Source organism: Vicugna pacos, chromosome 9 (genome assembly GCF_048564905.1).
Source record: "Vicugna pacos chromosome 9, VicPac4, whole genome shotgun sequence".
In the NCBI taxonomy this organism is placed as follows: Eukaryota; Metazoa; Chordata; class Mammalia; order Artiodactyla; family Camelidae; genus Vicugna; species Vicugna pacos.
Genome location: NC_132995.1, coordinates 62,642,987 through 62,714,872, shown reverse-complemented (window position 1 = coordinate 62,714,872; position 71,886 = coordinate 62,642,987). Strand labels below are relative to the sequence as shown.

General features: G+C 39.3%; 3 protein-coding genes across 4 annotated transcripts; 1 reads left to right on the top strand and 2 right to left on the bottom strand.

Moving 5' to 3' along the window:
* The first annotated feature begins 12,684 nt into the window (after positions 1 to 12,684).
* Positions 12,685 to 20,909, top strand: RBM15 (RNA binding motif protein 15). Its single transcript, XM_072968041.1, has 2 exons — positions 12,685 to 16,459; positions 20,543 to 20,909. Exons 1-2 carry the CDS (start codon positions 13,594 to 13,596, stop codon positions 20,563 to 20,565), a joined length of 2,889 nt encoding a protein of 962 aa, XP_072824142.1. The 5' UTR covers positions 12,685 to 13,593; the 3' UTR covers positions 20,566 to 20,909.
* Positions 20,910 to 33,415: 12,506 nt separating this feature from the next.
* On the bottom strand, positions 33,416 to 56,401 carry SLC16A4 (solute carrier family 16 member 4). 2 transcript variants are annotated; one of them, XM_072968043.1, is made up of 9 exons: positions 56,222 to 56,401; positions 54,935 to 55,046; positions 49,370 to 49,502; positions 48,485 to 48,628; positions 48,165 to 48,326; positions 46,384 to 46,902; positions 44,216 to 44,427; positions 43,053 to 43,146; positions 33,416 to 34,213 (listed from the first exon to the last, which is right to left on the bottom strand). In XM_072968043.1, the coding sequence occupies exons 2-9, from the start codon at positions 55,016 to 55,018 to the stop codon at positions 34,053 to 34,055; spliced, it is 1,509 nt and encodes a 502-aa protein (XP_072824144.1). In that variant the 5' UTR covers positions 55,019 to 55,046; positions 56,222 to 56,401; the 3' UTR covers positions 33,416 to 34,052. The 2 variants fall into 2 exon arrangements, with proteins under 2 accessions (XP_072824144.1, XP_072824143.1); XM_072968042.1 differs by lacking the exon at positions 56,222 to 56,401 and having other exon boundaries at positions 54,935 to 55,452.
* Positions 56,402 to 66,675: 10,274 nt separating this feature from the next.
* LAMTOR5 (late endosomal/lysosomal adaptor, MAPK and MTOR activator 5) lies at positions 66,676 to 70,799 on the bottom strand. Its single transcript, XM_006197436.4, is given in 5 exon segments — positions 66,676 to 67,006; positions 67,658 to 67,775; positions 69,702 to 69,763; positions 70,583 to 70,680; positions 70,683 to 70,799. Coding segments are annotated over 5 exon segments (441 nt in total). The 5' UTR covers positions 70,785 to 70,799; the 3' UTR covers positions 66,676 to 66,945.
* Positions 70,800 to 71,886: the final 1,087 nt, after the last annotated feature.

The window sequence follows — 71,886 nt, the reverse complement described above, 5'->3', positions numbered from 1 at the left end:
TTATACTGTATAGCACAGGGAAATATATACAAGATCTTGTGGTAGCTCACAGCAAAAAAAAATGTGACAATGAATATATGTATGTTCATGTATAATTGAAAAATTGTGCTCTACACTGGAAATTGACACAACATTGTAAACTGACTATAACTCAATTAAAAAAAAAGAAAGTGCGGGTCACAGAAACAAGGGCAAGAAGGATTTCAAGGAGGGCTTGCTGAACACTGTTAAAAAGATACTAAAAGATCAAGGAGGGTAAACACTGGGTGGTGGCGGGGGGTGGAAGAAAACATTGGATTTGACAAAAAGGAAGTTAATGTTAAATCCTAGGAAAAAATGACAACTGACAAAATGTTGATCACAAAACCAACAAGTGAAGATCAGTACATACTTACCCTCAGAGTGTCAGCAGTACCTCTTGAAATCCTGTTACAGGGTGAGCTCCTGTGAACCCTGCAGTTTATCCCCCCCAAGTCTTCACAAACTAGCTGGTTAAAACGTCCATGCATTAACCACCAAAGCTTAAAAATCTTTCCCTCCCACTTGAATTGTAAGTTTGACCACACAATTATCCTTTCTAAGAGAAGCTGGGACCCCCCCCCCAAGCTGAGGGTTTATCACCCCAGGTATTTTCTCCTTCCATTCATTCTTTGAACAGGTGTTTATTGTACTACGAGCTGCCCTGAGTCCATCCTTCAGCTAATGGGGCAGCTTCTGTTCGTAGAGCTTGTTTGTATTTGTGGCTCCATTTGTCAAATCCTAAATCCTAGACTTGCCTGGATTCCCAGGACAGTTTAACTCTTGGGAAATTGCTCTTAGGAAACATTTAGAACTCGTCTTACCATTTGCTGTACCAAAAACAGCACTCGCGTGGGCAGCTAAGATATCTCCCTTGAGTAGAAACGTTGCCCAGAGTACATCCTAGGAAACCCGGGTTTACATTCTGCGGTCAAATTAAGTTGAAGGCTTCTCTACTGCAGGACTTGCTGGTCTTTTGTATGCAAAAATGTATGGGGGCAAGGGTGAAGGCTTGGATAACACAGTGTAAAGTGTTTTCTAAACTCATTTGACTTTTTTTCCTTGGGACCATTTCATGGGATTTTGGGAAATACTGACATAGATTATGTTCATTCATTCACTCAACAAAATTTTTGTGTGTCAGTGATGTGCCTCGTGGTGTGCTGAGAACTGTGGATAAAATGTTAAGTAACCAGACACACAGGGCTGTCCTTATGAAGACTTAGGGGGAGATAGACATAAATCAAATGCACTAAATTGTAAATCAAATAATTATAACAAATGTAAAATTGTCATTGTGACAGGTGCAATGAAGAAGCAGCATGTTACCTGGCAAATGAAAACCCATAATAGGGGACTTCAGTCTGGTCAGGAAAGGCTGCCCTGTGGAGATAATTTGGAAATGATCCCTGAAGTATGAATAGGAGTTCACATGGTGATAAGGGTGGAGAAGAGCATGTGCCCTGGGATGGGAGGGAGTTCAGTGAGTGTGTGGGACAGAAAGCAGGCCAGTGGGGGATGGGGAGTAAGATGAGGCTGGAATGGTAGAAAGGGGCAAACCATACGAGGCCTTTAGACCATGTTAGGAATTTTTGTCTTTGTCTGAGGAGCAAAGGAAACCATCAGCTGTGTGTTTTGGAAAGACCCTTCAAGCTGCTGAATGGAGAACTGATCAGAGGCGGGCCAGGGTGGATCTAGGTGGACTGTTCAGAGGCTACTGAGGTGGTCCAGGATGAGCTAATTTCATGATGGTGGTGGAAGAGATGATGACAAGAATTCATCCCCTCTGGTCTAGATCAAGTTCCTCTTCTTCAAACAGTTGAACCCACACAGAGCTGGCCTTGTAATAACACGCAGATACCCGTCCACTTCACCAGACATCTCCTCTTTGTGCCTGAGGGATTGGACGTGGGGAAGGGGGCAGTCTGCTCTCACTTCAATTCATTCAAGCAAAGCATTGTATAGAAATTTTTGTCCTAAGATTAGAGATGCTCTCTGGAGCATCTGTCATGATCCAGAGAGCTCCCACCTATAACCATGTTCTTTGAACTCTGTCTTTTACCCTATGTGACTATAGCTTTATTCCCTGGCATCTGGGAATTTCAAAGCTCGGAGGGGTCATAGAGATTACCTTCACCCTCAACTATATGGAAGAACTTCTTCTACATATCTGAAAACACCTCAATCAGGTATCAGTTCGCTCCATCACCAATTACACTATTAGGATGCTAGCTATAGCTGTCCAGCCCTGCCCCCAAGCCTCTGGGGTTTTCAGAGCTTAAACACTATCTCACAACTCATCCATATAATTTTTCACATTCTCATAGTTTACATACTAACTCATTTCCTCACAATAGCTTCAATTTACAGAGAGTTTAGGTGACATGTTCAAGGTTACAGAGTAAGGAAATTTAGGGTCAGCACCCTTTATTAAGCATTGCTTGGAACTTAATCGGAATTCTACACTATACATTTTATAGTGTCTAGAATTTTTACTATGAACACATAGAATTCCCCTGACTACCCCAGCCCATACTGAGCTCTTCTGGCACTAAGTTTTTATACTTAACTTAAATTTTTTTACATTTTAGTAATTCTTTGACTAATTTTAAGTGTACCTGATTTTTGTCTCCGTCCAGGCAAATTTTGGTTAGGGTGTCATACAATTTCTCCCTGTATTTTCACTATGCTGGGCACATAGAACATGCTTTAAAAAGATCGATTAACTGATTGACCAGTTAAAGGAGTTCATAATTTTTTTAAATGTCATGGAAATACTATCCATGGTCATGTTAATATGAATGTAAACATTTGCAGAAGTCTATTTTTTTTTTCCCACTAGGTTATTTGCATCTGGGTTGAGGGGCTGGTTTTCCTCAAAGCTGGCTGCTTCTTGGTAATAGTGGGCTCACAGAGATGGCTTGTGAGATCTCAGAAGTTAATTGCATTTGTGTGAGATACTCTATGTAATAAACACCCTAGGAAATATAAAATCTACAACTTTGTGTCCAATTGAAATACAGTTGGTGACAGAAGCACTCACATTCTATTAACTTTATAACCTCACCAGTGTTTATAGGTGGATGGAATTTGACATGTGAGACACAGGACAACTACACAGAAAACACCATCAAGGGCTCTTTAAATCGGAATCTCCACCCAACACAGGGAGCAGCAAGAGAATTTTGCGGAATAGCCAATAAGAAGTAGCAAAGAAAGCTTTTATTGCCTCTGTCTTTAGAAGTTGCGTCCAATAACTGAGAGACCCTGAATTCCCATCTCCTTTGCAAGACACCCAATTTTCACCACTAAACTGCCTACAATCAAATGAAATACCCTCTTCCAGCTGCTATAAACCACTAAGGCTAAAGCACCATTTATCTTAAAGTAGGCAGATAGTAACACAGTTAACTATATATTTTCCTACTATATTGGTGACCTCAGGAACTGTCTACACCATTTGTTATGGAAGTTTTCCCTGTCAAAATTTTGTGTCTGTTCACAGCACAGGAGAGAATGGATACTGGGGAGGCAACCAGCAATGTCACCCCTAAGATGTAAAGATGACTTCAAATCAAATGCTTTTCAGGACTGGGAAAGAACCAAACCCTCTGGAGTACACATATTCTTCTTCTTAAATATTTGTAAAATACATTGGCTCTCTAGGCCTTGGTTTCCTTACCTGATGAAAAAGGGGATTATAAGCCTACCTGTCTCCTCAGGTTGTTGTGAGGGTGAAGCAAGCCAGTGTGGGGAGAGTTTTAGCACAGTGCCTAGTATGCAGTATGTGCTCAGTAAAGGCTGGCTTTTATTTGGATTATCTATCCGTAAATTGTATAATCTGATTTATTTGTTCAGATTTCAACCCGTGGGAAGGAGCGGCTGCTGCTAGAGAGCCATGTCATTTTCAACAATCTGATTCAAATGGGAGACAGTGGGAAAGCGCCCCACAGTGGTAGTTAGTGGACTTGCGTTCCATCCCACACCTTGCAGATTTATGCACCATATTCAGAAAGTCACGGGACATAGAATTACAGGATTTTATGGAAGGTAGATTCTGTCTCAAGAAGCTGGGACTCCAGAATTAGGCTCCCACTCCTTTCCCTTAGACTCGACTGTCTTCTTCCTTAAAACAAAGCAAACAAAAACTACCACCACCAGCGACAACTGTAATTAGCCTCTCTGAATCTTAGTTTCCCAATCTGCAGTTAAGATAATCATATTTACCTTAACTCATATGATTACTATGAGGATCAAATTGGATAATGTAAGTGAAATCATGAAATGACAGTTTTAACTGAATCTTGCTAAGTACCATGAGCTTTCCATGCATTGTGTCATGTGATTGACCCAGTAGGTAGTTGAGGAAGGGATTACTGGTGATCCCAGTGCTTGCTCTCTTCCTTTTCCTTAGAAATAAGGCCCCTGATTTCCAGCTGGGCCAAAGTAGATACAGAATACACTTCCCAGCCTTCCTTGTTAAGTGTGGCCAGAAGTCTACATTCTGGTGAATGAGACAGAAGTGGAATCTTAGTGAGTTACGTCCAGGTAGTGTCTTAAGAGGAGGAGAACCTGCTGATCCTCCTCCCATCTTCTGCCCCGCTGGTTTACCAACAATAAATGCTAGAGAGAGTGTGGAGAAAAAGGAAACCTCCTACAGTGTTGGTGGGAATATAAATTGGTGCAGCCACTATGGAGGACAGTATGGAGGTTCCTTAAAAAACTAAAAATAGACTTACCCTATGATCCAGCAATCCCACTCCTGGGCATATATCTGGAGAAAAATATAATTCAAAGAGACACCTGCACCCCAATGTTCATAGCAGCACTATTTACAATAGACAAAACATGGAAACAACCTAAATGTCCATCAACAGGTGACTGGATAAAGAAGATGTGGTATATTTATACAATGGAATACTACTCAGCCATAAAAACCGACAACATAATGCCATTTGCAGCAACATGGATGCTCCTAGAGAATGTCATTCTAAGTGAAGTAAGCCAGAAAGAGAAAGAAAAATACCATATGAGATCGCTCATATGTGGAATCTAAAAAACAAAAACAAACAAACAAACAAAAACAAAGCATAAATACAGGACAGAAATAGACTCATGGACAGAGAATACAGACTTGTGGTTACCAGGTGGGGGCGGGGTAGAGGGTGGGAAGGGATAGACTGGGATTTCAAAATTGTAGAATAGATAAACAAGATTACACTGTATAGCACAGGGAAATATACACAAAATGTTATGATAAATCACAGAGAAAAAAATGTGACAATGAGTGTGTATATGTCCATGTATGACTGAAAAATTGTACTGAACACTGGAATTTGACACAACACTGTAAAATGATTATGAATCAATAAAAATGTAAAAAAAAAAAAAAAGAGGAGGAGAACCTGCTGATCCTCCTCCCATCTTCTGCCCCGCTGGTTGACTGGAATGGTTATTTTATGGCTAAAACTTGAAAAGCCAGATTAGATCATGTGAAGCATAAGGACTGCAGGGCAACAAAATAGGAGGAAATGATTCATTTCTTGAAAGTTTTCTGAACCATTTAGAGTAAGTTGGAGCTATCATGTCCCTTTATTTACCCTTAAATATTTCAGCATGTATTTCTGAGATCAAAGGCAATATCTCTATAACTGCAGCATAATGATCAAAACCAGGAAATCCAACATCAATATATTATTATTAACTAACTCAGAATACATTTTCAACTTTCATTAGTTGTCCTAGTGTTGTCCTTTATAGCTTTGTCCCCACCTGGTATATAATATGGCATCTTGCATTGATTTTACTGTCACGTCTCTTTAGTTTTCTTTACTTTGGAAGAAATTTAACATCTATTCACATTTAACATTTATGCAAAAGTTTTAGCAAAATAAAAATAAAGCAGATTTCCTTAGCATAAGCATAACCAAAAAAACCCAAAAATGTAATAAATATCTTCCTAAATACAGAAACATTAGAAGCATTAAAACATTCCCTTTAAAAACAGGAATAATACAGGAGGGTTCACTATCACCCTACTTAACATTATGTCAAAGATTCTAATTAGCACAATAAACCGGAAAAACTTAAAATCATAGGATTAGAAAGGAAGAAATATTCATTACTTGAAGACAATATAATTGTCTACATAGAAAACTCAAAGTGACCTGGACAGTTTAGCAGGTGGCTGCATTTCAAATCACTGACAACAGAAAATTAGAAAGCACAACTTTTTTTTAAGATTCCATTAATGAATCATAATAAACCATAATAAAAGACAAGCAAGAGTATTCATAAAATTATAAAATTTTTGCCGAAGGAAATTATTTAAGATCTGACTAAATGAAAAGATCTCCCTGTTCCTTGGAAGGAAGACCTAATTTCATAAAGATGTCACTTTTGCCTAAATTAATTCATAGATTTAATGAAACACCAATCATAGATAGCTGTTCGTGAAACTTAAATTGATTCTAAAATTTATAAGAAAGAACAAAACTTTAATACAGTTGAAAATACTCATGGTAGGCTGAGGGAAATGAAGAGGGCTTCTTGGAAAAGATACAAAAAGTAAAAAAAAAAAAAGGTACAAAAAATGCAAACTGTAAAAGGCTGATAAACTCAATCTAACTTAAATTAAGAATTTTCATTGATTAAAAAACAAATTAAGTGAAAATATAGGCTGCAAACTAGAAAAATATGTTTGCCATATACATACCCTACAGAAGATTAGAATCAAGAGCACATGAAAAACTCCTATATGTATAAAAAAGCTATAACTCAATAGATAAGCAAGACTTATGAATCAATATTTCATAGATGAAGAAACACATACAGCCAGTTAACTTATAAAGACATATGTAACCTCATGAGCAGTCAGAGAAATAAACATCAAAAGCACAGAGAGATATTATTTGGCATCCATTTGTCTGGCAAAAAAAAAGAAAGTTTTAAAAAATGCCAATGACACAAATCCATAAGATCTCACACATTGCTAGTGAGACTGTAACTTGATTAAAAAAAAACAACTTTAAAAAAATTTGGCATTATCTTGTAAAATTGAGCTTTCAATATAGCCTTTAATCCAGTAATTCCACTCTGAGGTATCCCTTACCTGCCACCTCCCTATCCTATCCAAGAGAAATTTTTGCATGTGTGCTTCAGGACACATGAGTAAGAATCTTTACAGCAGCACTATACATAACAGCAGAAAACCAGGAAATGAATAAAGAAGAATGGACACATAAGTAGTGGTATATTCAATATAATGGAATATTTTATGGCAATAGAAATAAACTACAGCTAAATATGATAATATAGAAGAGTCATGGTAACATTATGAATGAAAAATGCAAGGCTCAGAAGATTACAAACACAAATTAGTAAAAGTAAAAAATAAGCAAAACTAAAATAATGTACTTTTAAAATTGAAGTATACTTGATTTACAATGTTATACAGCATAGTGATTCAGTTATACATATATATTCTTTTTCATTATAGGTTATTATAAGTTATTGAATATAGTTCCCTGTGCTCTACAGTAGGACCTTGTTATTCTAAAATAATATACTTTTAAGGTGCATGTGCACGCACATGCATATATACATACATGTGAATTCTTTAAGACTCCTTAAACATTTTTTTTAAGTTCTTAAAACAAGGGATTGCTAAATATCAGACTCAGGATAGCACCTTTCTATATGGGTAGGCAATGGATAAGGGAGGAGCATTTAGGTAGATGATGTAAGTTATCAGTAACTATTTCTTGGATTGAGTGGTAGGTTCTTGGGTATTCACTAGGTTCTTGATAAATAAATGAAAAGTTTAAAGGCCCGTGGATGGACCGCTGATGATGGTGTGTCATGAACTAAGGATTATGATTAATCCAATTCTATGTACAAGTTCAAAGAGAAGATACATTAGTAATAGCAATGCATGCTTACTATGTACCAGGCACTCTTCTAAGCTCTTTATACAGTCAGATGACACTCTAGTTGGTTGAATCCAAGGATGCAGAACCTGTGGATACTGAGGGCCAACTCTATGTTTTAACCCATTTAATCCTCCCAGTAAAGAGATTCTATGATTATTCCCATTTTATAGATAAGAAAATAAAAGCCCAGAGAGATTAACAGTAACTCTTCTGAGACCTACAGCAGAGCTGGGATTTAATCCAGGCTGGCTAGTTCCAGAGTTCATGCTCTTAACCATTGCCCTATAAAATGCCTAAATAAATTAAAGATATAATTACATCAGGGCTTAGTCATGTAAGAGAAATTATAGCAGAGGCTTTCCGTAACAGCGTTAGAGGATGAGCCACATACATAGCTCTTTAAATATACTAAAAACCACTGAATTGTATGCTTTAAATGGGTGAACTTTATCATATGTAAGTTATATCTTAATAAAGCTATTTAAAAAAAACCCCACAAACCACAAATAAGTGACTTTATAATGGACACTGTGTCCTAAATAATTGTTTGCTATTTTAGGGATTTCACATATGTCTGGGTAAAACACACGCTTTTTCTGCAGAGCAAACCCAAACAAACCTTACTGTCAGAAGACCATTCACTTTATGAAAGAAAATGAAGTGGAAAATTTTAATCCACTACCACGGGTGGGAAAAAAAATTTTAATTCCTAGCTTCAGGCCTTTTTACAGCTGCCAGGAAATCAAATGGCTCTCAGCTCCCAAGATAAATTTCATATTGCAAGAGTCATAATTTTCTCTGTGTGTATGGAGGAGACACAAACAATAAAACCTAGGAAGGAAGAGGGTGGAAAGAACATATTTGATTGAAAGCATACTGATATCTTTTAATTGCACAGCTTTCTTCCATGCACATAACTTTTATTTTGCTTTTTCTTTCAAATCTAAACAAATGGGATCTAATTAAACTTCAAAGCTTTTGCACAGCTAAGGATACCATCAACAAAATGAAAAGACAACCTACAGAATGGGAGAAAATATTTGCAAATTATGCAACTGACAAGGAACTAATACCCAAAATATACAAACAACTCATATACCTTAATATCAAAAAACCAAGTGACCCAATAATAAATGGGCAGAAGACTAAATAGACATCTCTTCAAAGAAGACATACAGATGGCCAACAAGCACATGAAAAGATGCTGAACATAACTGATAGAGAAATGCAAGTCAAAACTATGAGATATTACCTCACACCAGTCAGAATGGCCATCATTAAAAGTTTACCAACAATAAATGCTAGAGAGAGTGTGGAGAAAAAGGAACCCTCCTACAGTGTTGGTGGGAATATAAATTGGTGCAGCCACTATGGAGGACAGTATGGAGGTTCCTTAAAAAACTAAAAATAGACTTACCCTATGATCCAGCAATCCCACTCCTGGGCATATATCTGGAGAAAAATATAATTCAAAGAGACACATGCACACCAATGTTCACAGCAGCACTATTTACAATAGCCAAGACATGAAAACAACCTAAATGCCCATCGACAGAGGACTGGATAAAGAAGATGTGGTATACATATATATGTATGAATACTACTCAGCTATAAAAAGAATAGAATAATGCTATTTGCAGCAACGTGGATGAATCTCTAGATTGTCATTCTAAGTGAAGTAAGCCAGAAAGAGAAAGAAAAATGCCACTTGATATTACTTATATGTGGAATCAAAAAAAAAAAAAAGACACAAATGAACTTATCTACAAAACAGAAACAGACTCAGACATTGAGAACAAACTTATGGTTACCAGGGGGTACAGATGGTGGCAGGGATATACTGGGAATTTGAGAATTGCACCTCCTGGGGAGTAATGGAAATGTTAGCTATCTTGATTGTGTTGATGGTTTCATGGGTGTATACATCTATCAAAACTCATCAAATTGTACATCTGATATATGTGTAGTTTACTGTACAGGAACCATACCACAATAAATGTGTTTAAAAAATTAAAAAATGAAACTTCTTTTGGATGGCCAGTTGTGCTGTGTCTTGGATGGCTCTCCTGCTGGGCTGTGTCTTCCAGGGCCTGTGTGTTGGTTGTACAGCTCCAAGGGGCCAACACTGATGCCAGAATGGACTGTGGCTGGAAGCTTTTCTTCAACACTCTTGCTTGGTTTTTGACAAGGCACTAAAAGGAGAGATCCACATGTTGCTATGATGCTCAAGGAATCTGTTGGCAGCTTAACTCTGTTTTCATGACCGCTGAAAGAGCCTCTTCACCCAGGTCAGTTATCCTCACAAATCTGGCCGTAGATCACAAGGAGACCAGATGAAAGCCTGGACTGGACCTCAACAACTCCATCACCAACACTAGAAAAAGTGTTCAAAGTCTTGGCCCTCTAAACCATCGGTCACTTTTATCCTCTCTCCGCCCTCTCTAAAGCACATGTGTGAATGTAGGCTGATACAACCTCACTAAGCCGCTTCATACTTTAAAGGATGAAAAGGAAATGAAAACAAAATAAATCACTTATTTGAATTATAGCTTGGATCAACATACCATGTCATTATTCAGTTCTGTCGTAGACATACACACACGAACACACTCCACAGATATATTTTGGCTCTGTTATCGATGATGGAATCCAGGCCTTTTCTGTCTACCCACTAAATTTACCAGTCCTTTAGATACCAGACAGGCTATCAGCCCCCTTAGATAAGCCTTCCTGCAGCAGCCACAGGTGGGCAGTAGCTTCCATCAAGCTCCCAGGTATTTCGAAAGGCAAGCCACTAAGTCTAGCAAAGCCCCGGGCACTGCTACACATTACTGGTACCAGCTCCCTGAATTCTCTCCCTCAATTTCTGTGCTCCCTCAATCCCTATCATGAAGTTTGGGAAACTATACTTATTTGGTCATTATTTTGGTTTTTTTTTTTGATCAGTAAGCCACCTAAGCACGTCAATTTAAGCCAAAAATAGTCATCCTGGAGTCTAATTTGGATTGGCTATAATACTGAGTAAGGTAATCAGATAATGACTTAACTTCAGTTTTGTGTTGTGTTAATGTAATCTTGAAACAGATGAAAACCCCCTATGTAGTTTTTTCTTTCAAATGTGTTTTTTTCTTTTCTTTTTTTTATTCCCTAACATATAGATTTTTATCTTTAAGTATCATTTCCCACTAAAAGGAATCAGAACTACTTGGGGAAATGCCTGATGCCATGTCTGGGGCTGAAAATGTACCAGATGAGCCTGGAACAAAATAATGAAGAGGGGGAAGAGAGGGAAGAGGGGGAAGAGAGTGTAGATGAAACAAAATTGACATTTGAAAATTGCTGAAATTGAGTGTTGGGTACAATAGAATTTTTTATAGTATTCTACTTTTGTATATTTTTTAGTTTTTCCATAAAAAGGTTTTTATGGAAAAATAATCGTTTTGAAAAAAAAACAGCAATAGCATACACACGGTAAAACAAATTTTCTATTAATAATGTAAAAAGGTATACAATGAAAACTTTGAGTCTTTCTCCAGACTCTCACCTTCCCCCTCCTCAGCATGATCTTAGTAATAATCTCCTAAGTGTTCTCAATTGTTTCTATGAATATATATCAAAAAATGTACATACATATATACATCATTTTAAGACTACAAATAGTAGCATGTTATACACATCGTACTATGCCTTATGAAGTTATTTTAATAGCCAGTTTTAACACACCACAACATCATAGATTTTTATGTTTTTACATATTGGGCTTCCTTCAAGCTTCTCTGATCTAATCAAGAGATAAAAGTCTCACATCTTCACCTTCCTCGAGATTATTTAATAAGCAGAAGGATGGCTAAAGCAGGGCTAACAGGTTGCAGTCCCTAATCTTAAGTTTCAAGTTTAGGTTTCAGTTTGGGGGACGTTTAAAAGTATCCCACATTCTCTACTATAGATTAAATCTTGAGAGGTGTCGTTGAGGAGAGGATCAACACAAGAATCCTATTTATCTCTGCTGGGGAAGACAGCAGAAAACCTAACCCCTGTGGTGAACTCAGCACTACCTCCATTCACCAGACGGTGAGCGGCCGGACAGAGGCTGTACCAGTTCTCATCTTCGTACAGACAATAAAGCACCTTGTACAAGTGCTTTATTGTCTGACACAATAAAGGTCTTCGGAAAGAAAGTTGGGTTTTAGAGCGGTTACTGAAAGAGCCAAGAAATGGATTCAGAGACAGCAAGGTGGCCGTTCTAGTGAGATCCAGTCTAGACTAAACGGGGGTGGCGGGAGGTACAAGAAGCCCACAGAAAAAAAGGGACACGTCTGCGTGGGGCGTTAAGTTTTACTCAATTATTTAACAGGGAGGGGGAATAGGGGTATCACATTAAAAAAAAAAACCCAGCTATATTATGGGACTACAAAATCCAAACTCCACGAGAATTTGCAACATAAAACGGGAAGCCCAGACTTGTCCGCCGTGGCCCGACAGTCCCCGCCTAGCCCGCGGGAGGCGAAACTGGCAGCGTCAGTCAGTCCGCCGGGTTGCCTACGGGTACTCGGACGGGAACGGAGAGTGCCGAGGAGAGCCGACTCCCGAGCCAGGGCTGTTTCTCGGCTCCGCTGTTTCTCAGCTGCGGGACCCCAAGGGCCAGCGCCCGGCTTCCGCCCCGCCCGGGACGTTAGTGTGACCCGTGGCTTTGTGAACTGTGAACTCCGGGCCCCGCCTTCCCCGGAGGCTCCGGGCGGCGTTTTCTCGCCCACGGCGGGGTGGGGCTTTTTCGGGCTGTTCATGCGAGGCCAGAGAGGCTAAGGTGTCCGCTGGGCTCCCCGGGACGGCTTCCTGAGGGATTCGTAGGCCCCGACAGCCAGCAGGCCTGGCCGGCCTCTTGTTCCAAGCAGGTAGAAAGTAAGGACCCAGAAGTTTTGAGCTCTGAGGGCCAAAGTACAACCAACTACGCCGCGAGACCAAACTAACGCTGGAAGGGCGAACGCCAAAAACGCGGGGAGGCGGAGCTGGTTCCCGGTCACCATTTCGCGACGTCCAAGAGAGGTCGCAGAGCAAGCGCGTATTCTACTCTTTCACCTTCAGGGAGCCACCTCAGTATATGGGCCTACCTCTTTAAGCGAGTGATGGACAGTTATTTCATCCTATCAACTTCCTCGCCAACATCCAATCAGATTTAAATTTCTTTCAGCCGCCGGAGGAGTTGGAAGAAGGGGGTCGAAAGAGGGAGCCTTCTCTTTCTCGCGAGATCACTGTGAGCCGGCCTCTCAGAAAAAAACGCTAGCACTTATGACCCGACTTCCCAAATAGTAGATTAAAGGACGGGATCATAAACCAATGAAAGGGATGAGGAGGTGGGATCACTGCTTTCACTGCTCAAGAAGTACCGTTACAGGGCAGACTTTTTATCCAATCAACGCCTCCAGACTTCGGGTCAGGTGACCATAGAGTGCGAGGGGCGGAGCTACAGTCTGGCGCGAGGAACCGTTAAGATGGACAACGAATATAACCAATGAGGTACTCTGACTAGGGAGTTGGGAACCCAATAACAGTGGTCAGGCGGGCGCCTTCCCGGAGCGCGGGGAGATGTAAAGACAGACAAATAGTTTTCCCAATGAGACTGCAGAAGAGAGGAGATAATTGACCAATGGGGGCTGCGGGGCGGGACCCTTTGCCGCGGCGGAGTCCAAGATGGCGGCGTGCGGTTCCACTGTGTGAAGCGAGCGCGGGGCGGCGGGTTAATCAGCTCCGCGGAGAAGACCTCCGGCGACCCGCAACAATGAAGGGGAAAGAGCGCTCTCCAGTCAAGCCCAAACGTTCCCGTGGTGGTGAGGACTCGACTTCTCGCGGGGAGCGGAGCAAGAAGTTAGGGGGCTCTGGTGGCAGCAATGGGAGCAGCAGCGGAAAGACCGATAGCGGCGGCGGGTCGCGGCGCAGCCTTCATCTGGACAAGTCCAGCAGCCGAGGTGGTAGCCGGGAGTACGACACTGGTGGGGGCAGCTCCAGTAGCCGCTTGCATAGTTACAGCTCCCCAAGCACCAAAAATTCCTCGGGCGGGGGCGAGTCGCGCAGCAGCTCCCGGGGTGGAGGCGGGGAGTCACGTTCTTCTGGGGCCGCCTCTTCAGCTCCGGGCGGCGGGGACGGCGGGGAATACAAGACCCTGAAGATAAGCGAGTTGGGGTCCCAGCTGAGTGACGAAGCGGTGGAGGACGGACTGTTTCATGAGTTCAAACGCTTCGGTGATGTAAGTGTCAAAATCAGTCATCTCTCAGGTTCTGGCAGCGGGGATGAGCGAGTAGCCTTTGTGAACTTCCGGCGGCCAGAGGACGCGCGGGCGGCCAAGCATGCCAGAGGCCGCCTAGTGCTCTATGACCGGCCCCTGAAGATAGAAGCTGTGTATGTGAGTCGGCGCCGCAGCCGCTCCCCTTTAGACAAAGATTCTTATCCTCCATCAACCAGCGTGGTCGGGTCCTCCGTAGGTGGTCACCGGCACCCCCCTGGAGGAGGTGGTGGAGGCCAGAGATCGCTTTCTCCTGGTGGCGCAGCCTTGGGATACAGAGACTACCGGTTGCAGCAGTTGGCTCTTGGCCGCCTGCCCCCTCCACCTCCGCCACCATTGCCCCGAGAGCTGGAGAGAGAGCGAGACTACCCGTTCTACGAGAGAGTGCGACCAGCCTACAGTCTTGAGCCAAGGGTGGGAGCTGGAGCAGGTGCTGCTCCTTTCAGAGAAGTGGATGAGATCTCACCCGAGGATGATCAGCGAGCTAACCGGACGCTTTTCTTGGGCAACCTAGACATCACTGTGACAGAGAGTGACCTAAGAAGGGCTTTTGACCGTTTTGGAGTCATCACAGAAGTAGACATCAAGAGGCCTTCCCGGGGCCAGACCAGTACCTATGGCTTTCTCAAATTTGAGAACCTAGACATGTCTCACCGGGCCAAACTAGCAATGTCTGGCAAAATTATAATTCGGAATCCTATCAAAATTGGTTATGGCAAAGCTACACCTACCACCCGCCTCTGGGTAGGTGGCCTGGGTCCTTGGGTGCCCCTTGCTGCCCTGGCAAGGGAGTTTGACCGATTTGGCACCATCCGCACCATCGACTACCACAAAGGTGATAGCTGGGCATATATCCAGTACGAAAGCCTGGATGCAGCTCATGCTGCCTGGACCCATATGCGGGGCTTCCCACTTGGTGGCCCGGATCGTCGCCTTAGAGTAGACTTTGCAGACACAGAACATCGTTACCAGCAGCAATATTTGCAGCCTCTGCCCTTAACTCATTATGAACTGGTGACAGATGCTTTTGGACATCGGGCACCTGATCCTTTGAGGGGTGCTCGGGATAGGACGCCACCCTTACTATACAGAGATCGTGATAGAGATCTTTATCCCGACTCTGATTGGGTGCCACCCCCGCCCCCAGTCCGTGAACGCGGCACTCGGACTGCAGCCACTGCTGTGCCTGCTTATGAGCCACTGGATAGCCTGGATCGCAGGCGGGATGGCTGGTCCTTGGACCGGGACAGAGGTGAGCGAGATCTGCCCAGCAGCAGAGACCAACCGAGGAAGCGAAGGCTGCCTGAGGAGAGTGGGGGACGGCATTTGGATAGATCCCCTGAGAGTGACCGTCCACGAAAACGTCACTGCGCGCCTTCTCCTGACCGCAGTCCAGAATTGAGCAGTAGCCGGGATCGCTACAACAGCGACAATGATCGCTCTTCCCGTCTTCTTCTCTTGGAAAGGCCCTCTCCAATCAGAGACAGACGAGGTAGTTTGGAGAAGAGCCAGGGTGACAAGCGAGACCGTAAAAACTCTGCATCAGCTGAACGGGATAGGAAGCACCGGACAGCTGCTTCCACTGAGGGGAAAAGCCCTCTGAAAAAAGAAGACCGGTCTGATGGGAGCGCACCCAGCACCAGCACTGCTTCATCGAAGCTGAAGTCCCCTTCCCAGAAACAGGATGGTGGGACAGCCCCTACAGCAGCAGCCTCTCCCAAACTCTGTTTGGCCTGGCAGGGCATGCTTCTGTTGAAGAATAGCAACTTTCCTTCCAACATGCATCTGTTGCAGGGTGACCTTCAAGTGGCTAGTAGTCTTCTTGTGGAGGGCTCAACTGGAGGCAAAGTGGCCCAGCTCAAGATCACTCAGCGTCTCCGTTTGGACCAGCCCAAGTTGGATGAAGTCACTCGACGCATCAAAGTGGCAGGGCCCAATGGTTATGCCATTCTTCTGGCTGTGCCTGGAAGTTCTGATAGGTCTTCCTCTTCCTCAGCCACATCAGACACTGCCACCTCTACTCAGAGGCCACTTAGGAACCTTGTGTCCTATTTAAAGCAAAAGCAGGCTGCTGGGGTCATCAGCCTCCCTGTTGGGGGCAACAAAGACAAGGAAAACACCGGGGTCCTTCATGCCTTCCCACCCTGTGAGTTCTCCCAGCAGTTCCTGGATTCCCCTGCCAAGGCACTGGCCAAATCTGAAGAAGATTACCTGGTCATGATCATTGTCCGTGGTGCGTCTTAAAAGTCCATGTGTAACTTGTATTTAGTACTTTGAAATGGTTGTTTTGTGATGTGTAATGGGATACAGCATAAGATGAAATTTTCTTTTTAGTTGTTTAGTTGTAGCTTTTTTCTGTTTTCTTTCTTTTTTTTTATATTTTTATAAACCTCTTTAAAATAGAAGTCAGGAGAGTTTAGCTATTATTTTAAGTGAAAGGGATGCCCTGAAGGTAGGCAGGCAGGCAGATGAATTTACCTTAATTAGGAGTTCCCACTCTTATGAGTAAGTTTCCCTCTTTTTCTCAGCTTTTTTCTTTTTTAACCTTGAGCTTAAAAAAAATCCTCAAAGTTACAAAACGAAAAATTTGAAAAGTCAAGATTTGGAGAACAAAGCCCACTGACGATATAAAACAATATACACCTAAAAATGGCTCGATTGGTGATGTAGGTAAATAATTCCTATACCTGAAATGTTACTTGTGTGGCTGAAATTTGATCAGGGGTCTCAGAAGTATCAGCTGGTAGATTGTATAGCATTATGATTATTTTAATCAAGCATTTGAGTGTTTCTCTACAGATACATGGCTTATTCCCAGAGAGTTTGCTTTCACATACCATTTTTATCATTAGTTCTCGAGTTCTGTATCCCGTATATGCACTTTTGGTTTGTAGCTGTAACTGTTCAGCAAAAATTGAGGAGTATGTTACAAACCACATGTCTTATGCTTACACTAGTATGCAGGAAGTGAGTAGGTGCTTTTAAAATCAGAATTCTTTGGTCAGTTATTGGTGTGTGGTGGTGTTTTTACTGACTTTCCCAGAGACATTTAGCAGGTACAGTTCTGATTTAATTGTGCATATTTCAAAACTTGTGTTTTTCATCAGAGATGAGTTTTTATTTTTGTATCCATTCAAATTCCTGATTTCAATAATAGAAAGAAGAGTTGTCTGCAGGCTCATAAGTCATCTTTTGTTTCAGTGGGCATTAATCAGCCATATCTGTGAAATTTTTTTAAGTCATCATAACATGCCTTTGACAAATGCTCTTTTAAAATTTTGCTTGTATTTTTATTTTCATATTTGAACAGTATTGATGACTTTACATTACTGAAAATGTTTTGAATATCTTTGAAATTTTGTGTTGCATATTTTCACTGGTGTCTAACTGCAGAGAATTGAAATGTCAGCTTAGGAAAACCCTTTTTTTAGTGTTTAATTTTCCCAGACACCTGGAATTCTTACAAAATACTTCAGCCCATCCTCACAGTTTTTATCAGAACTGAATATTATATCAACTTCTGGTTCCTAACAAGGGCTTTTGCTGCTTAGTGGGTGATTTTCTTGTTTGTCTTTTTTCATCTACCCAGCCACCTCCACCCCTAGTTTCTCAGGTCATTTGTAAGTATATTTCCCCCCTTGATTTAAATGCTGAGAACTTGAGCTAAGGCCATTGATATTTAGTTATGATTAGAAACTTGAGGACCTTTGGATCATGGTCATGTTTCTATTCTGTGTAAGTGACTTATTGAAAGCCTGGCAGAACCCAACTGTTTTCTTTCTGTTATCAAAGCTGATAGTTTTGAAATAGCACCAATAATAACCCAGGGAAACGTCATGTAATTTTTAATTGTCCGTTATGACAGGTGTAATGCATGTCAGCATGAAAGCCTCATCACTGCTGTGTCATCCTTTTTGGTTTTCACTATACATTTATAAATTTCCTTTTTAAATTTGGAGGTTTTTGGGTTTTTTTGTTTTGTTTTTAAACTGGAAAAACTAGCCATTTTTGAGAGAAGAAATATACAAGGCTGTCTGCACAAAAGTTCTTGGTATGCCTGTAGGGTAAATTCTTGAAATCCTACAATTAAGGCTTTTGGTCTTTTTGTTTTTAAAAAGCTGTGCTTGATATGCTAATATGGAGTAGACACCTGTTCAGAGACTAGTGCAAGTGCGCAATCTGTGCATACATGGGGTCAGAGTACAATTTGTGGCTAGATACATTTTTCCAGTTTGAATAATCTCACTAACCATTAACTTTTGAATATCTTTTGATAAGATGGCTGGACAAATGATTTTACTCTTAGAGAGTGAAGTCCATGACATTTAATTTTACTCTAATCCAGAGTGTGTGTGGCTTTTTCTTCTTTTTTTCTTCTTTTCTTTTTTTCTTCTTTTTTTTAAAGTTGACGTGACAGCTTACTGAAGAGTACTGTGCTTTTTGCTCCATGTTTGTTTGAATCTTTATCTGACATCGCGGCTTTTGTTAGATCTGGGCAATTTGTGCTTCAGTGTTTTTGAAACAATGGCTTGATACCATTTCTAAATGTATGTATTATAACTAATTATGTTTAGTTTGGTGCTTACCTACAGAGTGCCATCATTCAGATGAATCTCTTACTTGTGTTGCCCATTCTGTTGTGCAGGTTTGTAATATTGGTGAACTACTTAAAGCTTCAGAGTGGAATGAAAGCTAAAGTAAAATTATCTGGTTCTAATTCTCATTAGCTAGAATTTCATAATCTCAACATTCGAAGTTCTTGGTAACAACCAGTTGTTTCTTTTACTTGAAAAAATATGTATTTGTTTAATTGATTTTTCTGGATCTCAATTCAAATGAATGGAAAGAATTTCTACAGTATATCATTAAATGACTTATTCAGTATTACTGGTAAAAAAACCCATCAAGCTAATTAAGATTTTTAGATCACAGTTTCAAAGTTTATGAAAAATTAAGCAATCATTTAGCTTCTAGCCAGTTTTTTAAAAAAATATAATTTTGTTGGTTGTACCTGGGATTCCTATAAAGAGTTTTCCTCACAAAAATTTAAATTCCTGGTTTGAGATGTATACTTTGACTCTCAATTGAGAGTTGATTGAGTTTTCCCTTTTAAGTATTACGTCTAAAAATCTCCATCCTCTGGCTGGTGTAAGCTTTTGTCACATTTTGAAGGTAATACACTCTGGCCCTTCTTAATTCAATTGGATCTTTTGAGATACAGTAGTAAAAGTAAGATGTGTGTTTGTTGCTTTCAGAGTTGAACACTTGTTTAGGTTTATTTAGAACCTATTTATGAGCAGATTTTCACTGACAGTTTTTTGTTGTTTCTTGTTTCTTTAATTTTAAATCCACTTTCTTCAGAGTGAAATTGCTCATTATGCAGGTGCAGCTTGAACTGCAGTTTGGGTCCGTATAGGAGCCATTCACCAAAAACTCTGTGGTAACAGAACTGGGAAATCCTCTCGAGAAGAGGGCCTTAATGACCTTTTTTGTGAGACAATTTTTGGAGGGAATTCCTGGACATTTTTTTTTTCTGTCTCTGCCACAGCATCTGGTTTTGAGATAGGAGTTATGTATAAGAACAAGAAGAGCAGCTGACCCTGTTAACATGCTGGTTTTAGTGATGGTTGTAGTGATGTGCCCAAAGGGAGAAAGGATTTCAGGTAACCACGGTGAACTGTCAAGACTAATGAGTTTTATATGTATGGTGTAAACAGAGTTGGAATGTAAAAGTCTACAGTGTTCTTTAGCTGTTTAGCAATTATTTGTATGAGTGTTTTCTTAAAATAACAGCTGCTGTCTTTGGTAACACAGATGAAGGTGGATTTTTAAAAGGCTTTGTACCTTGACCCCTTTCTACAATAACGGAGTTAAGTCTGAATTGCTCCGTATAATTTACAGAATAGAAGATAGAGGGGGTAAAATTTGACTAAACTCCACCTTTTTATAGTTTCATCTTTTAAGTTATATTTAGAATATATTGATTATAAATTGATTATACACTTGCTTTTTCTGAAAATTATTTTGACGTTTTACTCAGTTACATGAGTACAAAGGATATTTTCAGTCCTATAATCCTCACTTAATTGCAGTCTTTAAAAAAAATCCACCCTATTCTACTTGTTGTCTATTCATACGGTAAATTCATTTCAAGGTGTGTGTCAGTGGGTATTATTGGTGCTTTTTGAAGTCAAGGTGAACTTTCCAGGAAGGTCTTGTTAACGTTATGTTCATCTATAATGGCATAGGGGAAATATATATATTTTTAATATTGTAAACATTTGTACTGAATAACCTTTTTTCCCCCCCCCGCAAGCAAAACTGGTGAACAACGGATGAAGATATGGAATTCAAAGCTCTAATGGACCTTTTTGAAGAGAAGTTGTGGCCTATGTGGAGTTTACATGGGCCTCTTGATGGAAGAAAGCTAATCTGTTTAGTATTTGTGCATTTTACTAAAATGGCAGCTTAAAGTTGTGTATCTGCTATTGTGATGCCAATGCCGGTGTTTTAAGTGGAAAAAATGACCTTGCTTTGTGCTGTGTACACAAGATTTCTGGAAAAGTAAAGAAAAACCCTTTTTATGGCTCACACAGCTTAAAAGTAGCTGTCACTCAAACGTGCGCTCACAGTTGAGCTGCTTTTGTTTTATTCTAAATAAATTGTTTCTTTTGAGGAAAATGTTTTTCTGCCTGGAAGTGAATTGACGGCAAACCTTTGACCCCTTTGTTTGCAGCCGAGGGGGTACTTGCTGCTGCTCAGATCTTGTCTGTCTTGAGCAAGAAGCAAGGAGACCATCATTTTGACTATCACAGTGTGTCGATTCTGAAGGATCACTAGTGTTACTGTGACCCCCTTTGTTTGCAGTGAAGGGGATCCTTTGCTTCTCAGTCCTCAACGTGATGGGGAAATGGTGCTGTTTGCTGGCACACAAGAAGCCGGGGCAAGCACCGCTAAGCCTCACCACAGTGCACAAGTCGGGGGCTTTGCTGGTTTGAAGAGCCGGAGTTGCTGAAATTTAAGTTTTGATTTATTTTGTTCACCCATCACGTTTGGCCTTAGTTTCATTTTTAATTTGAAGAGAAGTTTGAAATTGCTTTATCTTGCACTTAACATTTGCACCAAATTGCCAAAAGAAGGAGAAATGCTCCGCTTGCTTTTTAAATGTTAATGATGATGTTAATAAAGCCTTTCCTGACACATTTGAGGAGCTCCTCCATCTCCAGGGGCTTCTCACCAGAGTTATGCAGTGATGGGTTTAGTCTGAATGGATGAAGAGTTCCTGAGAGCTAGCGTTTGTAATTAGAACCGTTACTTGGTATCTGTGCCTTATTTGACCTGTGGTTCCACATGCCTTGGATGTGCATGCACCGTGACGGTTTCATAGGTACGAACGCACACTCAGGCCCGGTCACTTCGGTTGGTAGTACAGATTGTGAGGAAAAAATGGAGGCATCCTTAAGGAGGAAAAAGTATTTGCCTTTAGTTCCTGCATTATCCTGTACAGGGGCTCCTGAGCTTTGGAAGCTGTTTCCAGTACAGGAGAACAACTCCCCTGTTTGCAGCAGGAGACTTCGGTGCACAGTGACAACGCTGGAGTTCAAGAGGAAGCCAGCAGTGCTGCACCTTTGGCTTCAGACACCACTGTTGTTTGCCAGTTTTAAACTTAACTAGTTAAAAGACGAAGACCACCTTGAAATGCAGGCTTGTTGGGCTTGTTTTGAATTTTAACCTCGGATGGAAGAGCCCTAGTGCTGTCTGTCTCCATACGGGATGATGCTTTCTTAGGCAACAGGTGATTATCAACAAAGGATGCCACGCTTATACTCTGCAAGGTGGTGTTCCAGTGGCAAACAGCTGTATAAACTCTTGTAACAGGTAAGAGGGTTTTTAGAGGTCAAAAAATGCATTATGATTAATAGGGTGAGGGCTTTTAATGTTTTGGGGGTATGTTTCTTGACGGGAAGTCTTTAGGCACTCTGTTGCTGTTACTGGCTTCCTTCTCTCACCGAAGTGTTGCATTAACAAAGTTGGGGGACTGGACTTTTGTTCTGCTTGGTATTTTAATTTTTTTTAAGTTTTAAAATTTATTTTACCATTTGAAAACTTCTTTTGATGTGGGAGCCAAAGTATTAAAATCTTGGTTATAGATTTGGATCTACAGAATTTTGACATTTTCTGTTAACCATAACTTTAACTGTTGGTGGTGATTTGTTGATGCTGGAAGAACTTAACTGGTATAAAAATGTTGCTTGTTACAAACACTGATTTTAAACCTCCAAGTTTATATTTTAGTATATAGCAAAAAAAAAAAGTATACTGTCAGACTGGGAATGATAGATAATTTAGCGAAAATGGTTAGTTTTTTCTTTTCCCCACAAGGAGATTTATTTAATTATAAAATTAGCCACAGTGAGCTTTAGGGAAGTGAATGGGAAGTGTTGAGAAAAATCTGACTTAAAAAAAATTAACTTTTTTTTTTTTTTTTAACATTGTCATTGTCTGTTTAGTCCTACCAGCGTCCTGAGCCCTTCCAGTCCCTCTGACATTAATCAAATGTGGGCTTTGGCAACTTAAAACAAGTACAACTTTTTTAGTGTATAATACAGCTTAGATTTCCTTGCTTTATTTTAAATGGGATCAAAAATTTTGAAAAGAATTTTTCTTTTTCATGAAACTTTTGTTGTTTGTCTCGTTCCAGAGGGGAAAAGTGAAGTACAGTGGTTTTCAGGTTCTCGGTATGTCATTTACAAGAATTTTAAAAACATCTGCTTATGAGTTGGCTGCCATTTATGAGTTAGCATTGCTAAATGATCTCATGCACATTTCTTTAAACAGTTTATACCTGTCGGAAATGTTAATTTCCAGTGTGTTTTCTTTTCTCTGGCTAGTCCATACTGAAAGCCCATTAAGTAGTTTTTCCAATTAGTAAAAAAATATTTAAAATCACCATAGCAATTTGAGGAAGACTGTGTTACGCTTCCTACATGTTTCTACATGTTTGGTGTCTTTCTAAGGTCTCAGGCTTCACCTCTCAAAAGCAAGAAAAAGATGTTGTATACAGGACATTTGTTTATTTGTATACGAAATCATGTCATGCAAAATGGATATGTACATAGCATGACAGTTTTTTGAAACTACTTACGAAATCGTTTTATTTCAAGCTGCACCATGAAGAAAAATGTTAATTGGGTTGAATGTTAGATCTAGAGTTCTGGTTTTATAAACTTGAAACTGCCCTTTTGAGTTATTTGTGTGGTTTTCCAGTGTCTTTTGTATGATCTAAATTTAGGACTCTTATAAAGGAAATAGTTCCAAGAAAACCTCTTGAGTTGACTTGTGCTCACTTTGAAAAGTCTGGTTGTATTAAGATTCAAAGTGGGGATTACTTCAACTTTAGTAAAACAATATAGATTTTATAAACTGCCACTTCTGTAGTTGAAGTCACATTTTTGTTTACAAGCTATTTATCTGAGGCACTTGTACTACATCTGTTTTTCTTTTTGCGATAGGATATATGGTTATGGTTTATCTGAACATCACCTCCATTTCCCATTTCAGTTTGCTCTTTAAGCTTTCCTGGTTAAAAGACCTTTCTACTTAAAAACTTGAATTATAGCCTAGTTCTAAGTTCTTAGCAGAGGAGTTTTATTGAATAACAAAATTCCTTCAAACCTCAGAAAGATTGTTGCTAAGAAGCAACCAAAAAAAGATTTTGGTCTTGAGGTAGAATTACTTAACATGTTTCTATAGCCAAATGCTGTGAAATGTATTAAGCATTCAGGTTGGCTTCCTGTATAAATTGAATGCTGGCTGTCTGTTTAAGAACTAAGATGCTGAGCATACAGAAGAAAGCATCAAACAGTCTCTACCCCTGTCAGCAACTTATACTCTAATTGGAGAAGCTAGATACAAACAGATATATAGTTAAATATCAGGGGAAGTTCACAGTTTAAGACAGCTATGGGAGATATGACACAGGCCAGTATTTGATCAATTGCTAATGGATTTTTACAGGTGATACGGGTATATGCATGGATATATGAACAATTTAAGCTGGGATGGTCAAGAAAGGCTTTACAAAATAATTTATTAGTTGGAGAAGAATATGGAATGGTGGAGGGAGATTGGGATTGCGATGTCAAGCAGACAGGAATGAATGATAATAAAACAGTTTGTTCATGAAGGGAAAGGATGCAGGCGGAGCCTAGAAAACTAGCAATATGGTTGAGTCAACAAAAATAGGGAATCCTGATAGGCAAGGCAGTTTTAGGTGGGAAATGAGGACGGATAGTCAGTTGGAGGCATGCTATTGTAAAGCAACAGGACTGATAATATCAATCATTTATTAAATACTTAAGGCCAAACATTCTGCCAAGCCCTATCCACACATTGTCTCTTCCAGGTTTCACCATGGATCACAGTCTGATAGCTGGAAGTGATAGAGCCAGGGTTCTAACCAGGCTTTTGTTCTAGCTAGGGCTCTTGGTCACTGTACTGTCATAGCTCACTAAATTATTTGGGGAGATTGGAATGAGATGAAAGCTGCAAACTTGAGAAAATGTCTGGACAGAGGATTTCAAACTATAGTGTATCAGCATTTGGGGTTCTTGGGAAACATATAGGCCCTTGGCTCTAACCCGAGACATTCTGGGATTTGTTAAGGCCAGCATGGCCCAGGAGTCTTTGTTCTTTTACATGCTCCTCAGGTAATTCTGATGTAGTCTTTGGTCAGTCCACATGTTGAGCAACACTGGACCACAGAGAGTAGAGTGTTGAGGTGTAAACTTGGGGTAATGTCCCATTTAAGGCATGGGAAGGGAATATGGTGCTGGAAAAGAGGCTCAGGTAGGGGAGCCGGAATAGTGTTCAGATTCTGAAGCTGAGAGGAGGAGCTTCCAGAAGATAAATTCAAAGCTGTTGCAGAGAAAAGCAGAATGAAACTGTAAATGCCATGGAATTTATCACTTAAAATTGTCACTTAAGTAATAGTTTTATAATCATGTAATTATTTTTCCCAGGAATTCAATCTAGCTTAGTATTTAAATTTGCCTTATAACAGTCTGTGAAGAAGGGCCACTGTTTAGTTTATGAAATGTAAAGGTATACCAGAAGAGTTGTGTGACTTGGCTAAGGAGTACACAGCCAGAAGCTAGCTGATTGAGATATCCTTGAGTTTTCAGTTAATCTAAAAAATAGTGTGATTGTAGTCTATCTTAAAAATGACAGTGATTCTAGGATTGAGTGAGTATATGTGTATGTACACATGTAAATTGTTTTCTACAAGTGAACCATGTCTACTACCTTCTAACTAAGTTACTAAAGGATTGAGACACAATGGAATTATAGGTAAAGCTGAATGTATCTTTGACTTGTAAATGGTTGAAAGATTTCTTATTTTGAATTATCTATACAAAGTTTATCTTTGATGTAGCTAATTATTTAAGTTCTTCAAATATTTAGGTACCTACCAAGCAGTATTCTAGATTGTGGGAGTATATTGGTGAAGAAAAAAGACAAGTTTCTTATTTCTCATGGAGCTTATATTCTGATAGAAGGGAGGTAGTACACTAAGTTAGGGTCTTGTTGCTAAGGACAGAGGGTTTAGACTGTATTCTGAAGCTGAATGCAGTGGAAAGCAGTTGGAGGTTTTAAACAGGGGAATGAAGTGATTTGATCTAGATTTGATGTCCTGTCTCAGGAAAGTAGCATATAAATTTATTTCAGATTTCTGTCAATTATTCCCAAGATCTAGAATAGTACCTGGTATATAATATGTACCCATATATTTGAAGAATTACTTAATCAGCTATACAGATTGAAGACACTGTAATTCAAAACAGGAAATCTTTCAACCATTTACAAGTCAAAAATAATGTTTCTTTCAAAGATAAATTAGCATTTCAGATTCTCTATGAGGCTGTGAATATATTCTTGCTCAGAGATAAGCAGTGTTCCTTTGTTTAAATACTGTAGTAGAGATTTTATTTCTTCTTCAGGCTCATAATTGTTGGCCACCCTGAGGGCTTCCTCCCGTACATTTTCGTTTTCTCAACATGTCATTTTTGATTCTTTCTGCTTTCAACAAACTGTCATGACAGTTTACACTGTAGTCACATATAGTTTCTGCTGTAACATACTGACTATATTTTCTATATTTCATAACTTTTAATTTTTCTAGTGGCATCATACTTCCATACTGAAAATCAATTTAGAAGGTCTTTCTGTGGAATGGCTGTCACCCTGTGCAAACCAGAAAGATGTGTGTATACAATTTTTAAGTGCTGAATTGGTATCTGATCTTTATTGGGTGACCAACAGATTTCCTTTTTCCCAAGAAAGGGGCATAATGAAAAACTTTAATGTATAAGCTTGTTAATACATCAGTGTCCAGGGTAGAACTATTACTACAGGTAAAAGTAACACTTTGAGGTACCATATACATATTTATTTTTTTATCACGTATTTTAAGGCATATTGGGAAAATTGTTTCATAAAATTTTTATTTTAGTATACAGAAATTGTCGGTTTTACATGACCCTCAAGATAAGCATTTAGTTTGTGTATATTCTTTTATAGAGAAACATTTCAATAAACTAGACACCTTAGAATTTTCTGCATTTTGTAGCAGAGATCTCAAACCTGGCTACACATTAGAATCATCTTAGGAACTTTTTAATGCCAATAGCTGGGACTCTCAGCGATTTACTTAAATCGATCTAGGTATAGTGGGGCTCTGCCAAGGCCCTGGTGGTGTTTTAAGTGCCCAGGTGATTCTAATATGTAGCTAGGGTTGAGAACTGCTGGCTTTGGAGACAAATCTTAAACATGCTGACCAACACACAATCAGCCTCTTAAAGACTGTTTAAAAATCAAAAGCAAAAACTTTGAGAGTGTATTTTGGGTTAAGTACAGTATGTATATTGCTTAGTCTTCTAGAGTTTCTGCTGTTGAAAGTGTGGTCCTCAGACCAGCAGTATTAGAATTGCAAGGCCTCAGTCAGACCCACTGAATAGAATGTGATGCCCAGGTGATCCCTATGTACTTGAAAGTTTGAGAAGCATGGCTTAAGATGTAGACACATAAAATTTTGTGTAGTAAAAATGGGTGATGAAAATCTTATTCCTCATACATAAAATTCTCAGATTTGTGCATTAGTCAGTGACATTTACTTTAAAGCATTTAAAAAATCTTTTCAATAAGAAAAGTAGGAACAAAAGAGTTCTTAGGTAGTGAACAGAAAATTATGAGAGGTCTCTGTCACCAAGACGGGAGGGTTACTATTGTCTATCCTAGTTGCTTGGTACTTCGTTATTTTGTTACACTTACGTTTTTTTCTCTCTCCCTCCTATTCTGTTCTGGTCCACTCTTCATTATGAGAGAATATGTTACTTCTGATAGATACAGGTGAGGATATTTGAGATATTGTGCTGATAGGTGCCCCATAATTTAGAAAATTTGGTAGAGGTAGGTTCAGAGTTCTCTTATGGAGGCGGTAGATATGAACAGGATTGAGGAGTGGTTCCCAATTCTCTTTGTTTTTTAACTGTAATGTGATATTTAACTTTATTAATAAACTGATTTTCCTCACATAGCAATAAGAATGATTAAAGTTCACAGTGACAAATAATAAATGTTAAGATGCATATATATTAAAGGGGATGGACCAGTAGAAATGTTCAGAGAATACTATAAATTGTACTATATCAGTTTAGATACAGATATAATATTTTTAATGCAGAAGTATTTATGATAAAAGATTCTAAAGTACATTCATCAAGCAACTATGTCAGTATAAAGTGAGAAATTGCAGCCAGATTATTCTCACATCCCATAATTTAAAATTTTTTAAATTGGCCTATGTGTTTTGGGAGATTTTTCATCAAGCACAGCAATGCCAGCATCTCTAGAAAACTTTTCTAGGGCTCATTTATGATTTATAGATGTCTTCTGAGGCATAAGAGTTGTTTTTTGTTTGTTTTTTGTTTTTTTAGTGGAGACTTACCTATATATGTCATTTATTTCTCCTGACAAATTTCGTTTGTGTTTACCCTCTGCAATGTTACAGTCTTACTGAAAATTCATTCCACAAAAAGGATGAATTCATCTGAACTTTAAGACTTGGTGGTTGAAAATACTTCTATTTCTGCGATAAATGAGTGATTGTTTTCTTTATGTATTGGTTTAAAGGTATTTTGAACCTTCAGAGACAACTTTTCTTCTATTTTCTGCTTCTTAAGTTAAGAGATATCTGAATCCCTACTTAAAAAAAAAAACACACGGTAGTGGATCTACCTCCTCTATTTTAATAGCCAAGTTTAAAGGAGGGAGCATTTCTAAGTATAGTAATTGGTTAAATGTCTTTTTTTCCTCCTGGGTTTCTTTTTAGGAACTACTGACAATCAAAAACCTATAGCCGACTTTGGGATATGGCTTTATTATTCAGCAACTAAAAGAGAGTTCTAATTGGCAGACTTCTGGCACTGGCACTTGTCCTCCTGTTTCTATAGAAACTGGGTTGGAAGTCAGAGCTGCACAAAGGGAAAGGGTAAGTTTCTTTTAAACTCCATATTTATAAACCCATATCTTATTAACTGTGGCATGGTATCAGTTTTCACATAAGGATATGTACGTTAGTGAACTAGAACTCATATATGAACTACTGGTTTTTACTTAAGTGGAAACTGACATCAAGTCATTAAATGTAATAGGAGGGTTTAAATATGGATTTATTTTTCTCATGACCCTGACTTCACATTTCTTGAAGTGGTGAACTCAGTACGATGATTCTTTCAGTTATATGTAATTTGGGGATGATAAAAATTGGTTTTTATCCTCTTAGATCTTACTCTGTTGTACCTTTCTGGTAAGTGAAAATTGGCATATAAAATATGTACAGAGGACAGTTTAAAAGTCTGCATGAATTTTAAGTCTCTTCTCTGGGGCAAAGTCTGATTCTTTACATTTTATAGCAAGTGCTGTATTACTGACCAGTTGTTTAGCTTCTCTCCTCTCTTAGCCAAGCAGGATGAGGTCGTCTGTTGGGCACATACATAAGTTCTCATCCAGGCAGACATCCATTATTTGTAGAACCTAAGATACCTGCCAGTTGGTGAGTCATCTTATTGCTATGGCTTCAGAGGACTGTGCTGCACAGCTGGGTATTTAGGCTTGAAATGGTTTAATCAAGAGTGATAAACGCCTCTGATCCACAGGTTGGTATATGTAAATAATTTATGCTAAACTCTGACTAGCTTTGAGATATTGAAGGAAGGCAATATTAGCTCTTGTTCTTTACGAACTTATCTTTCATTTCCTTGGTCCTGACATACTATTCTTAAGGGATAGACTTCTCTTTTCCTTGCTAAAGGAACACTAATGTTGGTTGACACAATCCAAAGAGTGGGGCATCTTGGCTTTATTTTGGCCCAAATCATCAGTTCTGTAAAAATAATATACAAGTGAAAGTCGGAAATTTTTCAATAGAGGAAGTGAATTCATTTTTTAAAATTTCACTTCACAAGTCCTTGGTCAGTTAATGCCTAAAAGTTGGTTCTCATTAAAAATGTATGCCTCCCTTCCTTAAGTACTAATGCGTATCCTGTTCATTTCTGTTTGCTTACTGGAGCTTGAATGAGGTAAAAATAGATTGAATTTGTGATTTTGGGTAAAGGTAGCTAGGAAAAAACTTTAGTTTTTGGCTACATGCTGTCAAATAGCCAGACATCCAGATGTGCTTTCTACTTCTTAGTAAGGGTGGCCAACTTGTCCTGGTGTTAAAATTGGGAGTCTCAGGAACTCCCTGATTTCCAGGCAGACCCAGATAATTGGTTGTGGTGTCTTATTCTCTGCATCCCTTCCACAGCCTCACTGTGTTATTATTGATCACTTTGGTTAGAAGTAGAGTTTACAAGATACTAGCTTCTGTTGCTGTTTACCAGAGAGTAGGTTCTTTTGTTTCTAATAGAAATGATTCTTACTTGTCTCAGTGATCTTAGGTAATGCCAGCCTCCCTCATAGAAATAAAACATGAATTTTAAACTGATTTATTTTAAAGGTGATTCCAAGGACTTTTCTTGTTTTTCATTTGTATGTGTGTGTTAAGACCATGGGTGATAAATGTGAGACATTTAGATAAATATTTGTGGTAAATGAGCAGCCAAATGAGGCAAATACGTAGACATAAAGCCTCATACAAGTTGATTCTGTTTTAAGAGAAACACTTACGGTTTTTTTAAAAAAGTATTGGAGTTTGATTTTATATCAGGGTCTTCAGAGAAACCACTGTCCAGGTTTGGATTATGTCTCTCTTAAAAATAACATCTAAAATCAAATATTAATACATGATGTGTGTTTTTTTCCCCTCTCATATAGAAAAAACATTTTACAGTTAGGTAAGTTTACTTACTAGGGAGCTAATTTTTTGCAAACAAACGTAACATCACATGTTAATATGCCTGGATTATTTGAAAAATATCACAGGTTATTTGTCTATTTAAGTATAATTGTTGCTTTTATTAAATTTGAAACTCTTAGAGAATCATTAAAAAAGAAAAGCCAGAGGCCATGATCTAATCAGTATTGTTAATTAGTTTTCAGAATTGGCTTTGTTGAGGACTAGCTTTGTGACTTTAGGCAAATAACTTGATGTTCATTCTTTTGTTCTTTAGGTATAAAATAGGAATAATAATACCTGTCCACCTTCCTCACGGTATTGACTTGATGCTAATGAGATAAGAGGTGGGAAAGAACTTTAAAAACATAAAAGTATTATAAGGTAGAGTTTTAGTATTTCATGAACCCCTCTTTTACGTGTGGAATTTTCGTAAAGAGCAGCAAGAAATGGTGTCTTAATAGTTTTAAGTAACTCCATAAGTAGCTGAGAAGAAAATATACACTGAGCTATTATGTTCATATTATCAAGGTTCATATTATCAAGGTTCATATTATCAACAGTTTATAAGCATTTCAACTAATATTTTAGTATTGAGGAATTACAAGTGGCGCATATTTAGGCATTATTACTTTCTTTGGTTGGTTTGGGGTTGGTGACTATTGGAAGACCTAAAAAAGTTCATTATCTTTAACAACCACATTGTTAATGTGTTGTAGCAGATGTGTTTTGTGGCTTTAATTTGTTTGTTTTGGTTCTTAGGTAATTTGGATCTTTTAATTTTAATCTAGATACTAAAATTTTATGCCAATTTGAGTTAGAACAAATTTATTACAAGATAACTGCTTTCGGTTAAATTAGCTTCATAATCTTATGGTACTGCCAAGAAGCCAGGGTTATCTAAAGGGGAAAGCATAGGGTTTTGTGTAAGGTTGTGTTTGAATGGTAACTCTGCTACTTACTGGGTGTTTAATTTCTATGACCGTAAGTTATTAATTTGTAAAATAGGCATCATAGTTTTTGCTTCTAAAGATTATGAAGATGAAATGAAATTGAATATAAAATGTGCCTACCTCAGTGACTAGTGTATATTGGATGTTGAAATAAAATTATTCACCACCCTGTTTCTCCAAACACATACTTGTATAATATCCCAGGTCTACTTTGTGTTTCCTCTTTGTCCCATGGAATATCTTGAAGGGGTAGGACATAGAAAATCAGTGTACTCATTTGCTTTTCTTGAAATCCTGTATATGTCTGAGATAGTATGTCTAAATTATGGTTACTTAGAAATGTGTTGACGTAATATTGTTCGAGGGAAGTAGTAAATGAATAGAAACATCGTAAGTTAATTGTTAATACAATGAATACATTAGTTATGTTCCTGCAGTCTAGATTCAAATTCTTTTGATCCACACTACCCAGGTTTAGTGGAGCTGTGACCATTGAGTGGGGTTAAGAACTGCTGTGTTGTGTAAGATTCATAAAGCCTATGTAAATCAGAACTGAACTTGAAGATCTTTAGTTGGTCCTACTTAAAATGTATAGTTTGCTTTCACAGGAATAAAGAATCTAGTTGCCCTAGGTAGTTAGAGTCTTTGAACAATACCTGCTCAGAAGGGAAGGGGGTATGGATGAGAGTGGTTCCTAGTAAATTATTAATTTTTTAAAGATCTTGTGTTTTGATACAGAAAGAAGAAAGGAAATTAGCAGTACTGTGTATGAGGGGTACTTCGCTTGGGACAAGTGTTTTTCATTTAATCCTCACAGTATAGTTGTGAGGTAGGTTGCTGGTGTCCTCATTTTACAGAGGAGTAAATTGGGATTTAGAGGTTGAATACCTTTGATGAGGTCACATAGTAAGAAGTGGCAGAGCTACTTTTATTATTAATTATTTTTGCTGTTTGTATGTGTGAGGGATAGTGTTTCTGTTTTATTCATATTGTCTTAAATCTGAAATGTAAAAAGAATGTCATACATTTACAACTAAGTGTAATACCTATACAATTTAAATAGGACCAACTACTGTTTTTCAGATAACTGAGATTTGAGCCCAGATTAATTTGGTTCCAAAATTTATGCTGGGCCTTGGGGAATAGAAAGATGAATAAAAAACATCATCCATCTTGTTGATCTTGAGACTGATGGAAAAGATTGACATGTCAGCTCATATAGTGCTCTGTTAAAAGTTAAATGAGATTCCAGATGAGAGGATGACAATGCTGGGGGAAGTTTTCCAGAGGCCTTCAGTGAATCAGATTTTGAAGGATAAGTGAGACTGTGCCTGGTGGAGAAAGGCAAGCCATTAGGATTGTAGCTGGTGGCAAAGCTTGCAAAAAGGCGTATGCGTAGGGAGTGAGTGGATATGTCATTTTGGAGCTAAAACCAGGCTTTCAGGTTAGGATTTTTCTCTATAGGGAATCAATAGACATTTTAAAGCAGAGAGGAATGGAAGAATGGAATCATAATAGTAATAATAGTTTTAAGGACCATTCTGAAGGAGTTTCTAGAGGAGGGTGTTATTGCAGAGAACTGTAGGTAGCTTTTTTTCCCCTTAAAATCACCCAGATAATGAAGGGCTCTCTATCCACATGTAATTGCTTAGTGTAAGAGATATTATTAGTTAGTTAACATAATTATTCCATATTTAAGAAACATCTTTTAGTTTGTCTCCCATTAAGAGCCACTTATTCAACTTTCATATAAAACTTGTATTTCTAAAGAGATGTCTAGCTATTTAGCTTGGACACTTCAGTTAATTAGATATATTAAAAAAAGTAACATTGGATGGGTAGGAATAGTTATACAAATGATCTTGAAATAAAGGTTTGTTGAGTTTTTTAGTAGTTTGTATTTTTTATTACATAGCAATACATTTATGATAGAAAATTTAAACAAAATAATGAAAGCAAAGATTACCTCTAATTAAAAAGCACAGATAAACTATTTGGGGGGTGTATACTTTTCCAGTCACTAAACAATTTTTTAATATTCATTCAAATTCCAGAGTTCTATTCAACCAATGGCTCTGTTTAATACTGCTTTAAATTAAGCACAATGGGTTTCCATTTTCACATATTTTAGTGACTGAATTACCATGGCACAATTGAGAGTTTGGTTACTTTATTATTACAGTACATTCTGATTTTCATTTAATACCTAAAGTAACTGCTTCAGATGATTAAAATTTCAGCCTGTTTGATTAAATACTAACAAAGGGCTTAATTTAAGTTGCTGTTACACTTGTTTTACCAGCAGTCAGACTTTCCTTAGAATGCTAAAGCAAAAAAGAACCTTAAAAACTATGTGGTTCACCTCATTTTACAAATGAGGGAACTTTTCTTCCATGCTTTTGTTTCCAGTGACATGGTTTAGATTTTGGTTTAGATTTTCCAGTGACATGGTTTAGACATTTGGTTTAGATTTTCTTTTATTAAGCTCTCACTTGATTGCAGTCCTCTCTTTTTCTGGTCAGACTTTTTTTCCATCTCTCAGCCAGCGGTACAAAGAAAAAGGAAACTGAAGAGAGGAGATAACATGTGCCCGAGAAATAGAAGGAGCCGGTGTATGTCTGGGTATAATCATATAACCAACCTGTAAAGAAGGAAGGATTCCTGTTAGTGATGCAAACCTTTCTGTTAGTAATTCTCAGCCATGAACCATTCCTTGAAGGAAGGAGCCTCTCTCTTGTACTCAGCAGTCTGTGTTGTGACCCATTAGAAAGTTAAGCCACCTACCTGTCTTGTTTTCTATTGATGAAGTTGAATCAGTCCATCTGAGTTAGGGGTTTAAGCTTGTGGGAAAAAAGTAATTGTGGACCCAGAGCCCATCTCCAGTCTTGTAATGGAAGTTGGAGAAAATTAGGGACACATACCATTTCCTTTTACCATGAATCTTATTAGAGGCCATTATTCTTACAAAGAAAAAAATTACAAGTTTTCTACTACTTTCCAAAGAAAAAAGTGAGAACTAATTATCTTTTTTCCTTCACTGAACAAACATTTGAGTACTTACTATATTCCCAGCAGTGTGCTAGGTGTTGAGGATACAATAATGAGCCAAAAGAGACATGGTCCCTGCCCTTGTAGACCATATAGTTTAGTGAGGGATCACATAAATTACACCTGTGATAAAGGATGTTCAGGAGGCTATGAGAGCTAATGAAAAGGAACTGACTTACCTGACCAAGTGGATTAAACAATGACTGTATAATTCCCCCTAAAATCAAAATGCTCTTTTAAAAGAAAGAATTGGGAGGGTCCTCAAAATCATTTGGCTAGTGGCACATACTAGAACTTCTTAAGTGAAACACTTTTTAAAAAAAATATGTGAGTTTGAATGGGAAGCCACTGAAGGCATTCACGATGGGAGGCAGTGCGAACTGGAGAGCGATTTGGGAAGTAAAATCAGCAGGGACTTGATGAGTGTTTGGGTTTAAGGACATAAGTGAGAGAATCTTAAGGACAACTTCTGGTTTCAGGTTCATCTTCCTGGATGGATGATGATACCATTCACTGAACCACAAAACATTAGCACAGAACCCTGTTTGAGGGAAAGGACCATCAACTCAGCCTTGGGCATGTTTGTGATGAGTTTGAGACTGAGCAGTGATACCTAATAATTGGTTACGTGTATAGGTCTAGAAGTTTAGGAGTGAGGGCTGGCTTAAAAAAAAAAAGTTTGTGGTGGTAAAGAGTATTTGTGCGAGGCAGGAGCACTTAAACACCTGCAAAAGTCAACCCTTTGAAAAAGGCAAATAATGTCTCAGTGTTTTTATGAAAATAGTTTTGACTTCAGACTCCCAAAAAAGGGCTCAGGGCCTCTAGGGGTCCACAGTCTTTCCTAGATTATTGTATGCATATTATGTTTATAGATGCAAACTTAACAATATGGCTTTTATAAGTTTTTATATTTAAAATTCAAAAAAACCCCTTAAGTCAAGGCTGTTATTCTGATTATTTATTCAAAAAATTTTGGTGCTGTATTCCAGCACAGTTCTGGGTACTAGGAATAAATCCATGGACAAAAATACATGAAAATACCTGCCTGCATGGAGCTTCCATTATGTCTTTTGATTTTCATTTATATCTTGGAACATGATTTCTCAGTGGATTTTTTTCCCTGTCTGCTTGTGTATGTCTTTGTCTCCTGTCCTCTTTATTCTCCTATTTGGCGCTGATAGAGATTTAATTTTTTTGTTTCTTTGTTTCATTAGCTTAATGTTTCCTTTTCTTAACGTAATGAATGGGTGAAATATTTTATTTAAATTTGGCTAACTTTTAAGTTGCTTTTACTTACTGACTGCTTGTTTGATCAGTGACCTCAAATATTTCTTGGAATTAAGCAAAGGAGTGAAACCAACTGGGACAAGTCTTTGCGTTATGTTGATTGTGGTTGACCTTTAGATATCTAAGAAACAGTTGACCAAATCTCTCAATTCTAGAAATTTCTATAAAGCAGGGACTGTGGAAAGTGGCAGCACCCCCTCTTATCCTTTGTCATTCTTGCCTTAGGCCCACCAGTATAGCAATTTACTGTGAATAAACTGTGAATTATAAGACTAGGGTATTAGAAGTAATTTTCTGGGAAAACACTAGAAATTCTTGGACAGGAGGTAGATAGTGCTGCTGAAAGATCAGGAGGATAAAGCTAAAAATAGTGAAAATGCGTTGTTTTATAAATCCTGGAGGGACTAAAGTAGTTTAAGAGAAAACTGCTTATAAGCCTTTCATTTCAAACACACATTTAAAGTGAGAACATCATTTCTGAAACATTAAAGATTAAAATATATTTAGTTTATTTTCCTACTAGGGCAGGGAATTATTTAACATACTTGTATGTTTCCATGTATTTCCTTGCAAAGTTTAATGAAATAATTTGTTTTAAATCTGTTTCTCCCATTCATGCTTGATAATTGAGAGATCAGTATATTTTAAAATTTTGTCTCTAAGATCTAATTGCCATTCAGTAGGATAATAATATTCAGTTGAGTGTTTAGTTTTAGGATGCTATTTATAATAGCAAACGAGGTGAAATGTAGAATGCAGGACTATATGTTATTACTGACTAATTGTCTTATGAAAAAGTATTAGCTTCATAATCAGGCTTAGATTTAAATGGCTAACAGGTTAAGTTCAATTCAGAGCTTCATTGCTGTAACCAAACATCTCTATTTGGTTGGAATAATTAGCCTTTCCCCACCACTGAAAGTGAAAGAAGACTATATATCTGATCTGATTTTATTAGATTTGTGTACTTTTTTGGTAACAGCATGAAAAAGCTGTATACAAATGTACTTTTAACCCTAAACAATTTAAGGGCTTATATTTCTGAAGGAAATTATATTTTTAAAAGAAATTGTTGTTGGTAGATCAGAAACCACTGTATTCTAATTGTTTTTAAATAGAAATATACACATAAGTTGGCATTCAAAAGACTAGGTTCCTTTGTGGTCGTAGCAAAAGCATTGTGAATAGCAGAGAATACCAGCCACAATTTAGCAAAGTGTGTGTGCTTCTGAGTCTCCACTCCACGCTGGGGGTTACTGTATGTAGCCAACACTCTGCGGAGTACACTGGGTACTGGTATAGACTTCCTAAGCTGAGGTCCCCTCTGAACATTTCCTCAGTGTCTCCAGATCACCTGTATCAGATTCACTTGAGATACATGTTAATTGTGCAAATTCATTGCCTTCCTTCAAGCATACTTCCTCCTGGGTGGCACTCAGTTAATTCTTATGTACAATAAAATTGTCCAAATTATTTCCTTATATCTATGGTTGGAACCCTTGTTCTGAGCAGGAATGTCTAATAATGGTTCCTGTGATAATTTAGAACAACTAAGAAGATAGGGTTCAACTGCCTTAAACAGTTTGGTAAACCAGTTTTCTTATAGTCAACAAAAAAGGGGTTCGAATAATCTTTCAAGTTTGGTGTTTAATATAGAATTCTAAATTTTTTTTTTAATATCATCATTTAAAACTACTCTATCATGTTATGGGTTAAGCCATATGCCTTTAAAGATGAGTTTAACACCCCATCTAAAAAGTATTTATATCCCTGATATCTCAGAAGTTGATTTTAGCTGAGTTACTAATCCTTTTTAATAGGATTACAACTGTAAGTTTACCATCTTGTTAAGACTTGAAATACCCCCAGAAGGCCCATAGTTCCAAGTTCCTTGATAGTAGTTCAGATTAGTTGTTGAGAATTGTGTAAGCGACTAGCCAGTGTTGAACCAGGGCTTCCAGCTGTTGGGCTGCAGCTTAGTGGCAGACTTCCAGGGTATACAGAGACAGTGATCCCTGGGGTCACTGGAGCTGCCATCTGGCTGTTAGCAGCCTTGTCATTTTACTTTGGGTGTGCCCTACAAATACTTTCTATATGTGCCATGATGGGAAAAATCTTGGGCAACATGATTTAGTAAATATAAGCTTCAGTGCCTTTCAAGACAAGAACTCTCTTAAAGGCCCCATGATAGAAATTTGCTGTAAGATTTCCTGGTAGTGCTTTAAGTATTGGCTCTGTGATGTAAGTTTTATTAAAAGGATTGTGGTCTGTGTTAGAATTTTGAAACTTGATTCCTTGGTCTTGTAAAGGAGTATCTTTGCAAGGGAAGGACTACCCTCCACCTCCCTATCCCCCCGCCCCAAACTCCTTTTTTAAACCACAATAAAGAGCTGTTTGGAATTTCTTTTTTATGATTTTGTGGGGATTCATTAATCCTGGGAATACTCAAAATAAAATTCTATAGGGCTGCTTGTTTACGATGAAAATAATCACTGGATAAATAAATGATTTACACTTTTCTTTTGCCTTTTCAGGGTATAATATATTCCTTAGGATTTAAAGGTCAGAGAACTTTGTTCTGCCTTCTCACTTGTCCCCCACTTACCCCCACCCTCTGAAATGGATTCATAGCAGACCAAAAGGGTTGAGTTGTTTTGTTTGTGTATTTGTTTTCCAAATAAAATTTCAGGCCATAGAGAAATTCAACTGACAGGCCAAGATGACTGGTAAGATTGTAGCAGGCATGATTGATAAAAGGTGGAGTGAGGATTGGGTGGAATACTTATTTAATATCGTATCTGAAATGAGGATGGCATAGAGATAGGAAACGATCTATCATTTCATGAGGAGATGAACTTTTCTGTGTTAATGGGACAGAGAAAAGCTTAGATGGATGAATTTTTAGCTGTTGTCTTTTCTTATAAAACACAGCTGAAGTGTTAGTGCCAAATTACCAGCTTTGCTCCATCATGTTTCTGATGAATTGTGATGTTGACAATTAACAGCAAGAGAGAGATGTATTTCTTCTTTAGGAGCTAGTTAGTTAACTTTAGCTCATTCTGGAGTATAATCAACTTGGAGTTATTTGGCATTAGAAATGGCTTTCCTTGAATTATTGAAAAAAATTACTTCTGTGAAGTACTTGCTTGATTGTGTGAAGCATCAATATATTTTAAGGTCATTTTTATTATACTGAAGCTTAGGATGCCTTCATTTAAAGGTAAGAAAATGGAGACATGGGTTATAGTGGCTCAACCAAATTTTCAATTAATGAAATGGAAAAAGAATGCAAATTCTGACACTTCTGAGTTTTAGAGGTTCTAGATTCTTGTGCTTAGTGTTAAGACCTGACAGTGTATGAGGCTGACAGAGTGAGTGCTTTGCCATCATCCAATAAAGTATGAATGAAAATTGAAAGAGTAACTTCTGTCTGTGTCCGGTGTAGCAGCTAGCAGAGTTCTTGATAATGAGTGAATGAATACTGAGTTATAATCAAATAATTATTTATGAAACAAACAAAAACAAAATAAATGAACAAACCAAACAAAAATAAACATATAGATACAGAGAACAGAGTAGTAGTTAGCAGAAGGGAAGGGGCGGGAGGGAGGGCAAATGGGTAAGGGAGATCAACTGTATGGATGGAAAATAAACTTTTGGTGGTGAGAACAAAAACAAAACATTTATGGCATTTTAAGAAAGTGTTCAGAGGTATATTGATTGATTTAAAATATATTAAAATATATGTTGGCATAATATATGTATTCATCAGTTGGGAATGGGGGGCATGTGGAGGAGAGGGGAACTGTATTCAGTTTTCTTTTATGGGCAGCTAATGTGGGCAGTTGGTGGTTTTATTTTTAAATGAAACTGAGCCCTTAGCATTTTGAGCTCACATGTCAAATGCCTTGGTTACAAGATTAGGAATTTTGCATAAGTAACTTATATCTATCTTGTACATTGGAGAATATGATTATATACTTGTTTTTTTTTGCCCAAGGCACTATTTTTGCATTTATATTGCTTTCTGCAGGTGAACTTTTGTTAACGGGCCCACTATAAATATATTAAGTTTTAAAAATATCAATACTTTTTATTTTTCCACAACCTTCCAAAGCTTCCATCTTGGTATCAGTGTATAGTTCTGGTGCCATCTAGCAGCAAAAAAACAGCATTTGGGTTTTGATGAACCATGACATTTGGCCCACACTTGGGTCTACTGACCACCCTAGGTCAGGAAACCTAGAACAATCCTGAAACTGACTGAGTCTGAAGCAAGCCATAACATTAACTAAAATTGAGTTTGTCACTGAGTACGGAAGGAATAGGAAGTGGGCGGGGTGGTCACTTGTTTGTGGGGCGGGGTCATTGTATAACTTCTATTTATTTCAATCCCTATAAATCAATTTCAGCCAAGCTCTGATAAAGAATTTTGTTGCTACTTTATTTCTTATCATAATCACTGTTAAAAGAGGTGTATAAATACTTTTCTTGCCCATATGCTTTATTTACCTTTTTTTAAAGAAAAAAAGTAACTTTAAAAAAATCTCAGTTATATGATTCCTACCGGTTTCTTATGCTTTTTTTCTTTCCTTGAATTATTAAAATATGCTGTATAGGACTAACTTGTTTTTCTTTTTCATTTTCACACAGGAAGGAGAAAATTATTGTTCATGTAATCGATGTTACCACTTTTAACTAGTCTTTTGAGGATTAATGTTTTACTGTTTGCTAGATTCCTAATTTAAAATGCCTGTAGTCTTTTATAAGAGTTTCAACTTTCGCAATTTGGTAATAACAAACCTAGGTAAGTAAAAAATGAGGATCTCACACAGTTCTGAAGGTCTAAATTTGATTTAGAATTTAATACTGTATAACCAGTAAGCCTTTCGATTTACTTAAAGCTAAAGACAGTAATGTAACTGTCCATACCTGTTAAGAGACGAGTGGATCTGTAAATCAGTATTTCTGATGTTTCTTGGCAGTTGGTGGTGGAATTAGAAGTTGGGAACAAATCTAATGGCCTTTGTAAAATCCTCTGTCATTTCACAGAGCAGTGACTTAAAGGAGCAAGGGCTTTCCTGAAGTCTCCCTTCAACAAGATGCCTAGCACAACATTTAGTCAATGAGAGATCATGGTATAGAGGAGGAAATTTAACTGAATTATATTTTAATTGTCATAATCTTATTTAAGATATTGTGAGCAACCCCTAGACTAAAACTCTTTACTTAAGCTTTCAGCAACAGCCTTATCACTTTCTTTGACTTTTTTGTACAACTTATAAATATGATTGTCTAAATGATACTCAGAGTTAGCAGGTAAAAATTCTACCATGATCTCTCTCTTTATCCTCACACAGGATGGTAGGGTATTACGGACATGGGTAGTAAAAGGCTTTGTAGCTTTTTTTTTTGACTCACTGACAGTAAGGAATGTATTTTTACATCACATATTTTATATTACATAGGTGTGTGTGCATGTGAAATAAAAGTTTCACAATAAAGTGATGCACTCTGATTTCTAATCTGCTGTGTGGTCCTTTTTTCAGAGTCCAGAGTGCTAACCATTACACCATGGAACCCACCTATGTGTGGTCCTTTTTTCATTAAACATTTTTTAAAGATCAGGACCCAGCAAGTTGATATCAAGACCCACACACACATCTGTAGCTTTTTCCTTTTAAGTAATACTTCTCAAAAAACTTGCCTTGTCTTCTCATGCACTGAACTATTTACACATTTTAAGATATATGAAAAAACATATATCTCTAAACATGTTATAGTTTTGTTACTTGCCTTTATTATTTGAGTAAGATACTCTGTGCCCTGGTATTTATTACTTCCCTACACTTTTGGCCTAATAGGCTTGAAAAGTTCCAAGGTGTCATTGGGACAGCCAGTGAAGAAGGGTCAAGATTGAAAAAAATGTATCAGCAAACTGTATTTAAACTCTGTTTCCTGTATTTCACTGACCTGGGCACTAGCCATAGAGTAGCTGTGCCAGGCATCTCTGGTGTTTGGTCCTCTTTTACCAATCTCTATATAACAATTTGGGCTTGACTTTAAAATTCTAGCCGGCTTTCCAGTTATGAAGTATTGGCTGAGTTAGACCTCATGGGAAGAGGTGTGTTTGTAGATGCAAATAAGGAATTAGTTGTATATTTGTATAAACTTTTCCTTTAGATCCACCTAAATTGAACCTCAGATAGTGAGTGCATTTTTTCCCTTCAATAATAATTTCTTTTATTAAGTTTTTATACTTTTTCTTTTGATACTTGCTTTTCCGAGTCTTAAGTTTATAGAGACGTACCTCTATATCTAACATCATTATAAAATTTGGTTTAGAAAAATAATAGTGGGGCAAGATCAGACCCTTTTTCTGTCTTACTTCAGGATTGAGGGAAGCAAAAGTAAGTTTTAAGCTGAATTCCTTTTTGTGGATTATTGGAAATGCTGTAGTAATTTGTAATTCAAATATATTGAGAACTTTTAGTGTAAGATAACTAAAGCTGAAGTCTGTTTTCTAAAAACATTTGTGTGAGTAGTTGGTCTTTTAATAGTCTTTGAATGTTCAAGCACAAAATGACCCATTAGGTAAAAGGTGAATAAAATAATGCTTCAGTCTTAAAAGTTAACTTAAAAATTAAAACTCCCCAAAGTTTTACTCTTCTTGTATTTAGTGTTCACCAACGGCCCCACATATCCTCTCCACAGAGATTGGCCTTTAGTCCAAGACAGCTGTATGGCACATCTGAAGAGCAAAGAGGTCAGGCCTGCAGCTTTTAAGCTTATAAGACTCCTGTTTAGATAAAAGATGCTAGTGGGTTTTTGTTTTTATTTTTTAGCATCATAGGTCTTTGGGAATCTGGTAAAACTCTGGATTGTCTCCCAGACAAGTACACAGACATACAATCCCTCCTCTAAGATTCCCAATAGAATATAAGAATCTGTTCAGTGCACATCTGTTGAATTAACCCTCAGAGTCTCCTGGATTAGTGATGGAGTGTGAGAGTTGGTATAGAAACAGCAGAGAAAATCATCAGTTTTTTTAAACCTGATATTGTCATTACATGTTACCATAAATCTTGGGCCAGCGTTGTCTTTCATTGCTGTTGAAGTTTGCTCAGAATATGGCTAAGTGTTACCTGCTAAAGGTGGTCCAGAAAGGACAGCCATCCCAGCAAAGAAACTGGCAAGCCCCAAAAACCTGTGTACTGTAGAATTCCCAGACAGATCAACCTGTAGGGATTAGAATCCAGTGTTAGCCATATGCAGGGTGAAATTCTGTAGAGATCCGTTCCTACAAAGGGGCAAATACTGTGTCTGTCATCCTAAACTGTGAACAGTTGACTTCTAAGGTGGCTTGGATGGCCTTTTATGCTGATCTTATGAAAAAGCTGAGGCAAATAGGGAACAGTAATTTCACTAAGCAGTGTTTTCATTTTATTTATAAAGAACATTGGTTTTTGTTTCCTTTTTTAAATCTTTCAGTTGGCTCATGGGTCCTTTTTTCCCCTGAACCTAACTGCTCTTCTCTAGTAGGACATGTTATTTACAGTCGGAACTGACAGTGATATTCCTGAATCCACCTATGGCTGAGTACCAACCATTGGTTTATAAGAAATCAGATTATCTCAAGAAGTTGATTTCAGCTTTAGAAAGTTTGATTTTTGCTTAAGCCTCATATACTATCTTGTAGCACTTATGCTAATATTGATATCAGGCCAAAAGTTTCCCCGGGATTCAGTTCTAGTGCACTGGGGACCTAGTTCTAAGTATCCCTGGTCCTAGAACAACTCACAAGTATTTGTATAACTATTTTAGTTCCATTTGGGTCTAGGACTTTATGTCACTTTGGGCTAAAAATGGAGAGGAGTTAAAAGCTCAGTGTCCCTATTAAAGTATCTCTCAACGAGAGAGAAGCCAGTGGAGGTCAGGAAGCCCCTTTTTCTCTCGGGGAACTCTTCTAAGATTGTGTCTTAGAAAAAAACCAAAGAAGTTTCTGAAGGAAAGAAGTGAACAGAAGCCTAACCTGGGAGAGACTGATAAGCAAAATGGAATCCTTCTGATCCTGATTTTGCTTTTACTTCTATCCTGTCCCATGTGGGCGGTCCTCTTGTCATCCCTTCCCCCAGAGTAAGATGAATAGCTGGATAGGATAGAGCTACAGGGTTTCTGAGGCCTTGGGTTTGATTTTTTCAATTATATAATTAATAGAAAATATGTATTCTCTTTTGGGGAGATTATTATTAATCTAAATAATTTTTTACTAAATGGTGTTAGAACATTAATGAATGTATCTACTCACCAGTACAGGAAGTATCAGTGCCAGGTAACCTCCGGAGAAGATGGCAAAGAAGATGGTATAGGTCATAAGTAGTGGAAATGTGGTGGCTGAAGGAGCAAGCAGGTTAGTGATGCCACAGAGGATGAGGTAAGACTTGTGGTAATGATACTTCTTGATCCAGTTTTGATCAGCAACCCATCCAGAGATAATCTGACTGACTGTCTCAGTGATACCTGGAACAATATTGAAAAGGCCTTATGAACTCCAAATTCCATTTTCCTAGCCCCTTTGGAAAATGTAAATGCAGAAGGTATCTTTTCCTGAGTATTAGGACTTCATCCTGAGGTGAGGACATATGAGGAAAAAAATGGTTTTATTTGTCTGTCAGTAGATTCTATCATTTCCTGACCTATTCCAAACACATCTAATAAAATACTAAAAACGCTCCTTCAGAGTTGGGTAGAGGACCCATCAAGTTTTTTTTTTTTTTTTTTCCTGATTGTGTTTGGAAAGCTCATACCACCAAACTGGGAATACCTGGTTACAAAGGACCCTGGGCTCAGGAGGCCTCCCTTGAAGAGGTCCTGCAGGTGAGGAAGTGAGATTTCTTAAGTAGACCCACAGGTTAGTGTCCTGGGGAAGTCATATGGTGGAAGAGCAGAGTATAAGTAATAAAGTCTTATGTTGAAAAAAAAATAGATGTTGAGACTCTTTCTTATTAATTGCATATGAAATTTGTTATGCATAACTTGAAAATATGTAGGAAGTCTGGAAATGGGAGATCATCTTTTGAACACTGGAGCTATGGTGTAACTGGAATAAAATTTAAGAATAACATTTTTCACTCAGTTTCATGATAACAGAGCATTCCTATCCTTTATTCTATTGTAAGTTAATTTAGCAATTAAATACTAAAGAGATTTTAACCAAGAGGATCATGAGCTACAGTTTTATATTTCTAATTCTTTCTATGGTTCAAACAAATTGCTCCATAAAAAGGAACAAAAAAAATGGATGTTACCATTTCCATATCTGTTTGTATAGTTGTTTCCTAGGATACATATTGAGACTTTATGTTATATTCTTTGGTCCTGTTGTATAGCTCTAATCTGATCTAAATTCATACTCCAGACATTTTAGTGAAAAAAAAATCAGTTTAGCTATGTATCCTTTGTATCTTTTTCTTGTGTACACAGGCTTTATTTGACTGAAGCAGTGTCATTGCAGTTGGAAACAGGGTGCAGTCACTTTTGCAAGGGCTTGGTAAATAGTCTTTTCAAGAAATTAGCAAGAGAAGAGTTAATGTTGAACTACTGAAAACTTCCAGTTAGAGCAAACCAGTTCCATTTCATTCTTTTTCATTTTTTCAGACTCCCTGTTTTGTCAGTTTAGAGAATCCACATCTTCTGGATCAAGCTGTGTTTCCATATGTTTTTATAAGTGCTCAATTAAAATGATGATTTTTATTTTTCATTCTAGTTTATTTTAAATTTCAGCCAATTCATTAGTAACTAGTCTTAGTAGGCATATTTATCTGTCTTACTGTTTATGAATTTGGGGGAAAAATGCATAGCTATGAATATTACCAGAACGTTACTGAATGCTTATGATGTCCATGCACTGTTCTAAACTCTACATGCATTCCTTGCTTAACCCTAATAACCTTGTGAGAGTAGCTTCTATTATCCCTGTGTTACAGATGAGGAAATTGAGACACGAAAGGCAAATAACTTGCCCAAGGTCATAAGGTGAGGAAATAACAGAGCAGAAACTTGAACTGGAAAGTCTAGCTCCAGAGCCAGTCTTTTCAAGCACTACACTGTGCTGTCTACCTAGGGTTTAGTTTGGTTTGGTTTGGTTTGGTTTAGTTTATAGAATGACTGTTACCACTGAGCACCAGCTTTCCAAAGTTCAGTATCCAGCAAATAGTTAGTGTCTACTGTGTCAGACAGACCCTGACATAGGAAAATTAATAAGGCTTGGTTTCGGGTCCAGTGTCTGCTAAGGATGAGCCTGTGTGTAAGGTGTGTGACAGTTCTGTGAGGGAAAGGCCTGCTACTCCCACCAGCCCTCCCACAACTGCTTTTTTAAAAAATTGTTATTCTTCAGCTTTCTAATAACATGTATTGTTTTTATAAAATTAAGTTCATTTTTCCTTTTGAGGGTGAGGTTGAAGAAGACTTTCTTACCAGCTACAGAAACAAGGTAGGAGGCATCCATGATGTCAATCCCCAGTGTTTTGGCTCTGGCTACCAGGTGAAAGGTAGGGATGAAATATGCCAACTGACTGAGGAGGAAAGACCACGTGAATATGTAGAAGAAAGGATTCTTAAAAAGAGAAACATCAAAGAGTTTTTGTTTACAGCTCCACGAAATAGCCTTTTTCCGATAACTTTCTTCATTAGTTTTTAGGAACATCCTGTTCCTGTTGGGCCCATTGTTGAAGTCTTCATTTTGATTATGTGAGACTGTTAAACTTATACCATGTTGTCCAGCCTTTTGCTTAGTACTGTCTCTGAGGGCTGACTCTTGTATCTCATTGCAGCATGATGTTTCTGTCCCACGTGCTGTCTCTGGACCACTTGCAGACAGGCTGCTGCCTTTATCATTAAGAGTGGAATTGCTCTCTCTTTTGATGTGGATGGGTCTTAAGAGCATACTAGAAGGCACCAGATGCAAAGTGATAGCTCCCAATAATATAAGCGCACCTGAATAGAGAGAAATTGAGAAGTTAAACTCAAAATTACCTCTCATTTCACAATACTCTGTATTCTTAGGCTCAGAAGAGGCCCCACCACTAAATATTAAGTCATATTGCAGTAATTCCTGAAAACACTCCTTTGTCCTTGAATTAGCTGAAAGTTTTAAAATCCATTGACTTAACTGTTAGCCATACACGCTTCTGTATCTTTGTGAAAAAAGGAGTCCTTTGGAGATAGGAAACTTGGAAAGCTGCACCAATATGTGGCATGGAAGGAGAGTTATTGCTAAAGGGGGAAAAATGGGTGGGGGAGGGGAGTCATAGTTCAAATGTTAGAAAACTACAGTGTGTTTTAAATATCCTGAAGTAGAGAAAATACAGAACTGGTGATGGGAATTATTTGGAAATCTTTGGAGAGAGCCTTTCATCTCATGACATTTTAAATTTCCTTGAAAGAAGACAGATGCCATGGTGCCTTTGAAGCTGAGTAGTTGCTTGACTTCAGCATGTCGTGACCAAAGCTGTGACGTGGGTGTGTTGCTTCTAGAGACAGAACTGGTTGTAGGTTCTGCTGTCCTGTCTTACGGATTTGTCAGCCAGTCCTGTTCACCATGAGACAAGTGGTAGTCTTTTATGAGGAAAGGAAAGGAAAGGTTCAACAAAACTGCTCTGTGGATAGGAGTAGCTTATATATGTTCATATGTGTGTACATATGAATAGATTTTTTCTAATAATTTGAGATTATTTTAATCCAAATGTTTTATCTCAGATATGAAGAAAGTTGGAGGGTAAATGATTTTTTATTCATTTGTGAAAATTTATAGTTGACAGTATATAAAAGATTAAGTATTAAGGAACACAGTTGTTTTGTTACACAGTTTTTTCCCATCTATTGTAGTGAATCTGATGGCAGAGACTTTTTTTTAAATGCAGGTTTTTTTTCTTAAAGGGAAAATTTGAAAAAAATGCTTTGGTGAGGGAGAAGAATGCCTTGAGGAGAGGGTCCTTGTTTCCCCACAAGTCCTGCTTTCCCTGTGAGGGGTTTCCCCAGCCACACACGTTGCCCTCCATCCCCGCAGACTGAACCCCTGAGTTGCCTGTGTGGGCTAGCAAAGCCTGCAGGTAATTCAGGATCTCTTTTGCCACATATTCTTCAAGAAAGAGGAGCATGTTTACTTTAGAAATCATGCCCACTTCTCTAGTCGTCAAAGGGAGAACTGAACATTAAATCTTGCAGAATTGGTAGTTCAGAAACTTAGAATGACTCACCTCTCCAGTCATAGAGATCTATCAGCACTTTTGTAAAGGGTGCTAACAGAAAGGTCAGTCCCATCCCTGAACGGGCAATGGCTGTAGAAAGAGCTAATCTTTTTTTGAAGTATTTGGTAGTTACCACAGCAGCTGCTTGGTACAAGAAAGCGGAACCCAAACCTAAAAGACAAACATAATAGCTTGGAATCACTTTCAAATCAAGAGGCTTGGTACTCCTGGACCTGAGATGATATAAGTAGGCCTTTTGGACTCATGGACAGTAAAAGGGAAGGTTCCTAGTTCCATCTTTTAAAATCTTATTATTACCACGGACTCACCAGGTAAAAATCCCATAGTCACGCAAAGAAAGGGAATGCTTGTAGCCCAACTGCTGATCAGGTATCCACCAGTAACAAGGAAAGCCCCAAGAATGGACGCAGATTTTTCTCCAGTTACGTCACAAACAATGGCAACTAGGGGACCTTGGGAAAGAAACAAACACTAGTTAAATGTGCTCTGGCATTCCTTATGGTGTGCAATTTAAATGGTCAACTCTAGGGAAATAACAGGACTCTACTTTTGGTATCCTTCAAAAAGTGTCTGTACTGTGTTTATTAGTATTCCCAGTCCCACACTGTTTTGCTTTTTGGAAGAAGAGTTTTGTTGTTTGTTTTAAAGAGGATTGTAAATAAGGTTTGGAAGGGAAGCTTACTGGAAATTCGTTATAAAACCTCTGCAAAAGGGTTGCATCTAGTGACCTGTGGCTAGAACAGAGTTCAATTATTAAATCTATTTCATCATGTTACAGCTCCAACTAGAACAAAAGGAAGAGGAATTGGTTTTGTATTTTGTTATGAGCATGCTCAAATGATCAGATCAGAATTTCATGGTCAGACTTCCCAGTTGAGAGACTGGCTCACTGAACCTCTATTAAGGCACTTTTGAAAGAAATAAGGCATGATTGCATCATGGAATTAAATAGTTGGATTCTTCAACTTTCTTTGTTTGAACCCTAACTTTTCCAGTTGTACCATGTCAGGTGGAGGCTAAACACTGCAAGTCAGTCCTTTTCTCAGCTTTACTTACTATTTATTTACTTATATTAATAAATAAACCTGAGTTTTAGCTACGCTTCAGCCTTGAATGACTGACAGATGAGTCTTCTTGGAATTGCCCTTTGTGGTCCTTCTCCTTGGACAAGAAGCTTATTGCCAGCTTTATACCTGCACAAAAACGAAGTGACGACATGATGGATCCAATCCAACCAGTTTGCTCTGAGGTGCCTTCAAACTCTTCTTGAAAAACCACGAAGAAAATTGCAAAAGTCTTGGTCATCCCCATCACAAACACATTTACCTAAGTCAGAGCAGACCAAAGATTCCAAGTCAGGTGGTGAGTAAGCCATTACAGAGGAGGTTACAGCTGCTGGAGGCTGTGATTCCCCTGGCTCATCAGTATTTACCAGGTCGTTGCTGGTTCCTCGTTAAAACATTTATGTTTATGAGGCCATTATCCTGTTAGTGTCTAAGCACTTTTTAAGCATCTCATTTAATCCTCATTACCAGGCTACGGAATAGGTGTGTCAATATTGTATTAGAAGCTCAGTAAATTGAGATTTAGATTAAAATATGCTCAAGATGTGGGTGCCAGAGCTGAGATTCGAACCCAGATAGATGAACTGCTGCACTGTCCTGTTACAATAGTATCTGTTAAAGACAGCTAATTCCAGTTACCTTTGTGAGCGATGTGCGTTGTTCCAAAAGAACTGTTCCTGTCAGTTCTTCGGTTAACTTTGTGTTAACTTTGCTTTTGAGCTGAGTACCCTCCTTCACCTGGTATATAAATAGGGCAACTGTATAATTTATCATTCAGTTGAAACTCTTTGAGAGTGAAAAGTAGCGCTATTAATTTATGCCAGGACAGCGAAGGTAATGAGGATATATAGTCACATTATGGTTGGGTCATGTGCCACATCCTTTTCTTTTCATCCCACTTAATCCTTCTTGCCCGCACCACCCTCCTTCCCTCCACTAGGGGGAGTGCTCCTTTTGAGGTTCGGCTTTCAATGGAGTACTAACATTTGTTTCTTGGAATTCTGATTAGAATGAGGACAGGGAAGAGCAGGGTTCAGGAAGGGAACTGGAAGGGAGGACACCTAACCAGGCTCTGCAGTCACTCAAAGCCCAGGAGCCACCTGATGGATGCTACAGGGGCTACCTAGTGGCCCCTTTTCTTTTTTCGGTGATCTCGGTGTTTCAAGGCTACTTTCTCTTGCTTTCAAGCTGCCCATGCATTGCTAAAGGACCACAAACCCTGGCTTCCTTTTCACTGATTCCACTTTCTCTGTCCACTTGATAAATATGTTCCCCTGTGGTTCTACACACATCTCACTCTATGCCTGCCCCACAGACAATCATTCAAGTTTTAATTACCACCCCTGTATTCATGGTGTAGTTGTGAATAGTGTGTTCTGTCTGCAGTCAGCCTGCCTTGGCTAGAATCCTGACTGCTTCCTACTAGGGGCATGACCTTGGGCAAACTGCGGAAGTTAAGCTTCCTCTTGTAGAGTGGAGATAAAGTAAATGTCACCTAGCTCATAGGACTGTGAAGATGGAGAAAATTCTGGTAAAGTAATACTTAGCACTTAATAGTCAAATTATTAACTATGATTTTGTTATCTTGAACAACCATTCTGCTTTCCCAGGAGCTCCAGTCTCATATTACTTGCTGTCTACCATATCTTTCTAAATCAGGCTAACTTATCCAGAACTAAACTTATCTTTTCCTTATCCCATGTCTGCTCTTTTAATTTCTCTTGTTTGGTGCTGTCCACCCACTCACCCAAGTCAGAGACCTGCCTCCATTTAAGCACCTCCTTCCCTCAGCCCCTACCTACTAAACAGACCTTCCCCCTCCACCCTCATCACTAGACTGTTATGTCAGACTTGTATTATTTTTTGTCTGGAGTAAGGGACTAGGAATCAGTGGTGGTACTCCAAGGTTGCAAAGGTTGGAGTGGTGAGGAGGCAGTCCCTTAATACATTTTTCCCGTTCTGGTTTAATAGAAGTTAAAGGTCTCGCCATACTTAGAGTGAACAATGCTATGGACACCAGGGCGATATATTCAAAAATGAAAAAGGCACTTTATCAGACACTTTGTCATCATAATGTTCCTCAAAATGCCTTTATCAGGAGATAAGGCTAGAAAATACATACAAACCTTAAATGACCCAGACTGGTTTCTTACAGTTTGAAATAGAGAGTGGTGGTTGTGCCCTCTAATGAGCAAGGAATACTGCAATGAGGCATCATTCTGTAAAATACCATTCCTCTTTTTCTGTGGACACGCGTTCTGCGCTGGCATCTACAGGATGCTGGCCTCATATTCTTAGCCACCAGAATTTGGCTAGCTACTGGTACTCTCCCGGTTCAGAACCTTTCCTCTCTGGTGTTTCCTTGAAGTCTGGGCAGAGCAGCAGTAAGTGGATATGACTTGTCTCTAATAACTGGGGCTGTGCCTTCCACTGTGTGTATCAAGGCCAAGGACACAGCCTTTGTATCTACCCTGCCTCCCTCTTTTAACTTGTAATCTTCTAATTTTGTTTCTGTTTTGACTCAGATAATTAAAACTTTTTTTCCCAAGGTCTAGATTTTCTCTTAGTTAACTAAGCAGACTAGATAAATCCTGATTATACTGTTAACCCATTCTTTGGACCAAGGTTGGTGGGTTGCAGTCCTGTTCCAGAGCCCACATCAGACGTTGTAAATGGACTCACCCCAAACTAAAAGCCCGTAGAAATTCTCCAGTCCCTTCATAAACCTTCCTCCCACCCCGACTCCCATTGTAGGAGCTCCCTCACCAGATCATTCAAATTAGAATATTGTTTTGGGAAAGGGGGCAGGATTGGCCACGGTGGCACCTTTTAAATACATGGCATCAGGCTTTGTCAAAAATTATTGTTTAATCACAAACAACTTCATTCTACTTTAGGTCCCTCTTCTAGTATCACCCTAGCTCTTCATGACTTTCACAAACTTCTTTAAAGAGTAGGTTATCTCTACTTCCTCTCGTCCCACCACTCCACTGTACCAGTTCTTATCAAGGTTATCAGAAACTTCCTTGTCACCTCGTTTTCATTTCTATCAAATCTGGCCTCTGTAGCATCTGCTGCTGCTTCTGTATATTTCTACCTTAGCTTCTGTGACACTACATGCTACATACATTTCTGAATTGTCTAACCTCTCTGCTGCTCAGTTTCCTTTGTGAGCCACTCTCCACCTGTCCCCTAGACATCAGGTTTCCCCAGAGTTCTGTCCCAGCCTCCCATCTCTCTCTCCCTTGTGACTTTACTACACTGGCACATAGTTCAAATCGCTGTGTATGCTGATGACACAAATTTCAGTATACAGATCTGTGCTCCACATGCACACAGTCTATGCTGAACATGTTACTGGTTATGTCGCAAGCCCCTCAGACTTAAGTGTCCAAAGTTAAACCATCCAAGCCATCTTCAGGTTTTCTCTCCTCATGTTGTCCAACTTAGTGAAGGGCGTACATCATCCTCCTAGTGCCCAAGCCAACATCCCAGGCCTCCATGACTCCCTGTCTCCCTACTATTCACTTATCTCCAGTCTAACAAGTCTGCTCCCTCAGTATTGCTCCCATCTGTATTTTCTCTCCATCCCGGTTGCTAGTCTTACTCTTTTTCTCAGCTGGATTATTGCAGCATCTCTTTAGAGGACCTCCCTGCTTATAGGCCTATCCTTCATCAATCCATTATCTGTCTACCCTGCAGCCAGAGCTATGGTCCTGAAATGGAGATCTGACCCCATTACTCCCCTGCTTAATATTTTTCATAAAGCTCCTCATAGCCTCAAGAGAAAAGCCAGTATTCTTACCATGTCCTACAAAGTCCCTGCCCGTCTCTCCAATTCCATATTTATCACCTTGTTTATTCATAAATGTATCCATCAATCAGTTCATCCATCCATCCATCCATCCTCCCATCTATCAACAGGTATTTATTGAGTGTCTGTTGTGTTCCAGGCTGTTTACTAAGGGCTGGGCTTATAGCGATGAGCAAACAGACACGGCCCCTGTCCTTATAAAACATTTGGTCCAGTGAGGTAGGCCGAATACAGAAAACAATCATGCAAATAAGTTATAAAGTATGGTTAAAGTGTGGTTAGAATGGGTCCTTTTTTTTTTTTAAATATATATATAAGTAGGGAGTTCCCGAAGAACACGTCATTATTGGGTTTTTCACCCACCTTTTCAGGAGCTCAGCTATTGTAGGAAAGTAGACTTGTAACTCATGCAGACAAAAAAGCATCTAAGTGTCCATGTTACCACTGTGGGTGATTAGTCTGCGTTAATTGTTAACATTTTGAGGACCCCAAAATGTTATTTTTTGTGCTTTTATGAGGGGCAGCATCCCACCCAAAAAAGTGGGACATTGTTTATTAATCTGGTTATTAGGCAACTTTCCTTACCAGCAGCAAGTTGGTCAATTAACTTCCTATCCTCAGAGAACAATGCAGGAAAAGGAATGGTGGTTACTGGGGGAAAGTGTAGGAGACTTAGAGGTCCTCACCAGCAATGCCAGTTCTGCAAAGCCTGTGATGGGTTGGGGGGTGGCTGGCCCAGCCGCAGGAAGGCTCCCAGACTTAGGGCATCCTCAGTTTCCTTATTAGTAACATTTCTGGGAGGAAAAAATAGATTCCACATTCTTTGGCAATGAAACTAATGTTTAACCAATAGTCCTCTGGTTAGGAGTTTCATATTACATAAATCCTGGCCGAAGATCTCTGCCCCTCCCCTCCCCTCCTCTATCAAGGGAGAGGAGGTGTGTTTCCCGTTAAGGTCCTGTTTATCTTGCGCTGTTACACGCATTGTGGGCTGCAGGATTGTTAGTCACCAGGACCTGCACTCGCCTCCCTGGGAGCTTCTTTACTGTAGGGTTGGGAGGAGAGTCAGGAGGGAAAGGGTATCTTTGTGAGTACATCTAGAAGTTCACACAACTTGGGAACACTTAAGAGGAACTGTGGAGCTGGTGCCATTCTGCAGGGTTGTTTGGGGTACAGCTGTGATGGGATTCACCCGTCCCATCAGAATGACCATGCTGGTGATTCAGTTCACCACCGTCTCATGTAACAACCCCAAGAGCTTCTGGGAGGATGAAGGGAAGAAGTTAATTAAAAAACAGAGTGCTGAGTCCAGTTGCTTAATGGATAAGGGAGAAAGATCAGGCTCCAGTTTCAGAATCCACATCCTCTCCCTTTTCAGGCATAACAGAAATATACACTGGGCTTAACTCTAGCATAAGTTATGGTTGGCAGAGATGGGCTGGGAAGTAGACAGCAGGCAGAACAGAGAAAAGCCCCTAGGAGAGAAGGCAGTTGCTTGCAGCAGTGCTGTGGGGAGCTGCCCTCCTCCAAACCCCCACCTTTTAGCACTTTCCAGTGCTACTTCTGGGGTGGTTAAATGTATGATTGTCCCAAATCCTAATTACCATGCAGCCAGGGCAGAGCTGCTGATGGTGGCTGGAGCACTCGGTAGGTGTAAGGGATGGTAGGGAGGAGGGGTAGGAGCCTGGATGGAGAGGCTTCTGCGTTCAGGGAGGACATTTTCAGCTTTCTCTTGGGGTCATTGGCAGTTTCTGGCCTTGCTCTGACCCCCTTTTTGTTTAAATGTCAAAGATTTCGTAAGTGATCTTGTTAGGATGCTCTGAGATTTTCTCTAGAGAGCCTTCTTTCAGGCAGTAGGAAAGAGGAAGGTAAATTCTTACCAGGAAGAAATGAAACACAACCATCCATCCCCAACCTCCATCCAGAGTTTTCGTGTAAGATTGGGCCTTCCCCTCCCTCTTCATGATGCTTTGTTTATAATGCAGAAGATCCCTGTGACAAATCCAAGAGAGAGGTGATTCAGTTGACGAACTGATCTGAACGTTTAAATTTTCTTTTTCTCTGTGGTATAAAACCACTTGTACTGTACTTTTGTCTTTTTCAGCCCACCTCTTTAAAAATAGACGATTTCTTCTCATTTCTAAAGTTGTTTATAGGCTCTCGATCTCAACCTCAAATATACAAGCAGGGCTTTGTACCATTTGGGGGATTTTTGTGGAGGTCTGCTGCCTGGCTTCCCCTGGCAAGTCAACATGGCTCTGACAGTTCTCTTGGAGTATGTCCTTAGTTACATATAAATGTAACTTATCCCTGTTTACTCCATAATCATGATTCAGGCAGAGCCATGGGAAAAGTGAGTCAAAGATAATGAAAGGCTATGATTTGAGGGACATCAAAGCCACAGCAGCAATCTCTCTTCCACCACTTTGAACGGCCACTGAAAGGTGACCACTCAGTTCATTTCAGGCAGGAATTAGCTGCAAAGCCTGACCTCATTGATTGTGGGGTGGGCACTGCTCCCACGGTCCTTCCCCCAGGTCTGCAAGCCAAATCCTAGGAGAAGCTGTGTACCACCCTCTGGTCCTCCGGGTAAGCTCTTGGCTTAAGAGAAATTAAAAGGGGTTAGGGAGCCTCAGGTTTAGAGATTTCCTTTCGCAGCTTTTGCTAAAATGAAAATATTCTAAGGGACTAAATAGACATGACAACAGAATGCCACAACTGTTCCTCGAGTGAGTCCCAGATCAGAAAAAAATGGGAAAGGACTTTGGGAGCTGGGGAAATTCGAATAAAGGCTGAATCGTAGACCAGGTTGAATCTCTTGGGTATTATTGTGGTTGTGTGCTTCTGCAGGGGAATATGCTTGTTCTTAGGAGACGTGTGCCAACAGATATTTAGGAGTGAAGTGTCACAGAATGTCTGCTACCCTTTCACAAGTGGTTTAGTAAGATATATGTATACAGAGAAATACCACAAAGAAAATGTAAGCGTTCTGACGGAGTGGGGCAACATTCTCTATTCGCCACCGGGAGGCTGGCAGGCAGGCTGTTTCTTCCTGGAAGGGAGAATCTGCCAGCGGGGCGTGTGGAAGGGCTGCCTGTCTGGGAGAGATGCTGGTCATTCCAAACATTGTAGAAGACCAACCCCAACACAGTCCCGTTTCATCCTACCTTCGAAGTGGCGTTCAGCAAGGGAATCCTCCGCAGACTTGAGGCAATCTGGGAAGAAAAATAAATTATACAGCTTTCCAGAACGTTACTCTTTTTCTGAGGCATTTCATTGTGCTGCACCGTGAAAACAAGCCAGCATTGTAAGAGCCCAGGGTTAGAGCCAGTTAAGGCTCTGCTTCTGGTGGACTTTACTTCCTGAGGGGAGGAGAAAAGGCTGTGATTTGACATTGTCCTAGGCCCTCCCTCTACCCACCCTGACCCAGAAGGTAGACTTTTTTCACCATAGGCTCAAAAGCAAGCGTCAAAGTAAACCAAGTAGAAAATCCTCAGGGTAACTATTGTTAAAGTAATTAAACCAAGAGGTCATCACGCTGGAGGTGGCTGTAATGCCATGGTGGCCTGTATAAAGAAACCAGAGTGGAAACAGGGTTACAAAATGGAAACTTAACAATGACCAGTTGCAAACAGCCAGCTGAGCTAAGCTATAGCCCAGTAGCTTCCTCCCTTTGCGTCTGCCTTATCTCAAAGTCTCTTCCGAGTTCCTGGTGATGGAGGGCTCCTAACATCTTCCAGTTTGATGCTGCCCAGTTTGAATCGATTTTTGCTCAAATAAACACTTAAAATGTTTTATACGCCTCAGTTCATCTTTTAACAGTTCTGGTGTCAGAAGCGGAAACAAAAGAAGGAAACCCTGAGCAGCCAACCTAGGTACCCGCTGAGCTCACTGGGCAAGCTGCTTTCCTGCAGCCTCCGGAGGTGAAGGTGAGTTCCTGTCCCCTCCCAGCTCCGCAGCTTTTGCACTGTGAACTGTTGGGCTTTATTTGAGCATCTCTTTTTCTGGCCTGGGTCCAGAAACTGGCTGGACTCGGACCAGGTCTGACTTAAAAACCAGACTGGGTCAGGGTGAGACTAGGCCTGACTTAAATTGAATTGGTCCTGTGTGAGGCCTCAGGTGAATAAACTTTGGTTTTAAGCGTGAACCAGTAGGCGAATCTTACCAAAGATAATCTTGTAGTACAGAGGCCACAGTGGAGAACTTTTACCTTGATTAGTTTATCCATTTGTGAGGCACCCTAGAGAAAAAGGAGTCTCAGCCAAGCACTTATTATAAAGGGTAGAGGGAAAATTATGTTTCCTCCTTTACAATTTCTGGTAGTCAGGATGAGACCTGCTGGGACACCCCACTTGCTTTAGAGTCTGCAGATGGGATCCCGGGAAAACTGGCACAAGCCCACAGAGGGTGAGAATTCTTACCCAAGTTGGTGCTCCTGGATCTCCACCTGTGGTGCCTGGTTGAGAAAGGAAGGTAAATGGAAGGTTCCTTCCATTCTAGAGTCAGATTGGCAGAAGAAAAACACTGGTAAGAATTAAATCTTTGAATCGGGGCTTGTGAATTTTCGTTTGGGTTCCCCACTGTTTATGGATCCTTTCCCTCCCAGGGACCGCTATGGCTTTCTCATTTATCTTGTTTTGTGTCGTGAGAAATTGGCTTGGCTTTCTGCCCATCAGGGCATGCAGGTTGGCAGTTCTTATGTGCATAGGCAGCCCAACTGTCAGGTTGGGGGCCCCCAAAATATGGCTGGACTGAAATGTGGGTTGCTCCGTGTTTGTGGCTAGTGTTCTACCAACTGTCGCCCACTGTCAGGGGAGTTGTCTTAAGTCTTTGGTTATCTTTGGGAGGTGCTCTGGATCATGGGGATGCAGGGATTGTATCTTTTTCAGCTTCCTTGGGGATGCCTCTTACATCCATGTTTAAGCCTCGGTTTTGGTTTTGAGTTATTTGATAGAGATACCTTTGAAAAGTAAAAGAAAAAGAAAAGTTCAACTGCCAGGTATAGTTACTCTTTGTCCCACCTAAAACATGTGAATAAGATATTTCAAAGGATTTTTTTTGGTGAGCTTTGTGGTTAAAAGTTGGCCATTTTGGAAGCTGATATTGAGAGCCTGGTAGGAGTTTTTTTTTTTTTTTTTTTTAGGCCTTCTCCCCTAAGCTGAAATGAAATTATGTACCCAGAGGGAAAGAAAAACACTCTAAAGCCTCTGTGGAAGGATTTGCTAAAACGTTCCAAAGACTCACAGCTCTAAATCTGGAACATAGGAATCTGTTAATTTCCATCTTAGTTGGAAATTTCCCTGACATAAGGAAACAAGTTGAAGATAATATAGTTGAATGGGTGGGTCCATTTGACTTCTTGATGTCAAGACCTAAAATTAAAATTGGCTCTGAATGTTCCTCCCCAGAAGCAGATAGCATCTTGAGGTGGACAGCTTTCCTGAGATCCTGGATCGGGATCTTCCTCTCCTATTTGAAACCTCGATTCAAAACAACTGTACTTGTCCACAAATCAAGTCTTGACAAGAATAGAAATGCAGTTCTAGAAATAATTAACAACTGTACTTGTCCACAAATCAAGTCTTGACAAGAATAGAAATGCAGTTCTAGAAATAATTCAAAGTCCATCTAGCCTTTTTACCAATCTCAAAACCTCCTCTATTCATCTCAGAGGGTTGCAGATATTGTAAAACATCTGGATTTAGGGAATAGAGTCCTCTTGGTGGAAATGACATCCTTTCTCTGTGCCTTTGAACTTTGAGATGTAAGTGTTCTACATCTCAAGTGTTCTAGGACCCCAGAGCCATTTCTTTGAAATGCAGACTTCAGCACGGTGATTCTTACTAGAAGGACTAAAACAAAAGGGTATGTGGGACTATTTGGAAACTAGGTGAAAGTTATGCTAAGCTAAGTTAGATGACACATGTTCATTGACTATCTAGGTTATTTCCAAATAAGATTAAATATTGAACCAAATTTATCTATTTTTGGCTTCTTATCACAGAGGAACTAAAGATATTTGAGCTTATTGTTAAACATGTTTTGTGCCACATTGAAAAATTTACTATAAGGAAGAATATACTTCTAGAAGTTATGAAATACATTTATAAATGTGCCAGTGTCCGCAGAATACTAGTGTAACAGGCAGTCCACAGTGGCTTACTTCTTAGTTTTCACTAGAAGCTAAAGATTCTAAGGGTTGAGAATTCCAATCATATGTAATTACAACCTACTTAGAAATACAAAGGTGAAAGAAAACAACTGTGTGTGAAAAGTAGGAAGGAAAGTAGAATGTGTTTTGTGGGTAAAGAAAGGTTTGGAAGGATTTTTAAGTCTTTTTATAATTTTCAGAGAGTTATTGTTTTACTCTGATGCTTTCACAGAAGTGCTTTGTCTTTAGAGAGATTCATGGAAAGGACTCTGACAAGTACTCTAGAAAACAGGTTTCTGATAAGTTCAAGATCATAAAAGTGAACTAGGTGAGAATTTCCAGAGCTAAGGAAAAAAATGGATTCAAGCTGAACAAGAATTAATAACAAGAGATTAAATGAAATGATGAGGATGATTATACTTTTTTACAACTTTTTATTTGAAAATTTACTAATTCCTTAATGTTTTGTTTTCCAGATTTAAGGAAAATTTTCTCTCTTTTATGACTTAAGGCAATTTGGTAAAGTATACCTTTGTAAATGAAAGTGAAATATTTACTTTTTTCCCCTGTCTGATCCCTCCAGAATTTGGAAATTTGTGTATTCTTATTTTCATGGCAAAATAGTGATTTACATAAGCCTAGTGAGAATATGTCCTTATAACAGGACACAGTTGGAAACACTGTGTTATATTACCAAGGCTTTGACTGGAATGTCATATTTGAGAATGTGCATAAAGTCAGTTATGACCAGTTTTAAGGAACTAAAAACTTTATGGAGGAAATAAAGCTCCTTAGAAAAACTGTCCTGATATCTTGTTTACAGGGTTCCCAGAAGCCTTACCCGGTGAGTAAGGAAGATCACTTCGTGGCAGGCCCAGGAACTTCATGCTGTCTTGGGGATCTTGAGAAGAGAGGAAGTCACCCAAGCCTATAGGTATTCCAGGTGAAGTGTGGTAACAAATCCTTGACTTGGCTTTTTAGTCTGGGGAGCCTTTAAAAATTCAATCTCAGATTCCTTATGAAAAGTTCTAACAAAGCAGATTTTAAAAGAGCCTATATATAGTTCAATGTCTGTTCTTACTGCATCTGTGTAAACAATCAGGCCAAGTTTAATGAGACTAGATTTACTTTGCAAACAAATTAGTCTTACTATGATTATCTTTGATAGAAATGAGGGTGATTGTAGAGAGAAAAACTATGTTTCAATAGAAAACTGTAATACAACCGTGTGGAATCAGATTCTAGTTCTTTCCATTGTCTTTGAGGTTTTGCTGTATGCCTGTAAACCAGACTTTATCGTGAATTCTTCTGATTTTCTCAAACACCTGACTACTCTCCAAACCAAGATGTCCAACTGTCTCCCACCCTTCTGATCTGAAATCACTAAGAACAGAGGCTGCCCTTGAACCTCCTTAGAAGAGCCCATACCAGGTCAGCAGCCAAACTTCAGGGCCTTAAACCTTGGGTTCATTTCTCCCTGTTTAAAAGGTCTCTCGCAGACTCTTGGAACTGCACACAATTGGAGACCTAAAATTAAATTTGGCTAGGGAGGTTCCTGCCTAGAAGCAGGTAACATCTTGAGGTGGACAGCTCTCTGGAAAGCACAGATCATTATCTTCATCTCCTATTTGAAACCTTTATTCCTTTTGCCTTCACTCCTTGCTCTTTTCTCTCCATTAATGCACGGGAAGACAGTGCTCCTTAACTCTGGCAACTATTGCTGAATCTTGCTAAGGCCAGAGCTACACAACGAAAGTCCCTCGGCTTTCTTGGTAAGATAGTTTTAGACAGAATTACTGTAGCTTACTTGTCGGCTGAACAGGGAAGAGTCTGTGCCCACAGCAAACACCTCCTGCTGTACCTGAATTGACACCTCTGGCAGCGTAGCAAATACAAGAAATTAACAAGCCTCTTAGCTAAAGCAACAGGAAGCCATTAGACTGAGGTGGCCCTGGTGCTGTGTGTCCTACATAAGCAAACCAAAACCTAAGCCAGGAAATGCCTCAAGGTTGCAAAATTGAAATCTAAGGGAAACCGATCACAAACAGCCAACTAGGCTGTAAGCCGTAGCCGATCAGTCATTTCCTTGCTTTGCTTCTGTATTTTCTCTGTAAAATCCTCTTGCCGAGCTCCTGATGGTAGAGCGCTCCTAACCTCTTCTGGTTTGTCAGTGCCTGATTCAAATACATTTTTGCTGAAATAAACTCTTATCAGTTTTAATATGCCTCAGTTTTTCCTTTAACGCTATGCTCAAGGCAGGGGATGGGGCCCCAGAACCCTGATACCCACGCCTTTGCTGTTCCTGGGGACATGCTTATTTTACAGGAGAACGCATACAGCTCTCCCAGAGTTGGGAGCTACATTTCCTGGGCTACAAATGGCAATGGTCAGCCCATTTGTGTGACCTTCTGTGTAATGACTGAAGATTCTGGTTTGTATTTTGGAGTTCCAGGCCCTGTTTTAATTACTGTTTTATACTTGATTACCAAACACTTCCCATGAAAGGTGTATTTTTATACTTTTAATGAAACTTTTTTTCTGTTGCATTTTGGAAATGGTTAAGGCTGGGTCTCCGAGAAAACTACTGGGATAATTCAGATTTCTTATCCCATTTCCTTCCTCTGCTCCACCCTACACATCAAAAAAAAAAAAAAAAAGTCAACAGAAAATTGCCTTTCATCTCCCCAGCACCAACATTCCAGGTTTTAAACCAGAGTGTATTTTACACCAAAGAGTGTTTTTCTTGTTTTATCTGGAAAATCTGCACATATTTATGCAGATTCCTTTTTAAAAAGCGAGGGGCTTCTCAGGCTCTTAAAACCAACTCAGTACTTTTTGATTGAAGCGCCAGCAGAAGCAGAGCTTGGTGGTTTGGGAAGATGCCCTCTAAGTGTAACAGTGGAAAAGATGATGCAGTTACGTGGTGCTGGTGGTAAGGATCAAACAAACCTTCCGCAGAAGACAAAACCCAAAAGAGGAAAGGGGAATGTCTTTCAGAGTTGTTTGTAGTTACTAACATACTCTAGAAAGCGCTTTTGGTAAACATCTCAAGACTTTGGTTTTTTTTTTTGGTTTTTGGTTTTTTTCTTTGATGAGGTCTTGCTGCTCTTTTAAAACAGAGCTATCTATGATTCTGATTGCCACATGACATGAGGCTAGCTTTATACTGCTAGAGAGCTCTGATGCTGAGGGCTGGATCAGATTTGAAAGGTGGCAGAACAAGGAGTCATTCATAGAGGCTAGGAGGGCTGCAAGGTCCCAGACACGAACCTCTTGAAACATATCTTTCATACAGAAAGCTTTGAGGTATGATGGGAACTGCAGACTTGGTTAGAATCTCAACTTAGCCATTATTTAAGCCTGCAGACTGTGGGCAAGTTACCCTCTCTGAATCTGTTTCCAAACCTATAAAATGTGGCTAATAATATTTGCAAGTTTGTTGTGAGGAATGACCCTATATATATGTATAGTGACTGCACATTAACGGACCCACTGTTGGTACTTGGTTTATTAAAAATGTTTCTTATTAATCAGATGGGGCTTAATATCAAGAGCAAAGAATTCTTAAACCATTATTAGGATGTTAACATTTTGGCATCAGTACCCAATCAACCTCTGACTTTCTAACTCTTGGCCCTAAAGTTATTCAGCAAGAATGCTGAATTCAAGCATGATTTCATAAATCACTACTATTACCCTCACTCCCCTGACAAATACAGCCATGAATACTTTCTAGCACTTAGGGACTTAGAGTAAAATACAGCACTACCATCTAGAATTGAGGTTTTATTTTTAGCTACGTCTTTCCTTGTCCTCACTCTTTGTGCAGAAAAGAGTTAAGATGTTGGGAGGAGGGTTCCCACCATTCCTTAAATTTTAAGAGTGGATCACTCTGCTTAAACTATTTGTATAAACAATATGGTTTATGTTGAATACTTGCTTTCCTCCTGGGAGTCTAGAATTTTGAGAGCAGTCCAGGGAGAGGATGCCCATGTGATCAGGGCACTTTGGGCACTGAATCTCTAACGAGCTTCCCTGGTGGCAACATTTCACATGTGTTGTCACAACTCATAGCTGAAGAAATTAAGTGTATCCTGTGTGATTGATTTCACTAAAAGAGAATTCTTGGAAGCTTTCTCTTGCTTTTTTTGGGCTTTGCCCCATGTGCGTTTTCCCTTTGCTGATTTTGCTTTGTATCTTTCCTCTGTAATAAACCATGTAAATAAAATAATGCCAAGTCCTGTGGGTCCTCCTAAGGAAACATAAAACCTGGGATGTTGTATTAGAAACACAAACAGACCCAATAGAATGGAGACTTACAATAAGAAATTGGCTCATGTAATCACGGAGGCAGAGAAATCAAAGATTTGCAGTCAGAGAGCCAATGGCATAGTTCCAGTCTGAGGCTGGGTCCGAAGGCAAAAGACTGTCCCAGCTGGAAGACAGTCCGGCAAGGAGAAAGAATTCTATATTACTTCGCCTTTTATTCTATTCAGGTCTTCAGTGGATGAGGCTCACCCACAGTGGGGAGGGCAGTCTGCTTTAGTCTGATTCAAACGTTAATCTCATCCAGAAACACTGGTACACACATACGCAGAAATAATGTTTAACCAAATATTCGGGCACCCCCTGGCCCAGTCAAATTGACATGTAAAATTAACCATCACAGAGGTGGTCTTGGAAACCCCCATGCAATCTTTAGCTTCAGCTCTGTACAGACTAGAAAATCGGCCATCTCCAGCCCTGAGTTCTTTCCAGCATAAGTCTTACGTTTCACCAATGCAATTGGGTGCACTATACCCTACCTCAAAGGTCCTTATGAAGCATGAGAGTATGTTCATTTATTCATATCATTCAATAAAGTTGCCTCCTATACACCAGGCACTGTGCTAGAGAGAGAGGCTATGTGTAGGCAGAGAGTGGCATGAGATCTGGCACAATGGGTTTGCAGGGCTGGGTCATGCGGGGTTTAGCAGACCATGGTAACAGCTTTGGATTTTGTTCTATATGCAATGGGAGGTCCCTGAAGGGAGGTACGTAGGGAGCGCCCAATACCTGTTTGTTATTGAACATTACCACCTGGATATCCTGTCAGAATATTCAGTTTCAACATAATCTAAAATCAGACCCAGCCATCTTCTCCCCATAATCCTTCCCTGAGTTAGCTGCTTCTAGGCACCCAGTTCTTCATCATCTGGATAGTTCAGTTGTCTTTGATTCATTTTCTTTAGTTCCCTTTCTGCCAACTTTTAAAAATTGTCTCCCATATTTTATCCTGAGCTAATTACTTTATCATGCTGAGCCTATTTCTTCCTGCCTAAAATGGGGATGATACTTCAAAAAAGAGAATTAAATGGGCTGAATGTAAGTAAATTGCTTACCATGCATCTAGCATGTAGCAAAAACTCACTAAAGTTTGGCTATTACTCTGAGCTAGGAATTGGAGATATAAAAATAAGCCAGAAGTTTTTCTCTTTGGGAAAAAATGAGGTCAGTCTACCTCAGATTCATCTTAAAACTCAACTTTGACCCTCACTTGTTCAGACCCCATTCTGCTAACAGGGTAATAAGGCCTGGGATGCTTAAAAAGCAGGTACTCAAGTTCCTCAAGGTAGCTGCCCTACCTTCCAGCTTTTTCACCTCCTACCTCACAGACCAAACTAAAGCACTTCATATTACATAAACATCCCTTTTGGTTTATCACCTGTCTTTGCCATTGCCATTCCCTTTGCCTGGAAAGGCCCAGTTCATGCCACAAAACTCCCTTGTATTTGTTATATATTCATTATTTGGCACGTATTTATTCAGCGCCTACTGTGTGCTAGGACTAAGTGCTTGGGATGCATCTGTAAATGACCCATCTGCTCTCACAACGTCTATGCTAGTGGGGGAGACAGACAATAATACAAACACAGGGGCTCCACGTCAGGGATTGGTAAGTAGGGAGAAGACAAAAGACATGCATGTCTCTATCAAGTACAAGCTCAAAGGCTAGAGCCATGTCTCATTCAAAATCTCATATCCTCACAGAGCACCTTTTTTTTGTAGGTGCTTGTTATTTTTGAATAAATCATATTCTGAGACTTTAAAAGGCTGTCAAATACTAAATTGCTAAAGAGCAACAGGAGCTGCACTCAAATTCAACAAAATGAGGTCTTTTGTACCTGCTTGGGCACCATTCTGTTGCTGAAAATAAAGGCTGAAGAGAAGATAATGTTCTACATTTTCAAATGGTAGATTTTTTTTTATGGCCAAATATACAGATTTCTGCAGTGGTCTGGGTGTTAGAAATCTAAGGCTTTGAGACAGTCTTAAGTCCAAATGGTGACTCTGCTAATCCCTTACTTAGCTTTAGTTACACAAATGGAAAAGGGGGCAAATGAGAGTACCTACCATATAGGGTGAGGATTTTTTTTTTTGACTACTTATGAACCTTTATTCTTCCATTAATATTAAAAAGTTTGTCAGGTTCACCAAAAAAATCCACACTGGCATCTTTATTAGCACATTAGTCCCAGAAAAATTCTTTGCAGTTTTGATCTTTTTGTTGCATTATTTATTTAGTTCTGCTCATTTTTTAATCCCTACTTTCTCTTCATAAAGTTCTTTTTCATTATTTATCAGGGTAATTCCTAAATGTATTGTTTTTGTTGCTATTGGACTGTTTTCTAATTTTCTATTTTGAGGTTTTCAGTCTTTCTCACTTTTATAAGTTATCTTTATCTTTGTCTTGTAATTGTGCTGGTTTATTCATGTTTATTTTTTCGTTAAAACTGTCTCACTGTGGTAAAATACAACAACAAATTTACCATCTTAGCCATTTTTAAGCGTACAGTTTAGCGTCTTAAGTACGTTGATGTTGTTCAAGCATCACCACCACCCATCTCTACAATTTTCATCTTATAAACTGAAACTTTGTACCCATTAAACAGTAACACTCCATTTCTTCTTGCCTCGGGCAACCACTGTTCTACTTTGAATCTGACTGTTCTAGGTACTTCATATAAGTGGAATCATACAGTATTTCTTTTTGTGACTCGCTTATTTTACTTATAATGTCAAGAGTTCTCCATTCTGTAGCATCTGTCAACAATTTCCTTCCTTTTTTAAGGCTGAATATTTCATTGTATGCATATTCCACATTTTGTTTATCCATTCATCCATCAATAGACATTTGAGTTGCTTCTACCTCTTTGCTACTGAGAACCTATAAAGGGTTATTAATGAGAATTAAATGTGTTCCTGGCATATAGTAAGAACTTAATGATATCAACTATTATGTTTTTATTGTGGGGCAGGAGTATGTTTAACTTGTTTTACATTCCATGGATGCTTCTGTGAGAATCTATGTATTTCTGGAAGCTTCTGAAAGAGAACAGTTTGGAACACCTTTTTTAGAAAAATTCCAATTTGACAGTTGAAAGAAATAAACACTGATACGAGTTTAAAGAATCCAGAAAAGAGACAAGCTCTCCTCCAACCACATTTATTAAACATAACAAAATTCTATATACAAAGTGCCCTAAACCTACTGCTTCAAAACATGATATTTTCTTAACTAGTATTTTGATAAGTCAATCCATGGTGTCAAAAGCAGTTTACTCTAAAATTAACAGGAAAGTGTCCAACACACATTACATGAATGGCCTAATTACTTGAACTCTAATAGTTCTATAGGATAATTAACATAAGGTACAACTGAGTCCCTATGACAGGCTGCTGGGGAACAGGTCTGAGACGTCAAGAGGCCATTTTGTGCACTGCCACTGTGATGCCATCGTGTTTCTGGATCATGATGTTCCTGAAAGGCAAAGTGGACGATACTCAGGAAAACGTTACAAATGGCAGTCAGTGTAAAGATGCTGTTTGGTTTAGGATACAACTAAAAAAGTAATACTTATCATTTTTCCATGTATAAAAGCAATATATAAACACAATACATGTGGGAAATACAGAAAAGTATAAAATATAAAAATGAAATCAATCCTATAATCCTACCAAAGACAATCACTATTATTATTTTCCCTTTTTTATCTGCATGTATACTCTATATACACATTTTTCCCCCTCATTCTACAAAACTGTGATCATAATGTTGATAGTATTATATAATGCTTTTTTCACTATTTGAAAGACCCTCACTTGGAATATCTTTAGTCCTTCTATTACTACAGACAGTGTTTCTGTTCTGTTTAGTCTTCCTCTGTGCTATTTATTGCTTTCTTTTCCTTGAGAGACTGATGGTTCATAACAGTTCTTACTCTTCATTTAAATGTCACTGTGTTCTGAAAGCGTATTAGCTTCAGAGATTAATCCATCTGCTCCTGTGGTCCAAAGGGACGAACTTCCCTCCAAGTCCTTTGAATGATGAACACAGGGTAGGCCCCAGTCAAGTATCTCAGGGATTTTTCTGAACAAAAAGGAAAGGAAGGATCTGCTGACACTTACTCACCCATTATCTGATTCGAGACACACCACAGGAATATCAGTGGGGTCTGAGGTCAGCTTGGCTGCTTGCTGGGCTAGAACAGATATCACCCCAGCATGCTCATCTGACAGGGTCCCACGGCCTGGAAGACAGAGATGACATCAGGACACCTGACTGTCCAAAAAATAAGTAGAGAGCTACAGTAGAACTGAATTGAATTATTTACAAAAAGAAGGCTCAGCTCTTGGTCTCTTAAGTTAGGTACTGACATGAAATGATTCTGCCCTGATACTCAGCCGGTTACAGCAGTGAAAAGAGAAGGCCAGACAGCAGCTTTTAAGTCAATAAAGCCCTAACACTCAATTTTCCAAGTCATTTTCATCACCATCTCTAAACACCTTCTCAAGCACATAAGGAAGCCGTAATTCAAGTCAATCTGAAAGCAAACTGAAACCAAGAAGAAATTCAGAGGTGAGATTGACAAAAAACAGTCAGTAAGGGCAAGAGACTTGTTGAAACTAATTAATTCCTCATGGGAAATCTGATTTCCTTTTACTGAGCTCAACCTCAAAGGATATAAAGATCTTTACTCAGGAGTGCAGCTGTAAGATCATCTTGACAGCATATATAAATACCCTGTGAGCAGTTATTTCCACTAGAATAAGCTGGTTGTTTTCAAATATCAACAGAAATGACTTTTTACTAATGTTTGTTTTAGCCTGTAGATAATAACTAAATCTTGGGTGTCAGGTACAAAAAGTAGTTACTGAGTTTACTTTGCAATATATTTCCGTATATAAAAGGCAACACAAGCCCGTCTGCTTGAAACTAAGTCAACTATGGCAGAGTTGATGGATTTACTTCTATTGTATAAAACATTAAGTAGACAGACAACAGTGCAGTCTTTTGGGTTTTGACGGTTTCTCGAAGTAACTCACTTAGCTTTAGCTATCCACACTTGAATTTCAGCCTTTCCATCTGTGAGCCTCGCAAGGGCCTCAAAAGAAATCTGCCTTTTTTCTCCCAACTAACTGATTTGTGTGTAAAACCTAACTGAGCTACAAGACTACCTCTTTCAATTACCCTCCCAGCAAAAATTCAGAGCTTAAAAACTCCTGCAGTACAGAGGAGTAAGAAGCAAGGAGTCCTGGGTTTACTAGTTCTGACATTAATTAGCTGAAGGTGTCCCCTGTTTACCTTTCCACATTTATTTACTCATCTGTGATTGTTACCATTTTTTGAGCATTATGTCTGGGTTACGTTCTGAGTGTCTTACATACACTATATACTCTTATACTATTGTGATTAAGAGGCTCTAGAGCCTGACTCAAATCCTAGCTCAACCATTTACTAACTGTAGGACCCTGGAAAATTACTCAACTTCTGTGCCTCAATTTCTTCATCTACCTCACAGGGTTATTATGAGGATTAAATGACTTAGTAAATATAAAGCACTTAGAATGGTGCCTGGCCTATAGTAAGAGCTCAGTGAATGCAATTCTATAAAAATAATTATTAGACAACAACCCTGTAAAGAAACTGAGGCTCAGAAAGATTTTTTTTGGTCCAGGTTCACACTCCTAATAAATGGAAGAGCAGGTATGTCCAACCCGACAGCCCCCATTTTTACTGCCTACTCACTTATTAAGTGAATTTGGACAAAAAAACAAAAAAAATTGCACCACCGATCTGGCAGGTTATTGTGAAAGTTAGAGATAATGTATAAAAAGTGTAGCAGTCCCAACATATGGCATACATTCAATAAATGGTAACTGCTGTCATTATCTGAAGTCCTTTCTAGACCCAATTTAAAATGATTCAAACACTGTTTTACTAGAAACAACTGTGTAGTGCTAGAACCGCAAGGAACATTTCTACCTTCACAGATACCAAATGAAAAGTTTCAACTTTCTAACTTTGTTACTTGGAGGTGACCTTTACTCTCCCAGAAGTCCCCGGAAAGTGGCAGGGTAACAGGAAGTAAAAACTAGAGAACAGCAGCACACTAGGCTCCCAGTCCACATCAAGTGCTGGGCAATCCATCAAAGGGTTGATGGGAGATACTTACAGCCCAGATTGAGTCCTTGAGAATCTGTACACAGGACTCCCACAATGGATGGATTCTTCATTCTAATTCCAGGAACACAGGAAGAAGAAAGCAAACGATGTGGGAAAATGAATTTAAATAACACATACAGGCTTTTTATGTACCAGAAACTGTCGTTAAGTGCCTTAAATCAGTCTTAAATCTTTTTTCACTACCGCCCATCTGTACACCAAGAAAATTAAATTTACAATTCACTAGTTTAAATAGATAGCCCAATAGCTCTCTGATGAGAGAAATGATTGCGCCAGGTCCTTCTGAGCTTTGGAGGGCCACAAACATTGAAATATCTAGGACTCTGTTCTCCTTGTTAAAAAGGCATACTCTAGCATACTAACCCCCCTTGAAATAAGTGTTGAAAAATTCTTAAGTAACACAGGTTGCCTCCAGAAGCGGAAGTGGGAAGCTAAGGAGTACTGGTGCGGAGGAGGTGTTTCCCTGTACGCCTTCTTACACTTCTGGGTGTCTTTCACCTTCTTAAACACCAAATAACTGGTTACACCCGGAAAGAGCTACGCTAGTGTGTTTATACTGACACGACAGGGGTCGACTTCGCACAGGTGGTACATCCTTTCTCCAAATGAACCTGGTTCCTAAACCCCCGAAGAACGACCCTGTCCTTAAAGACAATTTCAACACGACAGCCGGCTGTGGGCTCGGGCCGCGGAGACTAACTCGCTCGCTCGCTCCGGAGTGGGCGAGGCCCCAGCGGCGTTTTATTCCGGGTCACCCGCCACCCCCACCCAGAGGCCCCGGGACAAGGCGTCCCCAAGAGGCCCGGCCGGCGCTCGCAGGCTGCGCCCTGTGTCCCTGTCAACTCACCCCGCCGCGACCCCAGGACTCACGTGTCCTCCAGGTGCTGCTCCAAGGTCGCCTCCATCCCGCCGCCGTTCCGCCGGCGCAGGACCCCGCCGCGCGTCGTCTCCTCCGCCACAGGCCTCAGCGATCCTCGGTCACATGACGCGAGCGGGCCGCCGGCCGGGACGGCGCCTCCAAAGGGACAAACTTCGCGGCGCAGCCTCCGCGTTGTGAACGGGAAGACGTCATTACGCGACGGCCGCCTCGAGCCGCGCGAGCTTCTGCAGCCCGCGAGACGGCAGGCGGGGGGACCGCGGCGGGGGGACCGCGGCGGCTCCCCTACGGAACCAGGCGGCGCAGCGTCCCCACCCCCCCACCCCGGAGGGACGTCTGCAGCCGCCCGCGGAGCCGGCGTGCTGGCCTGTCCCTTTGTCTCCGACACGCAGACCTTTGGACTCCGATTCCACCGACTCTGAGACGTCGGACCAGATCTTGTTGAAGTTTTACAGTAACTCGGCGGGTCAGGCGAGGTCTCATGCAGGCGGTGGATCAGGGACAGACAAGAGAGACGCAGGACCCCGGTGAAGGGGTCCCCAGGCATGAAGGGGGAACATACAGGAAAAAACAACACAGGGACTAGAGGACAAGATAGAACAAGGTTAAAATCCCAAGTTAGGTATGGGAAAAGTGTCTGGATTTTAACTGAAGACATTGGTTCTTCCTCTTTGGCGAGGGCTCCAGAAAGTTTGGGAAAGGTGGTGTTACTTGTGATAAAGACTGGGTAGAATTACTTAAAAACAATCTTTAAAAACAATCCTTTAAAAAGTTTATAAAAGCAGTTGTAAAAATAAGAAAAGAAAGCCCACCCATAATCTCTGTCCAGAAATGACCATTAATACCTCAGAGAATATTTTCAGCCAATTGTTTTTGCAAAGGTATGCTTTTTTACTTTTTTAAGCAAAATTGCCACACATACTGGACATATAATTCTGTAGCTGGCATTTGTCGCAGAATTTAGCATAAATGTCTTTCCATATCAGTAAATATTCATTTACAGCCTTTGTAATACTTACAAAATACTGCACTTTATAGCGGTTCCTTAATCGATTTAACCAACCCCTTATTAATGTACAATTAAGTGGCTTATAGTTTTTTTTGTTGTTGTTGTTGTTGTTGTTATTTCGGGCCTTTCTTGACTATTAGAAATGCTGGATAAATACCAGCCAAATATGTGTGTAGTTTAAAATTTTCCTTATGGTAAGTTACTAGAATGGAATTAATTGGTTGAAGGATATGGACATTTTTAAGGCTTTTGCTATACACTTACAAATTGTCTCCCCCCGCTCCACCC

Excerpts from the sequence above, each read along its gene's own strand:
- SLC16A4 (XM_072968042.1), bottom strand. The coding sequence starts at position 55,192 with ATGAGAAGAAATCGTCTATTTTTAAAGAGGTGGGCTGAAAAAGACAAA. Across the intron at positions 49,503-54,934 it reads TTGTGTTTCATTTCTTCCTG|GTAAATGTGTTTGTGATGGG; the intron begins GTAAGAATTTAC and ends GCTCTGACTTAG. Across the intron at positions 34,214-43,052 it reads TTCTGGACCACCTTTAGCAG|GTTGGTTATATGATTATACC; the intron begins GTAACACTTAGC and ends CCTTCTTTACAG.
- RBM15 (XM_072968041.1), top strand. The coding sequence starts at position 13,594 with ATGGGGGCTGCGGGGCGGGACCCTTTGCCGCGGCGGAGTCCAAGATGG. Across the intron at positions 16,460-20,542 it reads GGTCATGATCATTGTCCGTG|CAAAACTGGTGAACAACGGA; the intron begins GTGCGTCTTAAA and ends CCCCCCCGCAAG.